Raw genomic sequence first — 72,089 nt, 5'->3', positions numbered from 1 at the left:
AAGAATAAGTAGGAGGCACAGATAATAGAATTTTAGTCTTTTTCGTACATCGAATAATGAATGAATATAGAATGTGGACAGGGAAGAATATATGTATAAATTGTGTCAATAAAAACATAATGTTATGGAGACGATTCATTTTAAAGCAATTTATAAATAAATTATGTCTAAATGACAATATATGTAACTATGCTGTTGCTAGTCTGTTGAATGACATGTCTGTTGAAATGACAGAAGTAGACGCTTAGCTCAGTTTTTTGATGTTATTATTGTTATTGTTAAATTTATTACTGTTCGTAAGTTCTTTGAAATCCTCGGTAAAGCCATAGTATTCAGGAAATAATTTGTTTATCATCGGGGATAGCAATACCTTTATTACTCGTATATTATTTTAGTTAAAGTAAATGAGTAATGTATCAGCGATCGACTTCATTTCAGTAGGACTACCATGAGTTTACAAAAGTATTACTCGCTAGCGACTGCGTAAAATAAATGTATGAAAAATTGTACAGCGCCTCTGGTGGTTACTCGTAGAACTAAAATCCGTAGTGACGTAACTCGATACGTAAAAAACCTATCGAAATCAAATCGCTAGCGAATGTCATTATGATCTATTGCCATACAAATTCGGTCCCATGAGTCATTAATTTGACAGACGTTGTCAAGAAATACCGTAACGATAGTAGTTATGTTATTCACTAGCAAAATGACAATAGTTTTCTATTTACCATTTCTATAGTGGCGTTTCTATGCCAACTCATGGTAATGCTACAGATTATTAAAGACCCGTTGGAGTAAAGTACTTTTTAGTACTACTTCCATTACTTATTCAAAAGATGAAGTCACATTAACGTTATGTTTTTATTGACGTCAGGATTGTGATGGTAAAGATTTTATTATATGCTTTGATTTGTACGTTATGTACGTCTGAATATTTTACAATATGATAATAAAATAAATTCCCAAAGAATGCTGTTTTTATTTTTTAACCTACTGCATTTAAGGTTATGTTTTTGTTCATCAAAATATCGAAACCGATCGTCCTATTTCTGCCATATAACAGCAGTGTAAGCTGAGCAGTGATAGCATAGTGTTTAAGAAACTCGGCCTCTCGATCGAGGGGTCCGAGTTTCTTAACATATCCCAGGCCCAATCCCACCTCCGATTTTTCAAAATTGTGTGCGTGTTAGAAATAAATTATCACTAGCTTAAACGATGAAGGAAAACATGTTGAGGAAACCTGCATACCTGAGAGATTTATAAAAAAAAAAAATATTAAAGGTATGTGAAGTCTACCAATACGCACTTGGCCTGCGCGGTGGACTATGGCTTAATCCTTCTCATTCTGAGAGGAGACCCGTGCCAAGCAGTGGGACATTAATGGTTTGATGATGAAGCTATTGTGGGTTGAAGAATGTAGATTGGTAAAGAAGCGATGAAAATGTGGGATGTTCTCATTTAGAAACCTAAATACACGAGCAACAGTTGCCGTCGACGGTCGCTGGCGACAACGATCGGCGATTGAGGTCGTGGTTTGTCGGTGACTACAAGAGGTAACGGTGTATTCCCTCCGTTGGTACTCTGGGGTAGCACGTTCTGTTTGAAGATTTTTTAAAGATTGAAGTAGCAAACGAGCATGCAGTCCACCTGATGGTATGTGATGATCACAAACATCCATACACTTGTGTAACCATATAGACATATCTATGAAGAGATACATTGATTTATTTGTCTACACGTAAACACCTGTCTACTTTGTGAAACTTGTGAGAAACCCTATCGAAAAACATTTCCCCTAAGTTTTCAAACCCTTACTTGATTATGTGTACTTCTAAATTTTATTACAACTTCCCGCTTTCTTACTCGGGGTGCATTTTAAATAAATCTTAGGAGACTACACGTTCTGTGTCACAAAGAGAGAACTTTTTACAGTTTGTTTACTTTTTATATCCGTGTCTACCTACCTACTCGTAAGCAGTAAAAGGTATTTGCAGGTAAAATGAGATAAACATATTAGAAAAAGCTAAGTTGATATAAATATTTGCGTCGACATCAGTACCCATACATTTACGAGGTTTTTATTAGTACATCACTAACAGTTTATTTACTACGCGGTCAAAAATCTTTCTTTAGGCATAAAATGTAAGTAGATATAGTCCACGTAAAACTGCTAGTCCGCTCTGAATATAGCTACAAATGAATCGCGTCGCCATAGCAAACTGTATGAATCCACCTGTTCGCAACAACTTCAGAGCGGACTAGCAGTTTGGCGCGGACTATACCTTATTGTATTTGATCCTTCGAGCCATATTTAAATCAGCTTATACCAACATACAAATTAGGTACCTATATAAGTAGTTATTTTCAAGTGTTGATTTGCAAATACATTTTAATTTCTATTGCTTAAAAAGAAACAATCACTTTTGAAGCGAACTTTAAACATCTTGTAATTTGTAATTATCGAAGTTTTGAGACACTGCTCTACTTAAAAACTAGGTTACTAAACTTGCTAAGACACTACTACTACCTACCCACATCAGTAATAAAAACTTTCGTGAAATAAATTGGACAATGCAAATCTCGATCGTTTAAAAATGTTGAATAATTATTTTTTTACTAAAAATTGTGGGTTCATATACATATTTTTGACTAGCGCAAAATGTATTTCTGCATTCCTGTACTGTCCATACTTTTAAGGTTACCTATAACAGAAATAAAATCTTTTTTTTTCGTTTTTATTAAAGGAAGAAAAAACTAAAGATACATAATTATTTGGCATTTTTTCTCAGTAGGTAGGTAGGTACTAAGTTACGTAGTAACTATTACTTCCTTCCTACCTACACAGATTTTAATTTGTTATTTATGTTACGTAAAGTATCTCATATTACTGAAAAAGCGAATTGTTAAAATAAGTGACATCGCAGTTTCGTGATCATTAGGAAAAAGTAAGTGCCTACGTCAAAGACGTCAGCAGATCCTCGGAACTGACGGAATTTTGTCCTAATGGGATTTTTTTACGAAAGAATGTATTCCAAAAATGTTTCAGTAAATATTAATATGTACCTATCTGATAACAGTGATAAACTAATAATATACTAATGGTTTCTATTTCTGTCTCTCACATTTGGAATCCGGTATACATGTCCCTGTTAAGCACCTGTTTTTATTGCGGTTGTAGGGTCCACCGGGGGGTTGTAGTGCGGTAAGAGTCACACATATTCCTGGGATACCTTTTGAAGGTTTACTTTCGTTAACAAAAGAACAAAAAGATATACCTAATTTATTACTTGCTTTACGTGTCAACTTATAAAAGAAAACACTTTCACAATCTTTGTGCAAAATTTAATTAAAATCTATGAATTACTTACTTATTTTGTTGGAGTAAAAAACTTTAGTGATGAGTAGAAAACGTAGGTACCTGCTTATGTTACGTAAGTAAATAACAGGTAACATGGTAATTATAAGAGAAATCATCTGGAAACTCGCAAACGAGCTTAATCTACTTGGTTCCCTTCTACCAAAATAAAAATAAGTATATTGTAAACTAGGCAAACTTATTTAATGAGAAGTCGACATTAAGTCGATTGCGTAATTAGTTTAGTAGCCAAGTAGTGGAATATTTTTAACGACGCTTTACTTAGTGCTAAATATCTATCTGAAGTTCTTTAAAAGTTCTTGGATAAGTATGTTGAACTAGCCTTTGGACATATACTTAAGATAGAGGATATTTTAAGTAAAAGCGTGTAAATTTAGTCTCTTGAACCTTACGTGAATATGTACTAAGGTATGTAGGTAAGAACGTTTATGTTTCTATATCGAATTAGCTTCAGTAAGTACCGACTTTCAACTATATGGCATAGGTATAAAACCAAGATACTCGTATTAAATACGTACTATAGTACAATGTAAAAATTTTTCATACAAAATCTTTTAACCGGCTACACACACAATATCTCGGATTGACGTTTGACATATTTCAGAAATAAATATTATCAATTGGTAATAAGTAGGTACTCTTTTTCCCATGTCTGGTCTATTGCCATTAGGTAGGTATAGTCCGCGTAAAACTGCTAGTTCGCTCTGAATATAGAAATGAGTCGCATCGCCATAGCAAATTGTATGATTACACCTGTACCCTTACCATGACTTTTTACGTTTTGACAAATATGACTGTTTTGGTATCTGTTTACGTATTTGCCCATAAAATTTCCAATCAGCACCCCTAGCGGATTGTGTTAGAACTTGGAAATTGTAAGGGCCAATACGTAAAGAAATACCAAAACAGTCATATTTGTCAAAACGTAAAAACTCATGGTAAGGGTACTGCTCGCAACAACTTCAGAGCGGACTAGCAGTTTGGCGCAGACAATATATAGTAGAATGTCGTTGTATAAAACATAATTCACAACAGAATCAAGCCGCAATCCGCGTTGTTTACTTCGTGAACATCCCATGTCTAGTTCTCTACATTAGACGCTTTCTACACTCACTTTCTACACTCACAGCCCCACACTAGGATTCCCTGTATCGTGGGTGCTATGGACACACACAGAGACAAATACACAAACACCCAGACCCAGAAACAGAAGTCTAAATTTAGAAATCTGTCTGGCCGGGGATCGAACCCGGGACCCTCTGCGCGTCAGATCGGCATGGTGACCGTACCGCCACGCGGGTCGTCAGACGCCCGAGATGTTTTAGTTCAGCAAATTAATTACCACCCTTAACTTGTACCGGCTTTTATAATTATGTACCAAAGCTTTTCACGAAGTTTAAATTAGACAAAGCCTACTTTGAGAAAAGACGAATAAAATATTAGCGTTTGTTTAATTTATCTCAGTTTTTTTGCTAAGACGGTTTTTGTATTCATAAAAATTTTTAACAAAAAATACAACCGACTTCTATGTCACTACAAAGTAAAAAATAATTCAAATAAATGTTGGTTTAGTACATATTTCTGAAGTCGGCGCTCATATTAGATACGCTGTTGACATCGTTATCCAACGAAATATATTGATACGCTCATATTAGATACGCTGTTGACATCGTTATCCAACGAAATATATTGAGCGCCGACTTCAGAAATATGTACTAAACCAACATTTATTTGAATTATTTTTTACTTTGTAGTGACATAGAAGTCGGTTGTATTTTTTGTTAAAAATTTTTTTTCACCCTTTTTAGTGATGACATAATAACATTTATATTAATACAATATAAAATTGTATAAACGAGATCACGAATTAAGGTAAGGTCTGAATTTACATTGATTGGAACCGCCCGCTCGCAGGGCGCTCCCGCGCCCTGCTCGCTTAGTTTTATATTGTCTTATATGTTCCAACCTAACCTAACTAAATAGTCAATGATGAACTGGCTTTGCAATTTCATTAGAACCTACAGCAAATATCTTCAAACACAACTCAATTATTCCCATTGGTTGAGGAGTTACATATTTTGTCTCCGAGCCACATTATCAGATCCTCAAATAGTCAATGATAAACTGGCCTCGCAATTTCATTAGAACCTACACCAAATATCTTCAAACACAACTCAATTATTCCCATCGGTTGAGGAGTTACATATTTTGACTCCGAGCCACATTATCAGACCCTTAAATAGTCAAAGATAAACTGGTTTTTCAATTTCATTAGAACCTACACCAAATATCTTCAAACACAACTCAATTATTCCCATCGGTTGAGGAGTTACATATTTTGTCTCCGAGCCACAATAGCAGACCCTTAAATAGTCAATGATGAACTGGCTTTGTAATTTCATTAGAACCTACACCAAATATCTTCAAACACAACTCAATTATTCCCATCGGTTGAGGAGTTACATATTTTGACTCCGAGCCACATTATCAGACCCTTAAATAGTCAATGATGAACTGGCTTTGTAATTTCATTAGAACGTACATCAAATATCTTCAAACACAACTCCATTATTCCCATCGGTTGAGGAGTTACATATTTTGACTCCGAGCCACATTATCAGACCCTTAAATAGTCAAAGATAAACTGGTTTTTCAATTTCATTAGAACCTACACCAAATATCTTCAAACAAAACTCAATTATACCCATCAGTTGAGGAGTTACATATTTTGCCTCCAGAACCCACTCTGATCCTCATCATATTTAAATGGGACCAACTTGTAGCAATTGTCCACACACGAAATTAAAGGCATTAAAATAGGTTCATAAACGGCGAAGTTATGGCTGTTATATTTACATGGGTGGAGGAGTTCCCCTCTTTTTCTCCAGAACCAATCGATGGATCCTAACCATATTTAAATGGGACCAACTCGCAGCTCGTCTCTACACAATAAAAAAAGAATTATTAAAATCGGTCCACTAACGGCGGAGTAATTGCTGTACATACATAAAAAAAAAAAAAAAAAAAAAAAAAAAGATACCGGCCGAATTGATAACCTCCTCCTTTTTGAAGTCGGTTAAAAATACGTTTGAAATTATTACAGTTTGCAAAAAAGTGAGAATTGTAAAATATCGGTAACCATTAAACTGTAAAGACTAAATCTTATAAGTACCCACCTAGATGAAACCGACTTCACAGTTGTGTACATGACAATATAGAATAGGTACATATTATGTATCTCCTACAAGTCTATCAATCATAAATCCCATTAATCGGTGTCAAAGACGGCTAAAAAGCCAGATTCCTAATAGAGCATTAACTATTAAAAAAACCTTCTGAATAATTCAGAACCACAACCATTTTATTAAATATCTAAATACATGTTTAAATACAATTTAAACACTTTCCTAGAAATTCTAATGTACCTATAGAGGAATTTCCAATCATAGAATTCCACTGCAGCATAAGGAATTGCGATTAGCATATTGATTGTATTTCAATATTGTTTGGAATAATTTAAACTAGATACCCAATAACCCTAATAGATAAGTTTTTGATAATATTATTGGATAAATTTTCGTCAAACAGAATGTGGTTAGAGTACCTACCTATAAGGCAGGGGTACCACCGCACATGTTTTCTCAAATATAATAGCACATGTGTGAAGCACAGCTGTTCTGGTAACAATAATCTAGATGCACCCAAAGTAAATTCACCATTATCAATTTAGATGAACTTTTCTCGTATTGGAGGTTACACAATATAATTTCATGACTATTGCATAAAATGGTAGCATGATACTTCTTAAAAGTACATATTTTCTTCGCAGTTCAATATGTTACGTACCGAAGGTTTAACAAGTACCCTTGTATTCGATTTAATACGACCGGTATAATGGGAAAGTAGTACTGTAAAAAGAATTTACAAAAACTAAACAATAAAAGATTAGCTTACAATTTATTTTTGTAATTCACGTAAATAAATTATACAGTTATTCTGATTTTTTGTGTTAGTCGATTATTTGGTTTCATAAGAGATTGTGGATAACCGGCGTTCCGTTAATTATTATTTATCAATCTATTCAAATGTATCTAGTATGGAATAATTGTAAAAAGCTAAACTTTGGTAGACAAACAAAACATTAAATAGATTGATTATTAAGGACCGGCGTAAACCCGAAAAGTATTAAATTCCAGATTAAACATCTTGTCAATATTTCAATCATTGCGACGTTAATAGTCAAATTTCTCGAAAGGAGAAACTTTGTAACTTAATTAATTAATCTTTAGCTGAAACAAGTAACTGTTACTCAATAATCTATCGAAATTGGCAGGACTTTAATTGTTTACTTCGTAATCTCTTTAAGTGTAATTTAAACTGGTTAATATGTGTTTTAAGTATTAAATTAAATTAACATTTGGAGTTTAATTTCAGCAAGTTGGACGTAAATAAGTAATTGTGTAATATAATATCAAAATATAAAATCGTTTACCTAAGTCCATCCTTTTAGGGGGTGGCACTTAAAGTAAAGAACTTAAGGTGGTAGAACCCTTTGTGGTTCGACTCCGGCGGCACCACCGCCACACCTATTTCTACCTAATAACAGCAGTGTTAGGCGCTGCTGTGTTCCGGTTTGAAGGGTGTGGTAAGGGAGACAGACTTTTCCGAGGCGTTCCAGCTTAGTCCTCAGGGGTAGCGGCGCAGCTGTGCATGACCTCCGGTAGGAATATCTAATCCTATCTGGGGTTGATTACAGATGTCCATGAGCGGCAGTAGCCACTTACCATCAGGTGGATTGCATGCTCGTCTGCTACTCTTACATTATAAAAAAAAAGGAAATTTGTAGCACCATTCTAGCATCTGTACGCATTAAGAATACGAATTTCCTTTACTATAGAGGTAGTTGTAGGCGTAGTGGGTATTATTTCAATCGAGAAACATACGCCGACGCGTAGTCAGCAGGGAATTAATTTTTTCTCCCTAAAAGGGTGTACAAGAGGGCACAGTTTTTACTTTTACGGCGAAATTTTCCGACAAAAGAACAAGTTAATAATATATTTTATCATTTTGTTTTTTATTCTACTTTTAATTACGCCCGTAAGTATGGTAGTTGTTATGATAAAATATTTGCATTTATCTCTTTTAAGCAAATATTACATTTGTTTTGTAAATCTTGAAAAAAACGGAGGTCTACCATGCTAGCATTTGAACCTCGGACCCCCAAACCCGGACTCGATAAAAAGATTTTGGTCAAGTGGGTCACTATCACTGCTTCTTATCCACAAGGAATTGTTGAAGAATGGATTGTCCTTTTATCATAAAAAAAGTTTCATAATTCTCCGAATTTTCTTATTGAAGATTTCATCAGTAACCATTCGAAGGGGCTTATGTGAGGTTTAGGTGTAAGACCTCTATATTTCAGCAAATCCTTTCTTCATTGTGGTCAAATACGATAAGAATCTTTCTTCGTTAAGTTCAGGATCACATTTCAGCCATTTCTTAGATTTCACGTATTATTTTCTGTAACCACGTGAGGATGTAAGTATGTATGACGTCATTACTGCGAGCTTGATAACGAAAGGTTTATTTCTCTCATTATGTTATGGATGAGATCGTAGTAGGTAGTATAATTTAAGAGACATAAAGAATATTTGTTGGTAACTTTTTAACACACCATTGATTGACTTAATAAATCATAGATGCGTCTTGATCTTGAAGACTAAGATGGGACCTAGCTTCATAATAATACCTAGATAAGTCAACCACAACCTTTCACTGAAAAGCAAGAACTACTTCACGCTAGACATAGTCCGTAAAGAAAATTAGATTTAACTAATAGAGTTATACCTATTTATACTATAAATATGATATTTATAATATTATATTATGAATATGATATTTTTATAACGTCGATAGTTTTATAAGGTCTACGCTAATATTTGACTTGTAACAATACACTACCCAGTGCAACTAACTACAACGTACCATCCTAATCGCGAGTATGAAACAAGCGCGTATGAAACGTGTTTTGGCACTAACGGTCACTCATTCATATCTCGATTACACCACGTTACTGAACTTAGTAGATCGATTACGATCTACATAAGCCGCGGGGTCGCCCTTTCAATTCCTAGCAATAAAGGCCTATAATTTGAACGTCCAGAAACATTTGTATGCAAGCCGCGCGGTGTCTGCACTCAAATTGCGATGCGGGATTCGCAATCAATGCTCTTGTTCGTAATGACTCTATTCGTTCGTTACTTGCTTCTTCAAGACATATTTTCGTTTTATTGATGTTATTAGTTAATGAAATATTTCTTGACGTCAACCTATTGCAGTCTCTGAAGATGAGAGGGATTTAGACCATAGTCCACCGCCCTCTAACTACGGATTGGAAGACTTATCACGTCTTTGAGCTTTTTTTAAAGAACCCTTAGAGCGTTTGTCCACCGCCGCCATCACTAAGCCGATACCGAGAATGAGATGACGGCGCCGAAGTAGCGGTAGGTACTAGGTACATACATTTACTATCGCTGTCATGACATATTAAAATCGGTCCGAAATAATCCCGTTCTCGGTATCGGCTCGGTGGCGGTGGCGGTGGACAAATGGCCTTACGCATTACTTCGCGATGTTTCCCTTTTTAACCGACTTCAAAAAGGAGGAGGTTATCAATTCGGCCGGTATCTTTTTTTTTTTTTTTTTTTTTTTTTTTTATGTATGTACAGCAATTACTCCGCCGTTAGTGGACCGATTTTAATAATTCTTTTTTTATTGTGTAGAGACGAGCTGCGAATTGGTCCCATTTAAATATGGTTAGGATCCATCGATTGGTTCTGGAGAAAAAGAGGGGAACTCCTCCACCCAAATATAACAGCCATAACTTCGCCATTTATGAACCTATTTTAATGCCTTTCATTTCGTGTGTGGACAATTGCTACAAGTTGGTCCCATTTAAATATGATGAGGATCAGAGTGGGTTCTGGAGACAAAATATGTAACTCCTCAACCGATGGGTATAATTGAGTTTTGTTTGAAGATATTTGGTGTAGGTTCTAATGAAATTGAAAAACCAGTTTATCTTTGACTATTTAAGGGTCTGATAATGTGGCTCGGAGTCAAAATATGTAACTCCTCAACCGATGGGAATAATTGAGTTGTGTTTGAAGATATTTGGTGTACGTTCTAATAAAATTACAAAGCCAGTTCATCATTGACTATTTAAGGGTCTGATAATGTGGCTCGGAGTCAAAATATGTAACTCCTCAACCTATGGGAATAATTGAGTTGTGTTTGAAGATATTTGGTGTAGGTTCTAATGAAATTACAAAGCCAGTTCATCATTGACTATTTAAGGGTCTGATAATGTGGCTCGGAGTCAAAATATGTAACTCCTCAACCTATGGGAATAATTGAGTTGTGTTTGAAGATATTTGGTGTAGGTTCGAATGGAATTGCAAAGTCAGTTCATCATTGACTATTTAGTTAGGTTAGGTTGGTACATATAAGATAATATAAAACTAAGCGAGCAGGGCGCGGTAGCGCCCTGCGAGCGGGCGGTTCCAATCAATGTAAATTCAGAACTTACCTTCATTCATGATCACGTTTTTGCAATTTTATATTGTATTAATGTAAAAGTTAGTATGTCATCACTAAAAAGGGTGAAAAAAAATTTTTAACAAAAAATACAACCGACTTCTATGTCACTACAAAGTAAAAAATAATTCAAATAAATGTTGGTTTAGTACATATTTCTGAAGTCGGCGCTCAAGATATTTCGTTGGATAACGATGTAAACAGCGTGTCTAATATGTGTGCGTGTCTAAGTCGGCGCTCAATATATTTAGTTGGATAACGATGTAAACAGCGTGTCTAATATGAGCGCCGACTTCAGAAATATGTACTAAACCAACATTTATTTGAATTATTTTTTACTTTGTAGTGACATAGAAGTCGGTTGTATTTTTTGTTAAAATTTTTTTTAATATAAATTAGCAACTATAAATTATTTCAAATATGCACATAACCTTCATAGGTAAATCGAGAGATGTTGGGATTCGAAACTGCCTATTCAAAGGTCGAGTTTGACAGTTATAAAAGAAAAAACAAAACACAACATGCTTCTACCCATAGAAGAACAATACTCATTCCTCTGAGCTTCTACCCTACATTTTTTTATTTCATATTAAGTAGGTGGTATATTGATCAGTCTTACCATTGCCAATTTGCCACAAATGAAACTGCTTGTCGACCTTTAGCCGTGAGTGTTACAGAAAGTTTAAAGTACCTACGAGTATATAAGTAAATGTTTTTTCAATAAAATTGTGAAAGTTGAATAACATCTTTCATGTATCCGTAATAGATGTAACATTTCGAAGAATCCGTTATAATGCTTGTTTTAAAAATTCAGAAGGTAATCAGAATACGTGTGAGAATAATTACGTGTAAGATATTAATGTCCGCATATCGAATCGAAACGTTGCTCACGTGAAGGAACAACGCCACCCGACCATTGGCTACAAGGAATATGTAAGTAGATCAACAGGTAATGCATTAGCTTTTCTACTGCTAAATATTTGCTTAATTTTTTGTCAAGTAAGTGGCTACTGCCGTCCATGAACATATGTAATCAACCTCAGATAGGATTAGATATTCCTACCTGAGGTCGGCCATAGATGCGCCGCTACTCCTGAGGACCAAGCTGGAACGCCTCGGAAAAGTCTGTCTCCCTTACCACACCCTTTAAACCGGAACACAGCAACGCCTAACACTGCTGTTATTAGGTAAAAATAGGCGTGGCGGTGGTGCCACCGGAGTCGAACCACAAAGGGTTCTACCACCTTCAATTTATTATTTTACTTACGTAAATTTAGAAAAAAGTTAAACAATCAGGCACTTCGCTAAATATATTATGTATAAGTACCTATGTAAAATATTATGTTGATTAACAACTACAATACTATTAAACGTAAAATAATCGTATGATTGTGTTAGTTTCTACGTGTGAAATGTTCATACATCCTTCATAATAAAACATCTAAAAGACTATTATTTGACAAACATTACTTCCTCAAACACATGAAAGAAAAGAAACAAGCCGACCACTAACTTCATTGCAGGTTGGCAAGTTTCACAATCAATTTGTGTTCTTTGTTTCGTCCAATATTCGACGGCTCGTCAGGGGTCCGTCAGGATCGCTTTAGGGCTAATCAATCAAAGGTCCCGGAATCAATTTCCAATTTGAGAAAGAACCCGTAGGAATGGTCGAGGGCAATTATTTTTAAAATTGTTGTTTGTGTGCGTAGGGATAATTAAATATCTAATTTATTTAAGGGTCAGTAAATATCAAAAACTTTGCACCAAAATTAAAACTAGGTATACTTATCTATTATAATATTTTCACACATATTTTTTTGTTTCATCCTATTTCAGACATTAACCTTGGCATCTATAACCTGAATCAAGGAGACCTACGCAAGTTCGACCCGGTAAGTGAACTAGAAATATTATGCAAGAAATTTTGCACAACATTAATACATTACGCTATTCATCAAGCCGAATTTAAGATTTTATTTTATGATGCAATATTAAAAAAAGTAATGACTATAACGAAATATCGTCTGTTAGGGTCGACAAAAACGTTACTAAACAATTCCGTGAAGATAACGAAACACAAAAAAGGATGATAAAACACATTATGACAACCCTATCATAATATTTAATGAAGCAAAATTTCGCCCAAAACCACTTAAAAGTAACGCGCTTAATTAAACAATGCCATCAAGAAGAGTACAAGCACCTTTAACAGCTTTTTGCCAAAATAAAAATACCTGTCAGTACCTGTACATGAAATATTCACTCGCTAAGGGTAAGGGCTCGGGGGAGCAGTAATTTAAATAAATATTATTTCACCACATATTTTATGTATGAGCGCCCGACCCTTACAGAAAGAGAACATAATACGAAAGCCCTCTTAAATGTTTCATATGTAACTCTATTAAGGAAAACACTGTTTTAACCTTTATTCTGCTATACAGTTGGTAACAGTTTTCAAATAAATAATAAACATAAATAGGATATTCCAGAACTAACAACGTTACTAAATTTAATATGAATACAGCCTTCACTTTCATCATTATTGTCATGAATCAAATTCTGTACCCGTATGAGTTTTTGCGTTTTGACAAAAATGACTGCTTTTGTATTTGTTTACGTATTTTCCCATACATTTCCAATCAGCGCCCCTAGTGGACTGTATCAGAACTGATTGGAAATGTATGGGCAATACGTCAACAAATACAAAAACAGGCATTTTTGTAAAAAACGTAACTCATACTAACCCATACTATGAGTTCCCTTAGCATGACTGTTCCACATATGGACACGAATTTTGTATAGCAATTAAAAAGGTTTAGGGTAGTATTTCTTAAAGTAGGCTAACGCCCAATTATGGGCGTAAGAAGCCTACAGGGGGCGATGAAGGGTTTAAAGAAAATTAGACATAGGGAAAAATACAGGTAAAAAATTAGACATAGGTAATAGGTGTAAATATCGAAAAACATCGTTCGTTCCAAAGATTACCATAGCAACCTTTAATAAATAAATACTATCTTTATCAAATAATACTAAATAAACAATTTTCAACAATACTTTATAAAGATAAGGCTAAGTCTTATAATGTCTTCACAGTTCATACGTTACCTCTACGAAACAAGTAGAGTTGTGCTAATAGAGCTAACTGCACAAACGTTGTAGTTGGTAACAAATGGTCATTATCCTAGTCCTGAGCACCTACAAATAAATTTAGACAAGAAGTCACAGGTGTGTTGTCTAAGAACTTCATAGTCTCTTGTATTAGTTTAATTATCTAAATATATCATCCATGTTCCCTAATTACTCGAATGGAGTACATATTAACTGCATCAATATTTTGATTTATCTGGTGTTGTAATTTTGCAGTAATTATTTTTCGGTTATAAGTAACACTCCTCAACTATAATTTCGTTACTTAAATGAAGATTTTAATTACGTACTTCGTAATGTTGTTACTTTGTAATACTGGTGCATTTGTTCTGCTTAATACACATGCTAAAATTAGCTTTTGTGTAGCGGAATATCGACATTTCCTAGAAATCAGGTTTCTAACATAATGTATCTAGGTATAATAGCAATGGTGACAGAAGTCGACGAAATTAAATAGGAAAGATGCAAGTAGTTTAAAGATTACGCAAATTTGCTGGGTAAATTAAATTAGCCTTTGACATTAGCTGATCACGGAAGATCTATAACCAATTTCATATAGAACAGAAAGTACCGACGTAATCCTACCTCAGGTATATCTACCTCAAGCTAATCTTAGATACGTTTCTTTCTGTAAGTCTTTGTATCTGCGAACTAATATATTTAATATACTTTCTTCACCCAGATGCTTCGAATAAGTATACCTTTCAACACCATCGCTACACCTATTTCTTATTAGTAAGTGGTAAGCACTGCTGTGTTCTGGTTTGAACAGTGTGGTAAGGGGATATACTTATCCGGGGCGTTCCAACTTAGTCCTCACGGGTAGCGGAGCATCTTTGACCGACGTCAGGTAGGAAACTTAATCTTATCTGGGGTTGATTACATTTGTTCATGGGCGGCAGTAGCCATTTACCATCAGGTGGACTGCATGCTCGTCTGCTACCCCCATAGAAAAGGCTACTCCCATGTTATAGAAAAAAAACAATCGTCCTGTTTACGTTATATAGGTGTGGCGATAGTGCCTTTGGACTCAAGAACATTCTGCAATCTACCTTCAAATCGAATCCAGCTCTCCGCCTGGTAAACCCAAAAGTGACCACGCCACGCACTCACCTAAACAATATGACATACAACAGATGGGCAGTAACGAGATTTTGTTTTTAATATTAGTAAACGTGATTTAATTATTCGCAGTACAAAGCGTCGGACACGTAAACTTCGCGCCATTAGGCAGTTGGCAAGGAGCGGCTATAATGCGCGCTACGTGAGCCTTTAAGACTTCGTTTCATCCTGAATCTGCTGAAACACTGCAATTTAAATTACTTCCTGGATTTAAAGTACTAAGTTGTAAATCAAGGTCCAGAATTCAAAGTTAAATTGGATTTGAAAAGGAATTTAAAGTAATACCTACTGCTCGATAGAGGCTGTACAGCATTGGATTTTTAGAAGTGTATTTAGACATTTTTTTAACCGACTTCAAAAAAGGAGGTACGGTAATGTATGTAAGTTTGCTTGTCAGCGATTTTTCTAAACCATGTCAATAATAAAAATAATTTTATTATGTATCATGCGTTACACTGAGACATTGAGTATATTTATAATTTATTTTAAAATACAGATACTAAATCTGCACAACAGTATCGAAACTGGCGCCCTCTGCCAGGGCTACTTATACCACAACCACCGCGTCATGGACGCCGACCTATTATCAACATGTACAACAGATGTGACTGGCAGTAAGCAACGAAATTTTGTTTTTAATATTAGTGTAAACGTGATTTAATTATTCGCAGTACAAAGCGTCGGACACGTACCATTCACGCCATTAGGCAGTTGGCAAGGAGCGGCTCTAATGCGCGCTACGTGAGCCTTTAAGACTTCGTTTCATCCTGAATCTACTGAAACACTGCCATTTAAATTACTTCCTGGATTTAAAGTACTAAGTTGTAAATCAAGGTCCAGAATTCAAAGTTAAATTGGATTTGAAAAGGAATTTAAAGTAACACTTCTCGATATAGTACTGAATTTTAGAGATTTACCAAATTTTGAACTGTATTATAATTATAATTAAAATAATAATCAAAAAGATTATTATTTTAATTCCGTGTTACATCTAAACATTGATTATTACATCGTGAGGAAATTTATATCTGAGAGATTTATAAAACAAAAAAATCTCAAGGTATGTCAAGTTCACGCACTTGGCCAGCGCAGTGGAATCCTTCTCATTCTGAGAGGAGACCCGTGCCCAGCAATGGTACAGTAATGGGTTGATGAAAACAATTTTCTTATTTATGCAAAAATTACCACCCAACACCGAAATATTATATAAACCTGTTTAGCTAATTCATCTTAATAAAAACAGCAAAGATGTTCAAAAAATCATAAATTTACAACAATGACAGCATTGGAAATAAAACCGAGACAAAAGTATTGAAAAACCGTTACAACTCCCATTTGTCGGGTCGCTTGCCACTTTCAGACGGTTCGCCCGGGTAGCTAGAACTCGCTTTTGAAATAAATTCCAGAAAAAAATCCATTTATGTCTCTCGTAGACTAATATTTTATTCCAGTTGAGTCAGAAAATATAAATTTGCGCTATCATTATCATAATGAAACTGAATAAAAGAATATTCATAAAATTGTTGGCTATGATATTTCTTAATTCTTAAGTTTGCGTATTTTGATTACTTTCTGTAAATTATGGATGTCTATTTAATAAAATCTGACTGATTGACAGGCAATTTACATCACAGATCGGTTGATTTAGAAAAAACTATTTTGAAAAGTACATACTTTTTTGTTCTTTATTTTTTGAGCAACGAAAATGTATAGGATTCGTACGTATTAGATAAGTTCTAGGCTTTATGTCGAGAGGTAAATAAAATATTTATCTTGTAATATATTCGTGATATATTTGGGCTCAGTAAAAAATATACGGTCAGAAAATTGAGAACTTCAGCACACAATATACTTCAGTAATTTTATGTAATCTAGTATGATTACACGAAACTCCTACATTGGATATGTAGATTAGTAAATATAAAATAAACTGGAAACATATTTTGCCAAAAAACTTATACTAACGTATGAGAAAAAATATCTAATTTCGTCGAACCACTTTAGACGAAAACGAAATATAGAGTAGCACAATTTTTTCGGGATCCCTGTAGGTTTAGCGCTTATTCCCAGTAAGTGTTTATAAGAATCTAGATGAGTAAGGAATTTTCGATTCTGCGGATACAAAATGTATAAGAATGTTGGGACCGAATTTATTTTCGAATCCTATACCAAATTCAACGGCGTTAAGGCGCATGACGCGAATATTGGCTAGCCTAAAGATAAGTGTTTATCATTTTTAGGGTTCCGTACCCAAAGAATAAAATAAGGCTATTACTATCCGCTGTCTGTACAAAGCTCTATCTCTTGAATCGATACGCAGTTGAAATCTTTACAGGGTGTGTATAATTAAGTCTGCTACCCCAAAGGACTAAGCTGGAATTCCTCGTAAAAGTATGTCTCCCTTACCACTCTTCAGATCAAAGCACAGCACCGCTTAACATTGTTGTTATTAGGCAGATATAGGTGTCGGAGTCGAACCATAGAGGATACTACCACCTAAAACCTTCTATTCTTCTGTTTGGCAAACCTCGTCAACTTGGCACAATTTTTGTCGCAACGTCAGGCACAAATAAATCTAGGTTGAATGCTCAGTTTTCCCTTTTAGTTCGCAAGAAATCCCTTCGATAATATATCCACAAAAGAGTAGACTGGCAGTAACAATTCGATTGAAAAGTGCGAATGTAAATGAGTCAGTCACATTTAATGAGTGAAAATCGTGATTTACTGCCGCAGACGGCTCTGCTAATTATTAGCGCACCATCCGCTGTCCTCGATCGTGATTTATAGCGAAAAAACATCGACTGATTTCGTTTACGGATTTTATTTTTATTCTAGCGTTGATTACAAATTGGGATACATTTATTAAAGTTGTTTTGATACATACATTTTGAGAAATCAATATACATCTTATGTTGCGTTCACACGCTTGGCGATTGCTTCATAGTCCAAACCACAAATGTTTTGATTGATAAAAAAACTATTCTACAAGCGCTTGCAAACCTATACTATGTATGTATGAAGGTGGTAGAACCCTTTGTGGTTCGACTCCGACGGCACCACTGCCACACCTATTTCTACCTAATAACATCAGTGGTAGGCGCTGCTGTGTTCCGGTTTGAAGGGTGTGGTAAGGGAGACAGACTTTTCCGAAGCGTTCCAGCTTAGTCCTCAGGGGTAGCGGCGCATCTATGGCCGACCTCAGGTAGGAATCATATCTGGTAAAAAAAGTCGAACTCTTTATCTTTACAATTGAATTCATAACGATTTGGCAAGTCGTACGTTTGCGGCATAATACATTGTAGATGCCTACAGAAAAATCAGTAAAATCATAGATATACTACTAATAACCTAAATAGAATTGAAGTCATACATGAAGTCAGTTGTGTTTGTTGTTACCCAAGATAAAGAGCCCCATCTTAGGTCGCCAGATACATTGCTGCGTCTGCCTTATCACACAGCGCTTAACACTGACGGCGGCGTCGGAGTCAAATAACAAAGCCTTAAAAAATACACGTTAACTCTTATAAAATTGGATTTTTCCTACCAAAAGCTATTCAGATTGAATTTGGAGTGCGAAACACGAACGTAAATGAATCCGTCGCTTTTGATTAGTCAAAAGCGTGATTTATAGCCGCAGACGACACGTAGCTTATGATGGAAAATGTCAGCAGATTTCCATTTTTCGGACCCCAACACGACCATTCCAAAACGTAAACGAAAATGTTTCAGTTTCGTACGTATTTCATATTTTGTACGTTACTTTTATGCTACGTACCGTAGGTACCATATTCGCATTTAACGATTTCTTTTGCGTATAGCTACGCGATATTTAACATCCATCCTACTACAAGAAATCCTTCACAGTTTCAGCTATCCGTCTATGGAACTCTCTTCCTGTATCTATTCGCAATGCTCCATCCCTATGCTCCATCAAAAATCTAGTAAAATGTCATTATCGTCAGCTCTAACTCTATCTCTGTTTCGTTTCTCTCCCATATGCTCTTGCTATGTGTAATTTTATTTCTTTGTTCATTTTTCTGTCACAACTTTGTTAAATCTAGCTCCTTTCTTTTAAATACGTATGTCTTTCATTAATTTGTTCCAAAATTTGTATTTTATTCCTTACAACTGTTATTTGCACCCTACCTCTTATTCTATTTCTTGTTACTTTAACTCCGCACCTGTAGGTTACCTGGAAGAGATCGCTGATTAGCGATAAGGTCGCCTATTGTATTTTTAAAATTATAATTTTCCTTGTGTATATTTCTTTTATGGGTACAATAAAGCATATTATTATTATTATTATTATTATTATTATTATTATTAATAAAATATGTTTTGTAAAGTGATTAACTTCCTTTATTGTTAGTTGTATCAAACATTAGAAATATTTATGACAAGTATACTTTCGTAACTTTGACGTTTATTGTTTTTCTTAAGTCATACATTTGATAATTTATAAAAATATAACCTGAGGTAAAAATATAGGTCTGTGATATAGCCTCTTACGGTTTTTGTACATATGTATAATATAATCTCACAAAGTAAATACGTAACATACATTGTAGTAATGATAATAAATCCTACTTAAGCTGCTTTATGTGAAATTTATTATCTCCGAGACTTAACCACGCAGGTAATTATGATAAAAGGCGCCGACACAGTTGGTCTGTTTAAAAGTGTTAATAAATTTCTGCCCGCCATTATTTTTGTGTAAAAGGTGTGTAATTTACATCTCGACACCCATACCCCATCATTTGTATTTCTAAAGGGCTCCCTGTGTTTTAGAGACACATATAAAAGTACACAAATAAAATCAGACCCAGACGAAAATAAAACTCTATCTAACCGGGAATAGAATCCAGATCCTCTGTAGATAATGTACTAGGTGGTACGTAAAATATAATATCACAGATATAGTATTTTGACGAGTATTGATAGTAATGACTATATGGGACCATAGACTATGAGTACAGATCTCCTGAAGAACCTATCCATTGTATTTTTTAGCTTCTTGGAGTAAATATGCTAAACTGTCCGATAACCTCTTCATACACTATAACTGACGAAAGAAATCTTCTGTCCCTGTAGTCACAAAAATAGTGTTGGAATCGCTTACCAAATTAGATATTAAAAATACCTACATACTTGGGATGTTTCTATTTGTAACTAAAATAGTTACAGACTCGTTGTACTTTACTGTTAACTTGTAACATAAGATTAAGAGTAAACAAGGTGTACCCGACAGTAAGACACGTAAACAATGAAAAATGGTATAACAAAGCAAGTAATAGCGTTGCTAGGAGCCATTATTGACACCTGGGACCACCGCTCCGTTAAAAACCCTATAAATTCGACGAATGGCCACGGCTATGTGGGAAGCGTCAGTTGCACAACTTGCTAGAGATAGGCCGGTATCTTACGCTGATTTTCTACCCCCATTCATAAGGGTCGACGCACACGTAACACCTTTTTTGGAAAAGAACAATCGAAACCCGAAAATATTGTATTTCCTAAGATAATACTTTTGTTTCAAATAATCTAGACACTTAAAGTTATCTTCTTATTTTTATTTTATATTTAATGTAAGACCTGTTTTATAAATGCTTCATATGTACACTGAATTTCGTAATACAATTTAAATATACCTAATCTGTAACTACGAAACGACGCACACTGTAAAGTGGTGCATAATTTGCACTATTCTTTAAAATGACTAAGAAAGCAATTTCGAAAATATAACCCTGAAGGACTAAATAGGGAATAAAACCTGTCAGTAACTATTTGGTAGGAACGTGTGAACTTACCTTAACTTCCTCTTATAATGAAATTGCAGTTAATGCTCGTAAACCTTCAAGTAATGGACGGCATGCTGTATTAAACGTAGAGTGGGCTCATAATATGTGCCGGATACTCGGTCTTTGATATCCTTCGAATTAGTACGGAAGGGTACGAATACTTCCTTAACGCTAACGAGTACTATGATCGCTGGTTCCTGCTTTAACTTGGTGGCATAGATTAGTAAAGATTACTTACTCCTAAGAAGAAAATGTACCCATTTTTGAGAATTGAAATAGTTGCGTAAAAAAGTTTTGCCACGTCTCCGTGCTAAAATGTCCCTAAAATATTTGAAATGATTATTTATTTATTATGTAAATTACGCAGTATTAGTTATTTATTCGTAAATTTTCTCTAAAATGTTTTAATTTGCCAAGAATTCAAAAAAAGAACTTACTACAATAAGCCGTTTGTGGCTTCATTCAATTTCAAGGCGGCGAAGTATCTTTACTAATCTATGCTTAGTGTCTTGAATTTTACATCTTTCACGTCCAAATAAAAATAGTCTATGTTACTCCCTACAAGCTTCTTTCCTTAGTAGGTTAGTTTAAATCAAACAGTCATTTCTTAATAATTATGAGTTTAAAATAAGCACAAGCATATGTTTATATTTAAAGGGTAAAAACATTACTAAATGATACACTTATTTTCATAGACCGCTTGATATAGTGGGTAAAATAGTAGCTACGTTTCGGGCTAGATCTCAACAGGCAAATATCTGTTCTAGTCATGTGTTGTATCTGCTCTAGATATTGATGTCTTTGTGTGGACTTTGCCATATCATCCACGATAAAAGGAATCTTTGCTACACCTAGTAACTGTATTTGTTGTTGTTGTTCGATGACTATCCACTATTTTTATACATATTATTATCCATTCGCATTGAAGGTGGTAGAACCATTTGTGGGTAGACTCCGGCAGCACCACCACAAGTATTTTTGCCTTTGCAGTGTTAAGCGCTGATGTGTTCTGGTTTAAGGGTATGGTGAGGGAGACATACTCAGGGATAGCAGCGCATCTGTCGCCGACGTTACCTATGAATATCTAAATCTATCTGGGGTTGATTACAAATTTCCATGGGCGGCAGTAGCCATTTACAAGCAGGCGGACTGCATACTCGTCTGATACTCCTATTATATTTATTTATTATAAAAAAAAAAACACTTAGCAATTCAAAAAAATACCCGCGTCCAAATAATCCGTCAATTTTATAGTGCAGATATGTTATAATCATTAATAAATAAAACCACTCCAGTGATTTCACTTAATTCCCCAATATCAGCAGGTACAGCTGTGCCTATTTTTGAAACATGGCAGTAAGGCATAATGAGGGAGATTATATAAATTTATCAGCGAAATTTTCTTTCATTCTTTTGGGATAATAGCGTGTACTGAAGTTTTTCTTTCGGGAAAAAGAAAATGGTTAAGTTAAATTTCTTTGTGTAATTAATGTTAGGAGTCGATAAAGGGCTAAAAAAATATTCTTGATTATGAATTAATTTAAAGTTTATTTAAAATAAGTAGTTAATAGACTGATTTTTATAAATACAGGTTTATAAAAAAAAATCTTTATACATATAAATATCTATATCCGCCATACCATGGCTAAGTTTTACTAATTCAACTTAATTGTACTTTTTTTTATAATATAGAAGTAGTAGACGAGCCTGCAGTCCACCTGATGGAATGTGGCTACTGCCGCCCATGGACATCTGTAATCAACCCCAGATAGGATTAAATATTCCTACCTGAGGTTGGCCACAGATGCGCCGCTACCCCTGAGGACTAAGCTGGAACGCCTCGGAAAAGTCTGTCTCCCTTACCACACCCTTCAAAACGGAACACAGCAGCGCCTAGCACTGCTGTTATTAGGCAGAAATAGGTGTGACGGTGGTGCCGCCGGAGTCAAACCACTGAGGGTTCTACCATCTTCGAGTGACGACATGTACATTGTACAATACAAATAATAAAGTTATTATTGTGTATATAAGCCCCGTAACAATATTATTTGTGTATATCTTTTTCGACATATTTTCAGGTTTTTAAGATAGTTAGTGTTCATTTCATAATAATTTATTTAGACAGTTAAGTTTACCTGTATTGAAACTTAACTTATTAAAAGTATATGCAATAAACACAGAATAAGAAAAACTAGAAATAATGCTATATCATCAAGGGGGTTATTATGAGTGACAATCGAAGGTCGTGGGCTGTCTTCAGGATCTTCAGCGATACGAGTTCGTGTGACGCCTTCCTAAGTTAATATTATGTATGAAACCATAATTAACACAATAATAAAACAGCTTCCAAGGATATAAATTCTATTGATTGTATGATACCTAATTATAATACTTAGAAGGGACTTAGTTAGAAGATCCTATATTTATCATTAATTCATTTCTTACCTAGTTATTATGTTTTAGACGTTATTTATGTTAAAGGACAATTTAAATCCTGTTCTTGTGGTGAACTTTAGCGAATAATTATACCTCGCCTACTTTCTGAGATGACGGGGCAGTGACCGACCTGCTTCAGAATCTTAAGAGTCTTACCTTACGAATAATGATGTGCCTTCACGAAAATTTATGGGAAAATATCTGATGTCAGGATTGGAGATTTGAAAGATAAAGACAAAATATGTACTGCGAACGTATTTTTAAAATAAAAACAGTCCATTTGGTATTTCAGAATAATACTTAACAACTTATAATTTCGTTATTGATGTGCCTCCGTAAAACATAAGCAATGATATGAAGAAGCTGTGTGTATTTTGTATAATCTGTGGCTAGAATATTTATCTATACCCTGGTAAGCATTTTTAGTTCTAACTTTTGACACCAGAGGTCGCCAGCAATTCTACGCGGGAACCGTATGATGTATGTTTTCCCTCTCGGCACATAATATCGGTTTTATTGTTATGTAAAGCCGTTATATTATTAATATATATTCAATTAGCTTTCTCTGCCTTAAAGCAGCATAGTTATGACTACCAAGCGTTTCAATTTGTAAACTTGAGGTTTATTAAATCTTGGGGGGCAATACATTACACAAATTAAATGTTCCGAATAAGTTAGGAACCTTGTTTTAAATATAATGAAACCCCTATATCTATCTCACCATTTCCATCACATTAAAAGATTAATTCTAATATCAAAGGAAGCTGCTTAAAAATAACTTAATTATTTAAATAAATATCTACTCACGGAATATTTTTCAAACCTACGCCATACTGCGGTTAGAAGTTACATCAATCAATGTTCTGCTTGTTTTCTCTAAAGTAAGTTGAAAACGAAATAAATTTAGAAAATGTTTAATTAATCACAACCCTTTGCGACAAGAAAACTCGTAAAAAATATTTGAAAACATTTATTCTCGAACTTCATATGAAAACATTTTATAAAGATACAATCTTTGGTATTAAAAACAAGAATTCAACATGCTGGGTAATATATTACTTTTATAATAATAATGAGGTTTAAAGTTATTAATAATATTAACAATATTTACTGAAATTACCTTATTAACACTATTAATACTGGTCCAAAATCAGAGCAGTAATAATAAATCTTTGTGTAAGTTAATATACAATAACTGTATGTACAACAGACTACATTAAGATAATGACTTACAAATAATAATAATATCTGTAGTAATAACTGATATTCCTAAAAATCATGAAATTCGAAATTTATGACTAAAATGGAAAAATCTACCAACCAACATTCGTTTCTTAATTTTAATTAAAATTGTAACAAAAAAACCATCAAACAATCCTTTTTTAATTTAAATTAATTATTTTTTCCATATCAGTGAGAAATTATTATGACATAAAGGTACAACTATTAATAATGAATTTAATATTCGTTTAAAATTTAAAAGTAAAATTATTACACGCAATCTTTACTTCTTCTTAATTAAATTAATTCATTTATCCAAAACGGTAAAAAGTTATTATAACATAAAGGTACAATTATTAATAATAAATTTAATATTCGTTTAAAATTAAAAAGCAAAATCAATACACGCAATCTTTAGATCTACGTTGTGTAACAGAAACTTTATTTTATTATGTGTCTCTAAATACTAGCAATATCACACAATAATATTACTACATAGATATTACCTTAACTTACAATAATATTACCTACATTTACAATTACAATTACAAATTACACAGCGGAATGTTTACCAGTAATAATACCGGTATGTTTGTACTCGTATTCCCTGTCCGGTCTCTTCAGGGTGTCGCTTGCAACTGACTCTCCATTTTCTCTAAGTAGACCCTTCTTATCGCTGAAACAGAAATGGTATTATGAAAATACGTACAATATTAATGTGTATTATTTATCGGAATATAGAATTCACAGAGATGGCTTATAATAATTCCTTTTTAAGTAGAAACTTACGTGTTTACTTATTAGAAAGAAATAGATTATGTATTCATGTCTTCGTTAATGACTTGAACAGATAATTAATATTGTAATACATCTTTTAGCCTATAGTCTAGAAGAATTATATAACTTAATCATAAATTAGACGAACTAGATAACTTTTTGCAATTTTAAACAAGTTATTTAAATGAACCTTTCCAATATAACAGACCTGTGAAAAAACATTAAGGATTTTTTAAAACACATAGTTGAAGAGATACAATTTTAGAATCACTGTGAAATATAAGTATAAGTTTACTTTCAGTATTCTAGAACCTGTACATAGGCCCGTATGGTTTATTTCAATGGTGTATACATATTGAAAAAACCAAGAGATTTCTAGTTTCAAATAAAAATGCTATTTTCTAGAAAGATTAATCGTTTGCCATTACGTCTAGCAGATAGTATATAGGTAGTTTTACGAGTCTTACGTTTGCTTGCCAAATCGAAATACGGAAAGCCATAAATATTACTAGTGGACTGCGAATAGACGATGCATCTCGCATCTAATATACTATGTTATTTGCTTTTTACTGCTCAAAGAAAAATAACAGTTCGATGTAGAGAAAACATTACATAATAGGTAGATTAGAAGAATACCTAAATTAAGAGTTTAATTTTGCTGGCTTCTAAAGGGTTAAGTGCACCAGTATTTTTAATTTATTAAATTAATGTATCCATTTATATTGACATATGGATAATATATATGGATAATATATATGGATAAAAATAATTAAAACCGAAAGCTTAGTAATATTTAGCAGCCGCGGTGTTCTACGGTAACGGCCATTTTGATTTCCGATGAGGCTAAAATGACTGTCATCAATTTAAATGCTTTTTTTGGATTTGGGTTTATAGCTTTTGAGAAATTCAATGTCCTTCGTGTACCTACCATTCATATCCTTAATTTGGGGAATTTTGAAAATTAAATTCTTGCATCATTATCCTTTGGTCCAATTTTGGTTTTTGATTATAAAGATGTGATGCGTGGATACCTATATAAACATATACTTAATATAACCAGGCTCAATATGTAGTTGTATAATAAATCTATAAAAAAAATATTACCGTGACTGTAAATTATCTTCGATTCTTTTCTTATTCTTCTTATAACAACAGCTGGCGATGATGCCTTGCCGCCGCCAGACGAAAAGAATAACGTCTAATATCGCTAGACATATGAACACAACCACAACCGATATCCCGATAACGGCTTCAGCTGATATTAATGGTGCAGATTCATACGCCTCTGGAACAATAATAACGGGTTCAAAAACGATATTGTATTTCTATATCTTATTTTAAGCGTACGTATTGTCCACACAAAAGATTTTTGGTATTTCTTGAAAATCGGACATAATAATTCCCTTATAATAAATGTGAATTATATCCATTGAATCGAAAGAAAAGTAGGCAAAACTGTTTAGTTTGTTTAATTGATTTTCATAATATGATTATATTAAGTGGAGAACACACTAACATTCCACCTGAAAATAAGTAGTCTCTACTCCCATGGACACTTATAATTTAAGAACCAAATAGGATTGGAGTTTTGCTGAAGTCGGCCACGGATTCGTTGCCACCTAAATTCTCAGCCCAAAACAGTCAAAAATAAAACCAAAAATGCAGTGTGCGGCATATATCCTGTTCACAATAGTCTCGTAAATTCAAAATAATTTTACCTGGAGTAGTAACATAAATGTGTGTAGCGGAGTAATTCCCGAGTGAGGCATGGGCCAATATTTCTATGTAGTACGTCGAGTTGGGCTCTATTTGATTTAGTCGAAACTCTGTGGTCGGATCAATTCGCTCCTCTTTGCACAGGGACTCTTTAACTGTGGTATCGTTAATCTGAAAATCATCATCATCATTATTATTCCAATGATACTATCAAAGAGAGGAAAGAAGGTTAGGCTATGTAGAAAGGATTCGAAAGGTGGTTGAACCAGTATAGTCTTATCGGGCATGTCCCACTGCCACATCTATTTCTAACGTGAAGCAATTCTGTGTTACGCTGGGAAGGTGATGATGCCAACACACTTACGAAATATGAGGTGACCATCTTAGTCCTTAAGAGCGGAAATTTCTGTGATCGGCTTTAGGCAGAATCAGAAAAGTGTAGTAAGACAAACTTTCCCGAAATTCCAGCTGTTCTCATGAAGTGGCGCATCTGTGGCCAACCTCATCTAGGAATTTAATATTATCTGGGGTTCATTACAGATTTCCATGGGCGGCGGTAGCCATTTATCATCAGGTGGACTTCATGCTCGTCTGCTACTAAATTATAATAAAAAATAATAATCGGTTCTACATAAAGTTCATCACTGATGATTATATTCAACGGTGAGCACTTACTGACAGGTGGACTCCAAAATCGTTTCCACTCCAATCTTGAGTATAAAACAATTTTAAAGGTAAAAATAATAATTACCAAGCAGTACTTGACCACGTAGTAGTCAATGGGCTCGCTGGTGTCCGGTGTCGTCCATTTCACCACTCCATCCGACTCCCAATAAAGTTGCTCCGGTATCGACCTATTCAAGTGTAATCTATAACTAATAACTGATAGTTAACTGATTGTACTTAAAACCTAGTGTGGCGAAGGACGAAGAGAGCAGTAATTCTAGTTATCCGTAAATTCATTCCTTATTTATGGTAATGTCAGATATATTAATAAAAAATAAGAATCCACGACGGACTCAGAAAAAGACGAAGACTTAAATAAAATAGGAAATATTTGTAATTCGATTATTTGTCTGGTTGAGGTCGAATACGGAAACTTGCACATGTCATGTTGTGATAACTGCTTTGTCACGCGGGTACAAGATAAATTTCTTAAGATAAAACAAAAAAGAAAACAAATTTTCAACAAAATGGTGGTCAGGTAAATGTGTGCTGATATTCATTTAAAAAAGAATCAAAAATTTTATAAAGAAAAAAATAAGATTGTAATATTGTAATAGATAAAATATGTGTAATATTTCACACACAGAGTAAAATTACGCACCAGGTGTCGTTGTTTGAGAGATTATAATCAAAAAGATATATAATCTACGTTATATTACAAATGAAATACATATTATCTTATGTGTTCTAGTCATAACCACATAATGGTCGATGCGATAGCAATAATCATAGAGTTGAATGTTATTGCCGAAGTGATCTACTATGCGCCATAACGGAAATAGCATGACGATGCTATAACTGCTGATAATAATAGTATTGGTTATATTGGACTGTAATCTGTCTTTAAAAATATCAATTGTGTTCTGTTTGGGTTTACATTTATCAATAACATAAATGTGGTAAAGAAGAATTTCAGGAAAATATTAAATTGAACGTTAAGATATCAAAGGTGAAAATTTAACAGTCCCTACAATAAAGCTATAGAAATATAAGTGTTGAAGAACGTTGTGCAATCAAAATTAAACTGAAAATCGTTATGTTGTTAAAATAAAAATATTGTCCTAAGATAACACGAAAATATCGTTTTTTTTATGTTTACGCATCGAACTACTTTTCAAAAATATCGATCAACTATCGTTTAACTGAAAAAAAGCTTTTTAAGTACCAAACTATCCAATTTAGCAATGACTGTCATGTAATAACCGAAAATTAAGCTAGATAGAAGTAGCCTGTGTGTACCCAGCTTAATGTGTTCTTATACAGTCGACTTCAAAGTTAAATGTTATTTATAAGCCGGAAGTCCATTAAAGTTCCTTCTTAAAATTGTTATTGTGATAGTTTCCAAGCTTTTAGACTCTAAACTACTTTACGAGACAATGAAGTTAAGAAATTTCAAGGTGTTGAATTCGGTTACATTTTCAATGTAAGGTAAGTTAGTTAGGAGCTAGATGGAGTTTTGGAGAGAATAACAATATTAAATATAAGCGAAGAATTTAAGGAACTTCGGTCTTGAACGTTAATTGATGTAACTTTTGCCATTGCCTGAACGTAAAGTTGAGATACAATAATAAAACTTACTTTTCGCTGGTAACGAAGTCAAAAATGTTGCTCCAAGAACTGGCGCCAACTTTATTCACTGCAGCGAATTTAATAAAATACGTAGTGTTTGGTTTCAACTTTTCTAGTTTAAAAGGTCTGTTCTTAGACCAAGTTCTGTTTATGTGGATAGTTGTTATGTTATAGTTGTCAGCTTCATCGTATTCAGCAGTGAATCCTATTACAGGCGGTCCCATCACTACTTCTGGACCAGTGATTTCAAACGTTACGGTTGTCGCAGTAAGATCTAGAACAGATACCTGGAAACGTCCAAAGTGATTAGGCCAGAGATTGTAACACTTGAAATTTACAAGACCAATAAGTAAAAACCATTGTTACAATAATAACGTATGTATGTCAAACGCTTCATCAAATTTAATGTTCGGATTTTTTTGCTTTACACTCCATAGAATATATCTTTATCATTTGAGACTTCTATTCGTTTTCCCATTGAGAGGTTATCTACAAGGAATTATGTAAATAATTTGGAATACGATACGTTAAATTATTATGTGACTATTGTAATTAAACAGATTTTTTCATTCGCACTAACATTTTGTACAGGTGGAGGCGGATACGCTTCTTGAAGAGTTACAAACTTCTTAGCATCACCATATTCGTTAGTTGCTATGCATTCGTATATACCATACATGGTCTCTCTGTTAACTTCTATTGGCATGAAGACACTATCTTTTGTTAGTAGACCATTTATAGCTACTTGTTCTTTCGTTGGTATATCGTTGCCTTGATATCTGAAAGAAAAAATACTTCTTATATTTTAGTATTTATTGTATTTGAAAAACAAACTTTTTGCATCATATTCATCAGTTTGAGTGTAATATAAAATATAGTGTGACCGTTTTTGTCAACTGTTAACTCAAGTTAGAACAGTATCATTAGTGCGATATAGGGTCAACATTCGTTATTGACCAAGTGCGAGTCGAACTCAAAAACGGAGGGTTCCTTACCACTATTTTTTTATTTATTTTTAGTATTTGTTATTGCAGCAGCTATAAAAGTAAATGCACTGTAAAAATTTAAACCTTCTACATATTACGAATTAAATGGTACAGCGAAGATGTAAAATATCGGTTCCTTGTATGGCGACGCCCATTTATTTTCAAGGTTTTCTATTTTAAGTAGGTATTTGTTGGTATAGTGGCTACCGTTGCACATATTCGATTACGGTTCAAAAGATAGAGCCCTGTGACAGATGGACAGACAGCGAAGGCATAGTCCGCGCCAAACTGCTAGTCCGCTATGAAGTTGTTGCGAGCAGGTGTAGTCATACAATTTGCTACGGCGACGCGATTTATTTCTATATTCAGAGCGGACTAGCAGTTTTACGCGGACTATAATAGGATTCCGTTTTTAAATAATTTATTTTCCACTTACCTCCAATTAACAGTAGCTGGTGGATTGGCATCGTTTTCGCAACTCAAATTAAGAGAGCCTCCATTCCAGGCGTACACTATTTCAGATTCTTGTTCAAAGTGTGGTTTATAGAAAACTGTCATATTGGTAGCTTGAACTGTATTGTCAACTACAAAGTCATAAATATTTTATTAATCAAGGTACTTCTAAGTTAAACCTTAACGGAACTTCTTAGGTTCTCTTGTAAAAAACTAAACTTCCCGTAAAAATAGGTCGAGTTGATTTGGAGATTAGCCAAAACAAACAGATATTTTTTTTTTATAATAAGCATCATGTATTTACATATGCAATTTAAAAACTGACATTTTTACATAACAAACATACACAGTTGTCTGTCTGTTAATGTCGATTTATTATTTTATTAAGTATCAAAAAAATAATAAAATATTACTGGCGATGCCTCAGTATTGTGCTTACCTTCATTACTCGCATTACATAAATAGACACCGTCATGATCCCTCTCAACTATAGTAAATGTTAAACGCAATTCAGCTTCTAATTCACCTTCACTTTTCTTTTCAACAAGAATGCTGAAAGAAAAAAAAAACTAAGCGGTGTTGGGGCTTTTAATTACGAGACGTTTCAATTTAGTCCTCAGCGTAACGAATCTATGGTTGACCACGAGTAGGATTCTAATGCTTTAAAGGGTTGATGTCTATTGACAGTAGTAGCCGCTCGCCATCAGGACTGAATAATAGCGATTTTTTATATATGGTTAATATAGAAGTAGCAGACGAGCATCCAGTCCATCCGATGTTAGGTAGCGTTACGCCGGTCATGGACATCTACAATCAACCACCTGACCGACAACAGCTGCGCTGCTACCCCATGAGAACTAATTTGGAATGCTTTGAAAAGTTATGTCTCGCTTACCCTTTAAACCAAAACACAACAGCACTTAACACGGCTGTTAATAGGCAGAAATTGGTGTGGTGATGCTGCCACCGGAGTTCAACCACAGAGGTTCTATCACCTTTCAAAATGTATATACATATAAGTATAAAACATGAAATTTACCTCCTTTCTGAATCACTTCCTAAGAATGAGACCGTTAAATTGGGTCGAGGTCTACCAATTGCTGTACAAATCATTTCTGCTAAGGAGTCACCTTCCACTGCCGTTACATTTTCAAAATATGTAATAACTGGGGCATATAATACCTGTTTAACATAAAAACTAGGATTACTATTTTTATAATTATGTATGAACTTATAAATAACTAGCTGACTCGGGAAACTTAGTACCGCCTCAAAATCTATTTATCAAATATATTTCATATAAAATATAGCCTATGTTGCTCGTGGATAATGTAGCTTTCGAATGGTGAAAGAATTTTTAAAATCGGTCCAGTAGTTTTTGAGCCTATTCATTACAACCAAACAAACAAAGTTTTCCTCTTTATAATATTAGTGTAGATAAGTCTATAGGATTTAATTAAATCTTTAATTTGAATTGCGTCAAACAAAATTTAGGACGGTAACACACGAGCGACCATAGATATATTATCCTACTGACGTAGATATCTATGCGAGCGACAGTGAGCAGTAATAATGAGTAATACACGAGCTATAGAATTTGTCGGCAACTGTCACCGAAAGTCATTGGCGATGGGTGGCACTGGTGTGTTAACTGCCTTATTTATGGGACCTGATATGGATTAAGAATATAAATATTGTAAATTAAAATATGAACTTACATCGATGTGTATTTGTTTCGTGACATTACCAGCTCCATTGCTTGCAGTACATTCGTAAGTTCCCTGATCCTCAGGAACTAAGCTATCGAATATAATCGTATTTTCGACTTGAGACCAAGTTATGTTCTCGTTTGATTCCTTAAAATATCAGGAATAATTTAATTTAGTGTTCGAATATTATAGTCTACAATTACAAATGGCCAAACTCGTGCTATATCATATGCACCGTATTTACATCTGCATTTTATTAGATTATGATATAATCTAATATTATGCAGATATGTAATATATGATATGTAATATATAATACGTAATATATGATATGTAATATAATAGAAATACTATGTACTACAGTAGCCGAGTTCATAGTACTTAAGAAGAGGGCAAACTTTGTTCGTACCATAAAAACCAAAGAAACTTACCATGTCCGGAACTTTTCTCCAATAATATTCTGGATGCGGCCAGGCATTTGCTCTGCATTCAATAGAAAGATATCTACCAGCAATGGCTCTTTGTCCCGGACTGGCTACTAGGTCTGTTATATTTGGTTTATGCATTACCTAAAATGGTTTTACATTCATTAATTTATAAGATGTCTACTGATATACTCGATATATATTTATTTGTGTAAGTTATTGTATTGTCGAAATACAGCTAGCGATAACAGGAGTTTTTCTTGTTATCTCTTATATATTTTTTGGTAATATATCTTTCGTACAAAGTTACTACTGTTCAGTATAATTGGAACACTTTGCAATAAGTTTTGATTAAGCAAATATTTTTCAAAAGTCTATGTAAAACTAATCAGGCTTAAGTCAAAAGTGCCTTGTTCTACCGTACCCTTCGATCACTAATAAGAACTATTAGTGATCGAAGACCGTACCTAATCAATTCTGTACTGCAATTAATTCATACACTTCCTTATCTTACTTCGCATCAAAATACAAAAATTATATAATGTATTTTATCTAAACAACAATTGTTTATTGACTATCAGAATTTTCATTTCATTTTAACTAACATACATTCTCATTAGTGCATTTAAATAACAGATACAACCGCAACAAAGATAGCCATTACGTTCTTCTTTATCAAAGAGTACTTCGAGAATTGATTCCTTTAGCGAAAACAAATGCATTTTCTTTGTTAAAACAAACACAGGTCTCCTTTGTTTCTGGAATGAGGCAAAGCGTTCGATAAAGCCACAACATTAGTTGCGCTAGTTTTAATTGAAATACCTCCACTTTGATGTCTTTATAGATGTCGTCGCCGATCAGAGGGTCTACAGCAGTACATCTGTACACTCCTTTGTCTCCGTTCGAAGCATTTCTTATTGTCAGTCCATTTGTTGTTATTTCGTATTTTTCGTCGTCTGGCTGTAAGGAAGTTTTATTAAAGCAAATAATCAGGAAGCATTGAGTGCGCCATCAAATTCCAGGAAATTCAACTTTGCTATTACATGGGGCTCTTCAAAAAAGGTGCAAAAAGAGCTCTCATCCAAAGGCGGCGTTACATTGGCGACTCCTCTGGTGTTGCATATGTCCATAGGCGGCATATTTCACTACTTTCCATCGGATAGCACGTCTGCTGAATCTTTAGGCTTAACAATAACAAAAGAAGAAAAACTACCCATTGAGTGCTATGTAGAAACTACAAACTATAATCTAAATAATTGGCATTTAGTCACTTATAAGGTTAGATAACGCCTAAGTTTTTTTTAGAATTCTCGTAATATATGTACATAAAATGTACAATAAAATTCAGAATTTAAGATGAAATAAGAAAATACTTATTAATAATTACAAGTATAGTAGTTGATATTGCGTAAAAATTGAATTCTGTTGAACACTACCTACATCAATTGTGATCAGTTGACTTTATAACTTATCAATTGAGTTTATTGAATGATACTTCATTGATGCTTTGCTCGTAACATACCAACTGAGCGTGATTTGCCAATATGTATGTACATTGTGATTAGAATGAGTTGTTATAATCAAAATGCATTCGAAAAACTTAATATAGAAGGTTAATAGTTAGGTTCTCCTACTTTTTTGTCTAGTAGACCCTTTGCATTGTTTTATTTAATTTGGGTAGTAATATTGTGCGTGCAAATTCATCACTTTTAAATGTGTTTTTACTGATCTCAGAGTCTATTTCTACGTCGCCATATATCTTTAGGAGTTAATATAATCCACTTTAAAGGGAGTAAAACATCGCCACATCTATTTCTACCTAATAACAGTAGTGTTAAGCGCTGCTGTCTTTTGGTTTGAAGGGTAGTAGGGGAGACATACTTTTCCGAAGCTTCCCAGCTTAGTCCGCAGGGGTAGCGGCGCAACTGTGGCCGACCTTAGGTAGGGATATCTAATCCTATCTAAAACAATGATAGCCAAGTGGTTAAGAAACTCGGCCTCTCGATCGAAGGGTGTTAGCTTCAAATCCCTGGCACACACCTCTGATTTTTCGAAATTATGTGCATATGAGTAATTAATTATCACTAGCCAAAACGGTGAAGGAAAACATCGTGTGGAAACCTGCATTCCTGAAAGATTTTAAAAAAACTTTTAAAAGGTATGTGAAGCTACCAATACGCACTTGGCTACCGCGGTGGACTATGGCCTAATCCTTCTCATTCTGAGAACCCGTACCCAGCTGTGGGACAATAATGGTATGATGATGATAATGATGATCTAATCCTATTTAGGGTTGCTTACATATGTCCATGGGCGGCAGTGGCCACTTACCACCAAGTTACTGCATGCTCGTCTGCTACTCCTATGGTAAAAAAAAATAAACTTACCTGAATGAAGTGTTGTTCTTTCTGCCAAGTAAACAGGAGTTGAGAGTCCCCCCTAGCGTCACAATTGATCGGAGAGTCATTACCATCTATTAAATATTGGTTCTCGTCTGTGTGTACGAAATACGGTCGATCTGTAATAAAAATAGCAAAGTGTTTGTGACTTGTTCTATATATGGATGTATGTCAGTTTGAATGCAAGAAAAATAAATGTGTTTTCATTAAAATTTCTCACTTTCTATTATATTGATCTTAAATTTTCTGAATTTGATCCTTCAAGTTAGGTACACTAACGGACAATTTCTTTTTTAACAAAAAAAAACAATATATTTATTTAATAAATCCCAAGCTAAAATAATAGTTTTCTTTTAAACATGTGGTTAGTAGGCATATAATTATAAAGAGCTCGGTAAATCCTTTAAGGATATTTGGTTAACCTTACTTTCGGATTAGACTTCCCGTCCAGGGAAAAATCCATTCTGTATTATTTATTACGAGTCCGTAATATCTTAACTAAAAATCCAGACTAAATTAACATCAACAACATACTAATTAATTACTTTTATAACAAAACGCAAAAAAACTGTTATTACATACAGTGCTATTACATAACGGTTATTACATAAGAGCGGAGCCACAAGCATTAAAGCTCAAAGGATGGCTACAATCATTGTCTGTTTAATAACCCATTTTGTAAACCGCAATAAATATATTTTTGATTTTTTCAATGTTTTTGATACACTCATTTCGATGTTTTCGATTGTGGTAGAATCCTTTCTGGTTCGACTCCGGCGGCACTACCGCCACACCTATTTCTGCCTCATAACAGCAGTGTTAGGCGCTGCTGTGTTCCGGTTTGAAGGGTGTGGTACGGAAGACATACTTGTCCGAGGCGTTCCAGCTTAGTCCTCAGGGGTATCGGCGCATCTGTGGCCGACCTCAGGTAGGAATATCTAATCTAATCTGGGGTTGATTACAGCTGTCCATGGGCGGCAGTAGCCACTTACCATCAGGTAGACTGCATGCAAGTCTGCTATTCCTATATTATAAAAGAAAAAAAAAGTGTGTGTGTGTCAGCTACGACGCACGATTGGAGTTTACTCCTTACGAATGATAATTATGATATATATCGAATAGAAAAAAGGGTAGGTAAATGAACGCATCTGCTAAAATGATAAGAGAAACAAACATATATCTGTAATTATTCGGATTATTTATATTACTTCAATAATGCGTATTACATAAAGTATGTTACAAAATAATATAAAATAGCGCCATCTAGTGGCAAGTTTTATAAATTGTAAGTTTGCAAGTTTATCAATCTATGTATTTTGGTTCCAAATATTATAATGGTAACTTAATATAATTGTTTATATTAAAGTAAATTTTAATATAATATAATTATTTATATTTAAAACAATGTTAAACGTTTTATAACTTAAAACTTAATAATTATAATTTCTTTGCCATCTATAAAATATCCTTGTTGCAATTTACGGATGAAATTTATAAGAGACTCAATAAACATGTTATTATATGTAATTTGGATTGTTTCTGAATGTTTTATAATTCTAGAATTCATTTAAAACGTATTGCTAATTTTATATAACTTATTTTGAACATAATTCATTAGCAATAATTCTGTAATAAATATTAAATAATACTGTTTTGATTTTGCCCGTTTATCGTTGATAGATGGTGCTGATCAATAATGCATCCATTTTTATAAGTTAAATTAATATATCAGTAACTTACAAAAGCCTCTTTATGTTAAAAACTTATTTTGCTAATATTATATCTTATTCAATTGCTTACTGATTTTATATGTTACTCTTCTTTAAAAACGTTCATAAAAGATTGTTAATCATATTATGGCGCCAATGTTCATATTTTTCACAGTGTTTATAAATGATCAAACCTATAACTTAATTTATGCAAAAATGTAAACAAATTAGTTAATGACGTTTTAATGTTTTATATATTGCTAATTATTTTTATTGTAATAATTACTTTCATATGGGATTTGAACTTACTGTATTTTAAATTAATAAAAGCACTTTTGATTCATATTTTGGTTTCCGTTACGCCTCAACTTTTCGTGTTACACTTGATTTTACTCCTCATAAAATTTCCGTACCGGGCCTTATAACTCAAATCGTTTCTTAAGGAGTAAACTCCAAAAACTTACCATAAGCCTTAACGTCATACGATATTGAATACTCCTGTCCGTTGTACTGAGTGACACATTTGTATATCCCAGATATTGACTTGCTTATGTTCGATATATACAAGCTATATGTATTCCTGTCTCGCCACTCTGCGTACACGTTTGATTCTGTACCTGGTCTTGTGAAAACAAACATTCCTTTAGGTATATAATAATAAACATTAACATATGAACATATGTGAAAACCTGATCTTCAATTTTGAAAGTGGTAGAACCGGGTTGTGGTACCACCGCCCCACTTATTTCCTAATAACAATAGTATTAAGTTCGTGTTTACTGGCTTGAAGGGTGTGGTAAGGGAGACATACTTAATGCCTCGGCGTTTCAACTTAATCGCGTAACAACATATCTGTGTCCCCTTTCCTCAGGTAGGATTATAATCTAATCTGGTATTGATTACAGATGTCCACGGGCAACAATGACCACTTACCATCAGGTAGGCTGCATGCTCATTTACCTAACTTTACAAATATGTTGACATCTACAAATGCAACGTGATTCACTATGGACGTATAAAAGTAGATAATATGATTCAAACATGTGTGATTCATGATGCAACTGTAACGATATGACAACATATTTACAATAAAAAGATACCTTTAATGATCTAGGACTAACGAAATGAACACTTAACACGTTAATTCGTCGGTCAGTAAAACATTTTCAGAGGCTTAAAGAGCGCTTTGAAAACATTACACGAGTTTACAACTAATTCGTAATTGCCTTCGTCAATACACATTATAACAGAATGCTAGAGTGATGGTACAATCCTGGCACCATAGATAAGTATAGATATCTCACCGCCTTGTAATTGAAGGAAGCCATTAAATGGCTTAAACGGCTGACAATTCTGTCAGCCATTTAATGGCTGTCAAAGTGTAATTTACGCGGAACAATGCCGACATGCGCAGTTAAGACACGATATGGAAGAAAAAGTGCGGAGAAATATCGTTTCACTTGTAAATTCTCTAAAAACTATTTTTTTTTTAATAGTTTCAAACACGAAAACAATTGACAGTGACAATTTCAATAGTCAAAACTGGTTACATTTTCGTGTTAGAAGTGAGTAATCTTTACTAATCTATGCCTGGCCCTTACTAATTACGTTACCATCGGCAAGAGAGCCGCGTCAAAGCAGTGTTTCAAAAAAGAATTTCAGTTAGATATTCTCCTTGACATGCATCGATCCTACCATTGTTTTACCAACTCATATTATGCCAATTGTAAATAGGTGAAACGTATCGCATAACTAGTTTTAACTAGCTTAAATAACAGTATTTCTACACCCAATCTAACAGGAGCAGTGTTTATTATTCGCTGACTAAAACAACATACAAATGAGGGAATATATCACTATATATTTGCGTAAGCCGAATGTTGGCTTGTTTATGTTTGGATACGTTTGAATTAATTATATATATCTTTGTTTATATAATACATTTAGTATTGAGTTTGTCAGCTTATCAATATGAAATTGACTACTGTTACCTACTACCATAATATTTAGGGGTATATATTACAATAATTGTGCTATAGGGTGAGGCACTATTATAACTTAACCTATATGGAGTGTATAGAGATAATCTATATAGACTATATAGAGGTAACCTATATACTATATAGGTATATAGAGGCTTAACCTATGTTCTGATCTGATATAACACACTACGAACACAACACACACTTCTTCTCCATAACGAAACACCTTGTGAAGTGGTGGTAGTTGTATTGACATTCAAAAAGTGCTCTGTACAGAACCTATTTTGATTTAAAAAAAAATGATTTGATTTGATTAAGGGTGTGGTAGTCCTCAAGGGCAGAAATCCTGTGGCTGATCTCAAAAAGGACAAACATTCTATCCGAATTAAATCTTCTTGACACTGTATTTGGTGTATCTATATTTGATTTACATGGTAATGTGTAACGAAAGCTTACATAAATTCCTTAATTAAAATTTATTACAATAAACAATGCACTACAATATATACTAGGTATCTGATAACTTACATTACTATAGCTTATAATCTATATTACCTCAATATCGATATTTCCTTATTGTGACTGTCAAGCCACCTGAGTTTTCCGGTCCCTGGCTCCATACATCGACACTCCTTGTAAAAGGAACTGCCTGTGAGAAGCACCACACTATCTTGGTGGTTTACGTTAAAACAGGACTCGCAATCTGTGAAGAAAAAATGTTGGTTAATAACATTCTAATAATAAACAAAAGAGCAGGCCAGCTGATGGTAAGTGGTTACTGCCGTTCATATACTTTTTTTTTATAATATAAGAGTAGCAGACGAGCATGCAATCTACCTGATCGTAAGTGGCTACTGCCACCCATGGACATCTGTAATCAATCCAAGATAGGATTAGATATTTAACTGAGGTCTGCCACAGATGCGCCGCTACCCCTGAGGACTAACCTGGAACGCCTCGGAAATGTATGTCTCCCTTACCACACCAAAACCTTACCTTCAAAACGGAACACAGCAGCGCCTAACACTGCTGTTATTAGGCAGAAATAGGTGTAGCGGTGGTGCCACCGGAGTCGAACCACAAAGGGTTCTACCATCTTCAATCTATAAACAACTTCATATAGAACCCGATACCTGAAGCCGATTAGATAGGACTCCAAAAATATTAGATATTTGGTATCAAAATAATAGGTACAAAAATATTAGGTAGATTGTATTGTAGATGTCCACGGGCGGCAGTGACCAATACTCAGTTGGACTACATGTACATGAGCTACTTTAATTTCTGAAAAAAGTGTGTTTTTGTTTACAAATTTTGTTTTCATTTCTATACTTCCGAGTCGTCATACCATTATTGTCCCACCGGGCACACTCTCCTCTCAGAGTAAGGTAGGTCATACGACATAGGGTAAGGCTTAGGTCATGGTCTAACTCGCTGGTAAAGTGTAGTTCTAAACGACGGTTCCTATATCATTCAAACAAGTGAATATAACTTTCTAATACGCACAATGCACAAACTTGGAAAATCAGAGGTGCTTAGGATTTAACCAGAGACTTTCCGATTGCAAGGCCAAATTTCTAACCACTATGCGAACACTGCTTATATCTCACAACCTATGCTACATTTAGATAATACTTACTTAATTATAATAGCTGACGATACCTTTAGTGATAAAGAATATACTTTATAATTGTACAATAGTACGATCGATAAATACTAATTCAAGTTTACAATACTTTGTAATCTGTTTTGTTTTACAACAAAGCGCCGCGATTTCAATTTAGTCACGGAACGAAGCGCTGGATTCCATTTATTTAAACTGAGGGACCTAGGCTTTAGTTCAGCCGTTACTGTGCTTTTAAAGTTCTGATAAGTTTTGTTTTACTTACGGATTATCTGTTTAATTAAATGGAATGAACATATTCCTTTGTAGTAGATACTAATTATTTTTAACTTGTTTTGATAACAAGCACATTTTAAACAAAAAACGGCAGAAAAGGTTTGTTTTGAGAAGGGTTTTTTTAAATATAATTTAAAAAAGTTTGGAAAATCCAAAAGTGCACGCCTCATTATCTCATTTTTTTTACAATGAAATTGATTATTTGTAAAAGTGTATATTATATAAATATACAAATACACTCGTTCTCATGTGCCAAGTTCTTGTACTGTCTCAAGATCTTTCACGGTGTCACTACTGTTGAATTGAGTGGTAATTTAAATTAAAAATTTAAATAATAATAAATGGAGTAAAGGAGATCCAGGTGACAAGTATAGTGTAGTATAAAGAAGAAACATGTGAATTTAAAATCTTTTTATTTAAAAAATTCAAAATTTTAGAGGCTCTTTATGAGAAAGCTGTTAAATGCTCAATAACAATCGACTCAAATGAAAACAATTTGTAATCACACCCACCTCCACCCTCATTCCACCACTACAAATCTATCGAAAGTTTTAATCTAGGTAATTAATTAACAAATTAAGAGCAGAGTTCGAAAAAAATAAACCATAAACCAATATAAATGAAATGAAAAATATCTTCACAACGTACTATTAAAAATATTAAAATGTAGAAATAGAAAAACACCTCAATAGTCAATGTAACTTTACAGTGTCTTGTAAAAAAGTACCATTTATAGATATCAGATGGAGTTATATTCACGAGGTTACAACTTAAGATTTTACATTTGATTTTTTTTATATTTTTTATTATTTATTTCTATTCAATAAACAAATAAAAAAAATGATTTTACAGAAGTTTAGCAATTTTTTTTTGATTGTTGTTGTATTCGTTTTTTATAAATAATAATTTAATGACAGTGAATTAAACGCTCATATTGACTAAGAAATTATTTCGTGTGTTACTTTAGATAATTAAAAAAAAAATATTCCGATACGATCATTTTTTCGACCAATTTTGATGCCACATAAACCCGTCCATACACGGACGTCCAGAAAAGATTATGTTTAATATTATTATTTACTATGTTAAACAAAAAAATTGTTATTAAAATATATTTTATGTGCCTGATAAATTATTTGACTTGATATAAGTGCACTCAAATTAACCTATAAGTGCAATATAAATAACAAAAAATCAATTTCAGTTTCGAGAAAACTGCTTTTTTTGAAATGTCGAGAGTAGAGCACAAAAAAACAACCTCAACGCTTCGCTTATGAGGCGTGCAATAAAAAATATTTGAACCATATAAAATTAAGAATGTGTGACAAAATGTATTTTATCGTGAATCAGAGATAGATTAAAGATCTGTTTCTAAAGCCAATGATATATTAAAGCCTCCTCTAGTGTTGTAAAGTAGTCGACTGTAATTATTTTTCATCTAATTTTGTTCAAAATCCGTTAAATTATAATATAAGTACTCAGCCATAGATTAATAAGTAAAGATTACTCACTCCTAACAAGAATATGTAACCAGTTTTTAGAATGGAAATAGTTGCGTAAAAAAGTTTTGCCGTCTCCGTGCTAAAATGTCCCCAAAATAGTTGAAATACATATTTATTTACTATGTAAATTACGCAGTATTAGTTATTTATTCGTAAATTTTCTCCAAAAATAGTTTTTATTTGTCAAGAATTAAAAAAATGACAACTGACAACTCAGGCATTTGTGGCTTCATTCAATTTCAAGGCGGCGAAGTATCTTTTATAACTAAGTGGATGATTCTTCGTGGAAAAATATTGGAGTTACGTAAAATATGTCTATAACATCTCAATGTGAAGATTCTAAGATTCTTATCATGTTCAAGTTTTGCTAACTTATCGAATTCAACTTACTTGATTGATGACATCAAGATATTTTCTTCTGAAAGTTTCGTAATTTCATAAAAGCATAATCTTATTGTAATTTTAGGTAAGAAAGATTTACCAGGACTGCTTTAATTTCAACGCAATTTATCTACGTATTACTTACGTTAAAAGTCAAATAAAAAAAAAAAAAAATTATTCAAAGAGGTTCTTTACAGAGCACTTTTTGAATGTCAATACAACTACCACCACTTCACAAGGGGTTTCGTTATGGAGAAGCGGCGAAAAAAACTCCATGACACACATCTCTTAAAAAAATGTTTTTTACAATGTTAAACTTAACCTAATGGTACATGTGGAGCTGGAACTACTTCAGACCACACCGTTTTGTTAGTCAAATAATCACTTTACTTAGCGTTTGTTTAACGACATGTTTGAACTTTTTTCTGTGAGATTCAAAATGTGGTCGGGTATTTTATTGTAGTAGCGAATACCCATGAAAGATCTAGCCACCAGTCTTCATATGATCTAAGTCAGTCCTTCAAATCAAATCATATTTAATACTACGACTGTCGCGATGAAATACGTGTTTCAATGATAACAAATGAGGAGGATTTTTGTGCAAATCAAAGTAAAGCAATAGGTAAAGTACTAAGCTATTAAATTGTAGAGTTCCGATAGAGACCGTCAATGTGTACCTATGTTTATTTGAACCATTCATTGCAAGTACCTGGATGATCGAGCTTTGCTCGGTGTTGTAATAATAAAACAAAAATACGACATTTTCTGAAAATAAAACCTAGCTAGATTGATTTATCGCCCTCGAAACCCCCTAAATACATAATTTCAAGAAAGTCGTTGGAGCCGTTTCCGAGATCGTTGATATAAATATATATACAAAAATTGCTCGTTTAATGGTATTAGATTAGGCTTGTAGTGTTAACTAGAACACGTTTATTTATTTCATAATACCTAAAAGCTGCACAAATTATATATTTCTCATACCTATATTGCTTATTCCGTTAATGTGTTGTAGTTACTTCATACGCTTTTCGGGGAAGCAATATGTGCCAAATGTTTACAGTATCTGAGAGCGTACGTAAGTCCCACTTTGATGTTTGTAAACAAGAAATGATGGCAGTGATACTAAACTTTTGGAGTCATAAAACTATTCAAGCTTCACCATTCATCTCTCGATGGATCTCATACTTTCGGATTTTATAAATAGGATACGTTCCACTTTTGAAATTGTTAATGTTTCCGTTCATAATTATGTATGGATTGATAACAGTGATCTATACAGATAAATAAAATTAAAGTGTCTGTTATGTCATAATAACAGATTTTTACTAATTGTATATGAAAATATACAACTTATGTTCATGCCTAATATAGGAGGGAATGAGTAACGTGTCTTTTAGGGTCACAACCATTATATTATATGACATGATGTATCTATATGAAAATAACTTTATCGAGCGATTAAAGCTCATATTAAACTCATCAAATAAGTAAATTTATAATTAAAAGATCGAAGTTTAATTGATAGTTGTTGAATATGGAAATTTTATAGCCATTAAAAAACAGATCTGTCAAAATGGATGGACACCCACACACTGCCCACATATGGTAATTTCAAGGCTTAATTATCAATATTGTCTACGTTATTTTCAACCTACACAAAACAATACAAGTATTATTTTTCTCTCAAATACCATCATTCAATGTTATAACAGATTTCAGGCTCTTAACAACATAAATCAAACAAAAAACGTAGATGGTTGAACAATAGGATGGATATAAGGAAACAATAGCTGGAAACACGCTTCATAGTTTACTATCCCGTAATTATGACCGGCAGTTACACTGTGTTATGGGTTTAGAATGAAGAAATAAATAGAAGCCGCGTATAAAATATGTATTCAATTTTGCGTACTGTTTCGGCGCTATTATAGCGGCGATTATTGTATGACTCATGGATATGGGACATACACTAAACGAAAACCGTAATATACATAGATTTACTTTATTTAATAATTTACGCCCGGTACTAATAAAATCAACCTGCTTAAGTTTTACTGACCTGAGATCAAAATAAGATAATGTCTAATATGTAGAATTTCTTTCGATCTACATTGAACCCCTGACACACAGAATTGTATGGCAACCGTTCTCGTGATCGCCACACTTATCGCTATAATCTAATAATATGTGTAATACCTACGACGGTTTTAAAATGATTACTTGATTACCGGCGAATATATAAATATTCATATTTGGCATAATACTTCACTACCCGCACCCGTCCTGTTAATCAGGGTTCTGCAATTTATTCCTAAACCTCCGAGACACTTGAAATTTTACAGAGCTATGTATTGCTCTAACAAGAAATCCTAAGAATAAAAATTATTGTATTTATAAACTCTCTACATTTTTTAATGTTCTCAGTTGTTTAACGGATGCTGTATTGTGTAAAATAATATTTTTTGCTTTGTCTTTAGAGCCCATCATGATACAGAATCTATAATTTTATTATCAAATCAGATAATAACTATTTAGTAATCGAATGAATGATGTAAAAAGGACTAGAACATAAAAAGCTTATATTTCCCGTGACCAAGTAGGTATGTCTGGTAACGGAGCTGGAATGCTTCGAAAAAGTATGTCTCCTTTCCAACCACATCATAGTAGCGTTTAATACTGCTGTTACTAGGCAAAAATAGGCATGGCGACGGTGCCGCCGGAGACGAACCACTGAGAGTTCTATCACCTTTAATACTAATAATTTTGATAGTTTACTTTTAAGTCTTTGAAGAAATCAAACAAAAGCCAGAAGTGTAAAGTGTACAATTTCCCTGGACTAGACGTGAAAACGCGAGATAAAGTATAATCTAGGTAGAGGAATTGATGTAAACATGTTTTATAGTTATAGCGTGGTTTATGACTAATATGGTTATCGTCTTTGTTATGTGATGCAGATGTTGGACTTTACGAGCGAATGATTTATGGTTTTGATTTTGTTTAGTAATTAGTATTGACCTTTAGTATAAGTTTTTACGTTTTTACAAAAATGACTGTTTTTGTATTTGTTTACTTATTTGTCCATATATTTCCAATCAGTTCTGATACATTCCGCTAGGGGCGCTGATTGGAATACTAAGGGTACAGTAAGGGTACAGTTTAAATTCGTAATTTAAGAATAAAGCTTGTAGAGTAGTAGAATGACTACCGTTCTCAACAGGATACCACCGCAATATTCTTGAGTTTCGATGGAAGGGTATGGTTTCTACTGACTTACATCTAAGGCGACTATCTCCATCTTTAGAAGTGGCAACGCAAACCATTCCCAACATATGAATTTTTATTTGAAATATCTTGCGCATCTCAACGTTTTGACTTTCAAAAAGTAAAATAATGCTTCTATTTTCTAGTTGATCAATATAATAAAAATAAATTTAATGTTATATGAAATAATCGAATTATGATATGGGATAAAACACGCGGAAACATTTCATTTAGTATACACTTAGGCTTTCAAAAATTTGTCTAACGCCCAATCACGCAATTTGATGTGGTTAAAAATATAAGAGTGCAAACAGTCCGAGGAAAATTCAAATAAAGTAGCAGGTACTTCGAGACAAAATAGACATTTCAATTTATCTAGAAAAAGGGAAATGAAACCATCCTTTTCCACGTCACATAATAAGAAGCATGTAAGCCGTCATATCTTTTGAAGGAAGTGACTAACCATGGTCGAATCAGTTCACATTCCGTTTACAGGAATGAGTAAACTTACGACAGAGTGACTCACCCAATTGTCTCCACGTGGGCTCTTTGAATAGCGTAACCTTACCCTCAAAGAACTCAGGAGATAACATCTGACATCACAACTATTTTGAGTTCAGTCGTGTTCGGTACTTGCCTGGATTTTCAAAGGTATTCTTAAGAATTCCGTCATCAACTCATTACTGTCTTCGTTGGACACAGGACTCTCTTCAGAGTGGAAAGATTTGAGCCATAGTCCATAGCGCTCCTCCCTTATGATGTTTTACTTCACCGTTTACGCAAATGATAAATGATTACTAAAACGCACATCGTTTCGAAAATCCGATGTACTTGTCTGGGATTCGAACCTCGGCCTCTACTCAAAGACAAAACAAAGAGATAACATCTGACATCACAACTATTTTGAACACAGTCTTGCTCGGAACTTGTCAAGATTTTCAAAGGTTTTATAATTCGTACAAAAATTTCGTCGCCAACCCATTATTTGACCCACTGTTGGGCACGGATCTCCTCTCTGAGTGAGAGGTTTTTAGACCATAGCTCACTGTGTTGGCCAACTGCGACTTGGTAGACTTCAGGTTTTCTCACGATGTCTTCCTTCACCGTTAAATAAGTGATAACATACACAAGTAAGAAAAACCAAAGAGGGATCGTACCTCTCGATTAAGCAGAGGAGGCACTGCTCAAAGACGTCCACAATGTTTCATGAGGTAACAACTGACATCACAACTATTTTAAACACAGTCGTGTTTGGTACATACCAGGATTGTCAAGGGTATTTATTTTTACGGCAATTTAACTGATTTAATTCCTTAGTTATGTCACTGCCAACAAGAGATGAGTGGCTTATTAAGATCCATCTGATGAGGAAGAAGCTAGTTTAGATGTTTGTTTTGGTTTAAGAGAATCAACTAATTTAGCTCGCTTGTATAAATTACAATCTGGACGCATAACTAGGCTACCTACTGAGTCGAACTACGGATTCTACCACCTTACGCATATATATGGAAATATGCAATATCGTTGTCTCATCTATCTGATTAATAGGGGAGCCCATGATGCTAAATGTGTACAAACTCTAGCGTCATTGGGACCTATACAATTGTGTAGATTAGTCGTTAGAATGAACAAAAGGTTATATGATATTTTTCGATTCAGCGGGGGGTTCAGATTCTAGAGGGTTCCAAAGATGTAAAAAAATGAGCCAGACTAGGATTAGCCTGACTCCTATCTTAGTCTCATTTCTTAGTCTGTTGCGCTCGAGACACTCCCGAAATTCCCTCTTGGGCTTCCCTACTATTTGTCATTTTATCAGTATATTTTAATATGGTATTTACTTGTTTAACAGCAACATTCTTCTTTTCTTCGTAATAACTAAACTCAAATATGGTGCTTTATGATGCATGGTGTATGACCTATATAAATTATGCTGGGAATTGGTTGTTGCGTTGAATTCCGCAGATGTTTAGTGGCTCTCAAGGCCGTAATGATTAAGGCTATTGTTCCAGATGAAAAATGTTAAACGAATTGTTTTGAAACACGGGTTATGAATTGTTAAAATGAAATGTGTCACATATCTTTTTTTGCTAAGTTGGAACGCCTCGGAAAAGTATGTCTCCTTTACCACACTTCAAAACGGAACACAGCAGCGCCTAACACTGCTGTTATTAGGCAGAAATAGGTGTGGCGGTGGTGCCACCGGAGTCGAACCACAAAGGGTTCTACCACCTTCAATATCTAAAGAGATACGTAAAGAGGTGGCTACAAATACATTGCTGTCCCCGAGGACTAAGTTTGAACGCTAACTGGTACGCAGGTACCTTATAATATATATTTAACGCACTTTTATTAGCTTGTATCCAATTTGAACGTTAATTGAACTTGAACTTGAATTATCAGAAACTGATGACAATACACGATTTTAATAATTTTGTACCATTGTCCTTATTAACATCCTCAGGATTAACGATTTTCGAGGCGAGATTGTTCGAGCGCCTTAGAGAAGATCTAGCGCTTTTCGAAAACTGATAAATGCTTTCCATGCTTTACTCACAATTATACTATTTACTGTTCCTTAATTAATTCCTAGATTGAAAATTATTTTATACTTTTTAGTTGATTTTATCATAAAAGCGTGTTTTATAGTTTTTTGAACTATATGTTTTTCAACTAGTGTTAATTGAAATATATATGGTAAGTGGTTGAAGTATATAGTACCGATTAATACTGCTGTTGGCAGTTGCTGGTGTTGCTGTAAGGCAAATCGTTTTAGTGTCAACGATTATTAACTAAAAAGAACTCTACCGTCTTAAAAATTAAGAAATAAACTATATAGTACTTATATTTTGATAAATATTTTATCGTGGATTTCGCTAGGCTTCTAAGGCTTTCTAGGTTGTGGTGAGAGAACCGTGTCCAGCAGTGGAATATAAAATGGTTTGCAAGTAAACATTTTACGTTAACAACGAAAGGACAATAGTTCTAAATTTCATATAATAAGAATATCATTATGATAATCGCTCACCTTCACTGCTGTGTAAAGTTGAAGCGACTCTTTGATACTTTTCAAATCTGAGCTTAAATAAATACGAATGTTAATAATTTCTATAGCAACTCTTCAGTAAAATACGTAAAGAAAGAATATTCAAAGAAAAAAACGTTGTACGTTTCGAATAATTAACATAATGGAAAAAATAACATCTATTCAGTGGAATCGTTTTGAAGGCAAGAGTTAACATAAGAAAATGATGTCAAGATTTTATTTCCAACTTTAGCCTGAATATATTTGAATATAAACGACAAGTTTGAAATGTCATGAATTTACATTTAGACACACGTTCTATATAAAACAGTTAAGCGAGTGGCGGTCATAGATAAGTATAGATATTTCATCGCCTTGTAATTGAAAGAAGCCATTAAATGGCACCAATGTGTCAGCCATTTAATGGCTGTCATGGTGTAATTTACGCTAAACCGATATGTGCACTTAAGGTGCAAAAACACGAAATCGAAGAGAAAGTGCGGACAAATATTGTTTCATTAGTAACTGCTCTAACAACTACATTTTTTAATATTTTTCTTACACGAAAATAGATGACAGTGACAATTCAATAGTCAAAACTGGTTACATTTTCTTGTTAGGTGTGAGTAATCTTTACTAATCTATGGTGGCGGTAAAAGATATTCTTGATAATGTGTTGCATTATTCCTTAGTTATTTTTTTCGTTGATATAAGTATAGCCTATGGAATTCCTTACCACTTGTTATCCGTCGGGCACAGTCACTAGATTCTTTTAAAAGACAAGTGAAGGAATTCTACTTGACACGTTAACCTGCTGCATATATAAAACATTATTATTATTTGTATGTATTTACTTTATCCTTCTTTCCTATTCTCCGTATTACCACTATTTCTATCCCTTACTTTCTTCACCTTCTACACTAGCTGCTGATATGTTCAAAGATAATTTTCGAGTCGGTATGTATTACATTTGTACACCCCTACCTGTATTTCTTGCATATATGTATATTGTTTTCTTTCAACAACTCTAAGGTTGTCTGGAAGAGATCGCTTTTAAGTGATAAGACCGCCTGTTGTATCTACCGTTCATTATGTTTATGTATATTTTTCGTGTATTCTTTGGTGTACAATAAAGCATTTTTGTATTGTATTGTATTGTAACTTATTAACAAATTATTGCTCGGTTGTTTGTTCTCTTTTCTGTGAAATTCGTATTAGTAGTTATGATGCTAGTTGCAATTATTTCATATACATAATAACATGATGGTTTGTAAAAAAATATTGAATTTAAGTTGCCAATAGAATGATAATGAAAAATGATGACTAGCTCAAATATTTTATAATTTGAAAGATTTAAAGTGATATCTAAAACACTTAAAAAAGAATTCGATACACTGAAAGATTTATGTCCTCACTATTCATTAAATGTTGTTTAATCTTATATCTAACATAAATAAACTCATCATAACGACTAACATAAATCTTTTGCATATATGTGTATATATATATGTATATATATACATATATGCAATATGCATATGTAATCTCTGTATGTTATATTTAGTATGAGTTAAATGTGTTGATGAAAATTGGTAACCATTGATCCAAAATATGTATTTTTCTCTTGGCAAATAAATGTATAAAATTATATTTATACTTTATTAGTGAAACAAGTGCCTTATCATGATAACCTACAATCACGGGTCAGAAGAAGGAAAATTATTTCTACATTTCTGTCTTAAACACACTTTAAATTTCGACAATATTTTAGCCCTAATATTTTTCTATGAAGCTTGAAGTATGAAATTTCTCAAAACAATCGAAATAAAAAAAAATACTTCTTTAAACACCTACATACCTATATTCATTCAAGTAGTTTGTTAAAAATTATGTAATCACTCTAGTAGTTTGACGAATAACAATTTGTCACACGAAAGAAAGTTGGTCACACGTCTAATATTAGCGCTTAGAAACCCTTTATAACGACTTCCTGAAACAACGTCATATTTTTAAACTTGGTTCAGCGTAACAAGGAATAATAGAAGCTACTTAGTATACGATATACACAGAGTACAATGGGTAGCATTTGGTATCAAGCAGAATACGGAGGTTGTAATAGACAAGCGCCGGGTGCTAATATTTGCATTAGTATCTCACGTAATTATCTGGCATCTACACAAGTCGTGGTGCACAAACATATAAGATATAATAGTATATGGAAGAAGGGTAGTTATATCGAAGTTATTCCTAAAGGTTTGTTGTGTCGACGTTTATAAAAAAATACAAACGTTTCTTTGATAAACGTCGAGCGGAGGAACACTAATAAATATCCGAATTTGTAAAACCTTTGTCCATTTTTTATTGGAATTTCTGCGCTATGTCCTTTTACTTCGTTAGAAAGCTCAGTTTATTCGATAAAGTACAGGTTTGTTGCAATGTTTTTAATTGCAATGTTATAACAAAAAAATATCTGAAATTATTTTAACAGAACTTTAAACTCACTTCATCCTTATTGTGAACTGTCCCACTGCTGGGCACGGGTCTCTTCTCGGATTGAGAAGGATTGAGCACTGGTTCATAGTCCACCGCGCTGGCCTAGACTTTACATACCCTTGAAATTTTTTTTTAAGATTTCTCAGGTTTCCTCACGTTGTTTTCCTTGACCTTTTAAGCATGTGATATTTAATTTCTAATACGCACATAAATCGAGCCTGGGATTTGAACCCTTAGACCCCTCGATCAAGGGGCTGAGTTTATTAACCACTAGGTTATCACTGCTATTCTTTAAACTCAATTATGAAACACTTTTATCTGATACTAGCTGATCCAGCAAACGTTATGTTGCCATATAAATAAAAAATATTAAGGGTGAACAACCCTTATAACTTAGGGGTATGAAAAATAGATAGTACCCAATTCTCAGACCTACTGAATATGCATATAAAATTTGGTAAAAATCGGTAAAGCCGTTTCGGAGGAGTACAGTAACTAACATTGTGTCACGAGAATTTTATATATAAGATAATGTTATAAACTCCTGGCAAACATGATAATCTTTAATATATAAAAGTGTTCCAAATTCAAAAAAAATATCTACGTAGGTACTTTAATTTTGCATTTAAATTATTCCTGAAGATTAGAACCAAAGGAAGCCAATATCAAATAGCATATCTAAATGTGTATAGATCCAAGCAATCTCAAACAGAAACCGCATGTTTGGTAGAATGTAGTTAGGTCGGCTTCCCTTGGGTCTTGTAGACCAGTAATTACGATTCTAAGACAACGGCGTCTTAGCTTAGAGCATCAAGTATTAGCTTCCATAGCTATTCCATTTAATATTGGAGTATCTATTTTCATGTATTCTTGAAATAATGTTATGTTAATATTTAATACATTACGGACACCGATAATGTTCTTTGATATTTTATGTCAGTTAAGTTACGTAATTGTTACATTTTTAATATTAAAGACATATTTCAGTGTCAATATGGAATAGATAAAAATATATTATAATTTGCAAATGTGTATGAAGTATTCAATGCGCACTTTAGGTGCCAAATCCTCCTAATTCTGACTAAATCCTCTTTCCCCAGCATTGGAATAAAATGGGTTGATGTTGGGCAAAATATAAAAATTACGTAATTAGTTTTGAGTATGTACAGTCACACATAAGAGTTATAATTCTTGGATTTAATTTAAATATCACTATGAAATGTATTACGGGATTATAATTTTAGGGCGATAAGAGGCCGAACACATTATTTCACTAACCTTGCATGTTTTTCGAATTCTATTTTCGATATATGTGCGTTTAGGCCATAAAAATGTGATTGGCAAGGGGCGGTTGCCACCCCTGGTTTTCCAATGTGCTAATTCCTCCACTTGGGAGAAATAACATTAAATCGTATAGGTCTGCGTTCCTGATGCTTTTCTACTAACGAACCGATAATTCAAGGGGACGGAAATGTGGTCGTTTACAACAGTTGCTTCACTCTCCATAATAGTTTACCTGCTTTGTGTTAGTTTTTGTTTTTTGTAAGAAGCGCCCGTTTCGTTAATATGCGTATATGCATTTAGCATTAACCTTTAAATTCAATTCGGTCCTTTAACAAAGAGAGTGAGTTTATAAAAAGTCTCAACAGGATTATTTTTAAATTATGTATTACGGCCCAAGCATACTAGGGTCAAGAGCTAATAATTTAGCTTCGATGTTTCTCGTGTAGCTGCGACGGCCCTGAAATATGAGCAGCTCATAGAGTTGATCGTCATCTAGCTTCCTAAAACAGCCAAATCATCAAAACTAATCTAAATCCGATGTTAAAAGTAAGATGTATTTAACGCGAAAAGAAACATTTCTTTTATACTTACTCTTCGCTGTTTCGTAGCGGCAACCTTTGCTCATAATTATTTAAAGTTTTCTTTTTTTTAATTGCAGACAATATAAATATTAACATAGGTAGGGATTAATATAGGTAAAGGTAAAATTAGTCTTTCCTCACATAGAAACCTGACATTTTACTGATAATATTCACAAAGGTATATCAAGTCTATCACTCCACCAACGTGACGGGTTACAGCCTAAATCTATCCAATCTTGATTAGAAATCCAACCCAATCATAATACACCAAGGCATTGATTTATTATAGTGAAACGCAAATCAGAAAGCTCATCGAATTACGAGACCTTCATTAAAATATATCTACTAAATCCACAAGATATAGGCCTTAAACTAGGCCATCATCAAAATCTAGATTCAGCCTACCTAATACCTAAATGTAGGTTATGAGGGACTTATCGAACACCGGCGGATTCTTCCACATAAGTGGGTTTTATATCAAGGTCAGTGGCTTTTAATTAAGAACGATTGATTAAGTTGTTTTATAATATAGGAGAAGCAGACGAACAATCCACCTGATGGAAAGTGGCTACTGCCGCCCATGGACATCTGTAATCAACCCTAGATAGGATTAGATATTCCTAACTGAGGACTAAGCTGGAACGCCTCGGAAAAGTATGTCTCCCTTACCACCCCTTCAAATCAGAACGAGCAGTGATAGGCGCTGCTGTGTTCCGTTTTGAAGGGTGTGGTAAGGGAGACGGAATTTTCCAACTTTTAACGCTGCTGTTATGTGGCAGAGATAGGTGTGGCGGTGGTGCCGCCGGAGTCGAAACACAAAGGGTTCTACCACCTTTCAAAAGTTAATAATGTAATCATATTTATACATTATCGAAGAAATACTTGACCGTTGAAATTAATTTAAATAAGGATAATGCCATCATAGATTTACCGTAGAAATTTGTTATAATCAAACCTAGCAAGCAGACGGCTACTTGATGGTACTAAAGTAGTTACTCTCGCCCATGGACATTTGCAACACCAAAAGAGTTGTCAATCTTCCACCGGCTTTGCCAAAAAGAAGGTGCAAGAGGCTCTCAAAGAGGCTACTATTCTTAAAATATACCTTAAAAATGGTATAACTATGTTAATAATTAGAGCATTAACAATTTAGGTCATATTGTCTGTCATGAAAGATTATTTAATTTTTTATAGATCTTTAGAATCATGAAAAAATCAAGTTTATTACGGCCATCTCTTTTGGTGTAAAATTGGTTATAACCAAGGTTATTAACAACTTATTAGTAGTTCTGAAATATATCAAAGGTCAGTCAATCCGAGATAGTGTGGTGAATCGAAATGGAATTTTTTGTATGGCATTCAAGAAATAAAGAACTCTAGTATGAGATTATGGCTATAAAAAGCTTTTAATAGTCTTATAGTCCTAACAACCCAGGCAAACCTCAATTATTATACTCAACTCAGACCACCCATTCTAAATCCATCCATTGTTTAATTTCATAACGCTGGATAACACTGTTGACACGCTTTGACATTGGGTTGTATGACGAATTAATCAGTGTCCATCAAAATAAAACAAGAATAGGGAACACGTCACGCCAGCATTGAATGCACTGGACAAACAGTTTTAGTGTAGTTTTAATTAATTGTGAGTTTTAAACATGCTTAGTTTTGTGAATGTATACTTAAAAATAAAATTGGAGTGTCTGTTTTCAATATTGAAATAACCGCTTTTTCCTACATGCATATGCATACATACGGTACATACACCAAAAAATTTTTTTTTACAATTTTTGTCTGTCTGTCTGTTTGTTCTGGCTAATCTCTGAAATGGCTGGACCGATATTGACGGGGCTTTTATTGGCAGGTAGCTTATGTAATAAGGAGTATCTTAGGCTACTTATATTTTAGAACTAGCTTTGCCCCTGTTTCTTTTTAACGCGGTTGAAACCGCGGGGCACAGCTAGTAGCCAAAAGTGGTTAGTTTGAAGATAATACTAATGTGATGGCCGTGGTGGAGTGGTCGCCATACCGATGCCAGTCTGACCCGCAGAGGGTCCTGGTTGGATCCCCGGTGCGACTGATATCTGGATAATTAATGTAGATACCTGTTCTGGGTCTGAGTGTTTGTGTATCCGTCTTTGTGTGTGTCCATCGCATGCATGGCACAAGGAATCCTAGTGTAGGGCTATGAGTCTAGAAAGGGTTTTTACGTACTTTGTCTGAAGACGTATTTCTTTTGGGGAAAAACTTTCAAATCTACTCGATCTTTTTATCTTACATATGAGGTGACCTCAGTTCTCAGCGGCAACGCATCGGTTTTTGGCTTCAGATAGAATCCGTATTTTGAATGGAGTTGGTTTCTGTTATCCAAGGGCGGTCATCAGATGGACTGCACGCTCATTTGCTACTCCAATCTTCTAATTAATTGGAATTCAGCTGCTAACGTGTTACACCTTACTTCTCATCACTGTACGCATATCCGTGAGTCACTCTGTGGGCTCACTGAAAATCAGCGCCGTGGTGCAACACACCATGGCATCAATGCTGAGTGAGTGCCTTTTCCGTATGCAATGTATACATACAAGCATAGGGATATGCAGGAACGCATCTATTTAGTTATCGTATTTATTTTTTCGTTTGTGTTGCTATATTAAGTATCTATAGTGTTCTTTAGCTATATCCCACTATTTTGTAATTAATCAAGATATTTTTTCGTGGTCATGTGTGTGTACAATGCATTACGTAATAAAGTTATTTCTTTCTTTCTTTCTAATTATTGTAATGTTTGTCTAATCAACCTACCTACTTATATTACTCGTATTTCAGCTTATGTTACGGCTCCGAGAATTCCCTAATATTGCAACACGATCACCTCTAATAGGTACTCCTATTAGAGGCGCTTGTAATAGACAGCTAATTAATCTACTGACAGCCCGTCATCGCCTTGCTAAGGGCAAAGTATTTGTGGATGGCTTCTTGAAACTTTAAGTGCGATCGTCTATGAGCGAAGTTTTCAAAGTTAATTTGATAATCAGATAAATGAAATTCATAAATGAATTTCACTTCGAATTTAATTTTTGGACGGATTTTAAGTTCTTTAGAATAAGGTTTAGGTGTGAAATTATATTTCATTAAGAAAGGTATATTATAACACTTCACGATTTAATTTTTTCAGCCACTGTACTCGTAATTTATTTATTTTATTTATTGTTTATTAATTAGAACGATACATGAATCATTTATACTTATTAACACGTCAAATTCAATGTAGTAATAATATAATATATTGTATGTAAATCTTATAAGAAATGTCTTGGTGTAGGTAGTATCGCATTCATATATAATATTAGTAGTCCAGTTATAGGGAGAAGAAGTTATACACGAGTTATTACCAATTGGTAAAATCTTGTTCTGAAATAAATTTGAAACGTAAATCAATCCAGTTGTTGGAAACTTTCTTAAAAAAATTGGATGAAGCTTATATTTAAATATTTTTAAAAGTATTTTAAAACTTGTTTTATATATTCTCTTTGTACTTGTTTCGTTAGGTTAATACTATAAATAATTAAATGTAAATTAAATAATAAATTAACATGTTTGAGATAAAAAAAAAATCATAAAAAAATCAATGTTACGATAAACATGATCAATAACAATTCCTTCCTAGCTTTTTTAAATGAACGTAGTTTAACACCCCATAACATTAGCGTAATGGGAGCAGTCAGTACTCATAAATTAAAATTGTCGTGTCCATTGACCGTATACATACCAATACATATGAGTACACGTGTGACCTATTCAATTTGTAGGGCTACAGTAAATCTGATACTTTCTTTTGTAGTCTAATTTTATTTCGATGGGATGTCATTTCTTGTTATTTTGTAGGAGTATCGTAGCACGTTTGATGCCAGCTTTATTTTGGTGAAATAGCAAATGATCATGCACTTTATATAATATTAATTGGATTCTGTCCTAATATGGATCATGTTAGAGCACCTTCAAGGGAAGGGAAGGTGTTAAACCCGTTGTGGTTCGACTCAGGAGGCATCACCGCCACACCTATTTGTGATAAATAATGGCATTGTTCAACAGCTCAAGTTTGAAAGGTGTGCTAAGGGAGCCACGTATAATCGAGTGGATTGCATGGTCATTTGTAACTTTCATGTTATTAAAATGTACATTATATTTAACTTAGGAGTTATGTAGTCGGTTAATAAATAGAAATCCATTTAAAATAGTTTAAAATGAGGTATAAGGTCTACATAAAGTAAAATTAATATGAGTTACTCTCTGAGAAGAGAAGCGCCTCATATAAGTTTGCCACAATACAAGTTTTATAATAGAACACACCAGTGAAACATTTCTATAGAGCTCAGACTAAAAAATACAGACAATGGCTCGGGGAACATTGTATTCTCGTAGAACGTGCATAGAACTTTGAGCGGTAGAATTCGTGCTCGTTTGGTCATGTTTCGAGAGAAACTTTTTATATGATGTCGAATTAAATTTGCACAGCTCTATCCATGAAATTCTATTTCTCCCTAACAAGTTAAGCGCTGCTGTGTACTGATTTGAAAGGTTTGGTAAGGATGATATACTTTTTCAAGGCATGCCACTTTTGTTTCGCAGGGGTAACGGCGCATCTGTGGCGATCTGAGGTAGGAATTTAATCTTATCTGGGGTTGATTACAGATATCACAGATTACAGGCCTTTGCAACACCAGTGTAGTCGCTAATGCATCACCGGCTTTGAAGGGGAGCTTTATTGGCACCTTTTTTTAAGAGCACCATGTCATAACGCTCCGGGAATACTTCAGTAGGGAGTTCATTCCACATCTTGCACGTGTGTGGCAAGAATATCCGTGCAAACCGAATCGTGGAGGACTGCCGCGAGTCCAATTGGTGTGGATGGAACTTCATCTTTCGGCGAGTGGTGCGATGGAGGAATATAGTTCCTCGGAAGTCTCATCATATATGTACCTAACCATAACATTACCATTTGACTAAATAATAGAGATATAACATATCCAATATCAACATTCACTTAATAATGTTCATCAAGCTGAAGTAACATATGACATGATTAATTAATTACATCGGATTTATAATTAAGCGTTTGTGGTAAACGGTGGATGATACGATTAGACATGAACTGTTGTTATGTCAAACGCACTATTTGCGTTTATATGACCTATTGTAATTAAATCATAACAAAAGGTGCTCTAAATAATTATCATAATGTACAATTCATGTTATGTTTTGGATGAATTAATTTCCGATGGAAATAACTATGGTGTTACATTGTAGAATAAGGGTAAGTGGCAAACAAAAGTAATTACATAGGATTAGCCCTTTTTTAAAATTGAAATGGTTCGATTACCGGCTAAGATTTTAGAATCGAATTTAATACAGGTTTTATTTTTATCTAAAGCGGTTTGTAATTCCTTTTAGGATTTTGCTTTGTTTTTTTTCTCCAATTTTTGTTAAGATAAGATAACGTTGGATACGTTACTTATATTGTACTACTAGCTGACCCGGCAAACATTGTGTTGCCATATAAATAAAAAAATGTTAAGGAACAACCCTTATCACATAGGGGTATGAAAAATAGATAGTAGCCGATTCTCAGACCTACTGAATATGCATATAAAATTTGGTGAAAATTGGTAAAGCCGTTTCGGAGGAGTACGGTAACCAACATTGTGACACGAGAATGTTATATATACGATATTCTGTTTATTTAAACTGTAGTATATTTTATACTGTATTTGGCTTCGCGTTTTAAAGTTTTAAGTATGCACGTATGTTACATAACAACGTAACAAACAATATAACATACACTATTGTATAACTGTTACAAGGATGGCTCAATCGTAATGTCAAACGTCGGTCAAGTTGTCCCAAAAACGCATTAACCAATTGAATAGATTATGTGAGTGGTAAGTATGAGACTGGGTTAATTTGGGCAATGGAATGCATCGCCCACGCATGGCTTGTGGAGATTTACCTACGATTTTTTTCTTTGGCTATGTTTTTGTGACCTTTTGATTATGACATAATTCCATATTATTATAAGGTACGTGATGATCTTCGTGACTGATGTATACTTATAGGTTCGTGGGTTTGATTTGTGGTCAAGTACATTTTTTTTTTTTTATAATATAAGAGTAGCAGACGAGCATGCATTCCACCTGATGGTAAGTGGCTACTGCCGCCCATGGACATCTGTAATGAACCCAGATAGGATTAGATATTCCTACCTGAGGTCGGCCACAGATGCGCCGCTACCCCTGAGGACTACGCTGGAACGCCTCGGAAAAGTCTGTCTCCCTTACCACACCCTTCAAACCGGAACACAGCAGTGCCTAATACTGCTGTTATTAGGTAGAAATAGGTGTGGCGGTGGTGCCGCCGGAGTCGAATCACAAAGGGTTCTACCACCTTCCACATATCGAAATGATGTAAGAAATGACCACTGCTAGCGATTATGAACCAACATCACGACTTATTTTTCCAAAATTGGACATATCTACTATAAGCACGGTTGTAATTTGTAATACAAAAAAATATTTGTTTGTCGAATACGAAGTATAAAATGACTTAATTTTTTGATTAAATCCAATTTTTGATACTACAAATAATCCGAGTCATGTAGGTAGCAGGTACCTACCTACTGTTTTGTCAACATTATAATAGAAATGTACGTTATACAAGTAATAGAATAAGGTATCTATTAAGATATCATAGTTGGCTCCATGCGGATTAAGATATATCCGGAATAGATCCATGCATGAGCAGAGATGCACGCATGCACACCAGCATTATATTACGCTTAGTTTTATGTGACCAATGCCAGGGAATTCGAAACCAATTAATAAATAGCTTAAGCTTCTGTGTAGCTTCGTAAGTTAAATTCATTCATGCATTCAATTTATCATTCAATCAATCATTCATTCATTTATTCTCAGAGGTATCATTTCACGTACGTAGTAAAAGGGTTTTTTACACTACAATTTAAATATACTTTGGATGTTGGTAAAATCAGTATGGTTTGACCTGGATGGAACCATTGCCATACTATTTCTAGCGTAAAGCAGTACCTGTGTGTCAGTAAAAGGGTGTAAAAGCAATCTAATTTACATTATGGGGCAAATAAGTTGTGATTAATATGACTGTCAAAAGTTGCTTGGCAACTACTTAGTAGCTTATGCATTTATACAGAGATACTCGTAAACAAACGACTGGTGACAGATATTTCAATTAAAATGAAACATTATGCCACTCAAGCCACAGATTGGACACCCGAGCGGCTGACGCTTACACACATTATTAATAATCAATCTATGAAATGTTTAGCCCATCAAAGATCGCCATGCGACAATTTCTTCATAGATACAAGACAATGACAAATTTCGATTATTGGTGGGTTAAAATTAGATAGATATAAATTATTAGTTACGGGCGTTAAGTAGCTCAATAGCTTAAACAATAACATAGTCGACAACGCAACTCTAACTCAGGCAATATTAACCAAAGGCGGTCAGCCTTACAGCATCAGTAGCGTCTAACATTTAGATAATCCAAAACAATTCAAGATGAAACATTTAGCGGCGTGCATTAAGCTATATTAATTGGCCGCCATCATGACACCAATAGCGCACATAATTTTAGGAATTGATAACGTCACGTACGTTTAACGAGCTCAACTAGTTGGTGACCGAACGCGAAACGCTAGAGGATTGTGTACAATGGTAAATAATGTCTATAAATGTATAAATAATAATCGCCTGCCTGTTGTTTCAAAATTATCCGTTTCTAAGTTAGTTATAAATAACTGCAATCTTTTTGTCGTGGCTGAGCATGTACTGTGAGATTTGGTTTTTGGATTTGTTTATAATATAGGAGCAAACGAGCATGCAGTGCACCTGATGGTAAGTGGCCACTGCCGCCTATGGGCATCTGTAATCAACCCGAGATAGGATGAGATATTCCTAACGGAGGTCGGCCACAGATGCACGGCGACTTCTGAGGACTAAGGTGGAACGCCTCGCAAAAGTGTGTCTCCCTTACTACACCCTTCAAACCAGAACACAGCAGCGTTTAACACTGTCAATGTCAAATCACATGGGGTACTACAACATGTAAAAGTGTATAAATAAAATTTAATCGTCTTTATGTTGTTTCGAATTCTTGGGTTTCTAAGCTACATACCTTTCTTTTGTTATACTTCTGGGCATGGTTCATGTGATAATTACTTCAAAGGGTGTGGTGTTTAGCATAAAAGTATTTTATTCACCAGCGGTTAACCATTTAATTGTTTTTAGTTGAAAGTTAGTAAAAGCACTATTCGACTGGGGTGGGTTCGATATCAGCATCAGTATTTCTAGCTGAAACAGTTCTTGCATTTCAGAGCCGGCTGACTGACATAAGAAATACTCACCTACGATGAAATCGATCACAGATGCATTGCCTCTCCTAAAGATCAAGATGGACGCCTCATATATAAGTCAGCTGGCAACCACACACCTCCAATGAAACGGAAGAACCGCTTCACGCTAGAAATAGGTATGGCGGTGGTACCTTCCACGACGAACAATACCTCTTTTTTAACCGACTTCAAAAAGGAGGTGGTTATCAATTCAGCCGGTATCTTTTTTTTTTTTTCTATGTATGTACACGAATTACTGGACGACTTCAGAAATATGTACTAAACCAACATTTATTTGAATTATTTTTTACTTTGTAGTGACATAGAAGCCGGTTGTATTTTTTGTTAAATCTTTTTTACCTTTATTATTTTCATCATACTTTAAGATACGTTAGTGTGAACAAGCCTTTGCTTCCTTCATATTCTGTTACGCTTTTTAATAACAATGAATTCTGCTGGCATGCCTATGTAATGTATATAGGAGAATATCACTTACATAATGGTTCTCAAATAGACATTATCAACACGGCCTTGATCGTAAATGAAGCTCACTTGAAGCACACTTGAAGTACTCATCTACCGTGTCAAAGTGTCAATAACACTTGAAGCCAAGGCGAAAGCTTTGCACTTTGATATTTGTGTCGATGGCAATAATTGACCTATTTTATGCCTATCTACCTTCTTAGGTAAGCTTTGATTAGCGTTAAGGAAGTTATAGTTCGCTGTATCATAGCGTCGCCATAAATATCTCTATTTATTTTTTATGTAGTAGTAAGCTACCGCGTAGTCAACCTTTTTTGCACGACTCATGATGCGAAGCATCAGAGAGTGCTTTACGATCGAAAAATTTTTCTCACTTCATTTTGGCGGCTATTTTTATTATTATAGCCTTGATAGTTCACGGAATCAAGATGTTTTGCATACTATTGTCGAGATAATTTAATGGAGATTAATTCCATACTTTTTAAAAATTGATTTACTGCAATAGAATTGGAAAAAAACACCAAAATAGGTCAAAAAAATTTCCTGTCCGTCATATGTGAAACCTGAAAACACTGTAACTTGTGAAAAAATCCATCATTTGAGTTATTTTTTTTTTTTAAATTCTAATCGACGATTGTAGGTCACTGAATGCGAATGATTAATTAATTCAGTGTCGTTTAATTGCAATTAATAAAAAATATTTTTTTTTTTTTATATTTCATAATTAAATGAGCATTATGAGTCGTGCACTTTTGGATTTTCCAAACTTTTTTTGTTTACGAGGGGGAAACCTTCAAAAGGTACCCGACGACGTGGGAGCGACGCCGGGTTATGTGGGATTTTTACCACACTAAAACCCTCCGGTGGCCGTCCTCAACGCTTGTTGGAGAACTCCGGGATCTCCGAGGGAACACAACCGGAGTCCTCCAAGCGCGATGCCCCGATCGGGCTCTGCCCTAGAGGAGCGTTCGCTCCTCCTACAACATCTGGTGTTTACGACGGTATGCGACCACACATACCGCCGTCCTTCCCGGGGTACATACTGGACGGTTCGAGATCCCACTCATGCCGTCCGCATCCCCGGAAACCCCTTTTAGTCGCGTCTTACGACAGGCAGGGGATACCGTAGCCCTATTCTAGTCCCGGAACTACAGGGCACCGCGTAGTCAACCTAATGAGTAGTTACACATGGAGATTTGTAATCAATATCGTCCGTAATCCTAGGGTTCCCATGCGTTGTTTCTCGCTGAGGTCTACGTTGAACCGTATAAGTATTTGATTTTATACTTTTGAAATACTCAAGCAATAGCTTATATGGACGAACGTCGCTGAGGATTACTGATTGTCGTCGCCTTTCATCAGCGATCGTCGTGGACGTGTGTCTTAATGAACTGTCGCTTGTATGGGCGGCAGTAGCCACTTACCATTAGCTGAACTGTATGCTCGAATCCTACTTCAATATGATGACATATAAGATCAATACAAAAAGAAGTGAACGTAAAATAAATTGTCTATTGATATTAATAACATGTAGGTAACGTACATATATAATATTAACACGTTACAATATTAATATATGGACGCCAACAGCTGTGTGCAATATCTTAGAACATTATTCATCTTTCTCAGAGAATTTCTCGTTTAATAAACTAGAATTCCTTCCAATAACCTTAGACTGGTTGTATGTGGAGATCTATTATTTTTAATATAATGTGGGTTTAAAAATTGATGTAGTTTTATTTTGAACAATTTCATTTATGAGTTAAAAAACCCAGGCCCAGAACAAAAATCAAATTTCATTTTAATATGAAACAAAATATAATAATAAATGTGACCTTACTACTAAAACATTACAGAAACAAATCATATTTTTGGTTAATATGTGTAGAATTGTAATTGTTCGCATGTAAGTTGTACTGTTATACGAGTATTACCTAAATTCATTTCAGATATCTATCTGACCAGGGATCGAACCTAGAATCGCGGGTCAAACTTGTATGCTACCTTGCCAAGCGAGTCGTCATAATAATATTTTGGACGTCGATTATTTAGAAATTGCGTAGTAAAATTGAAATTATATATTGAAATACCTACCTCTAATATATTAATTATGTATCCGACTAATTTATCATAATTCCTTTTAAGTAGCCTATCCTATTAAACTGGAGGTTCTCAATCGGAATAATAGTTTTGGCAATCAATTTGATTGTATGAAACCCACGCATCAATCATTTGTGAAATTGGGATGCAATGCTTCAATTAACTAAATTGAAGTGTGTACTGATGAAATAGTGAAGTTCTTGAAATTTTGTAAATTAAAAAAAAACATTTGTTTCCCTTTGACCATGATTCTGATGGCATTTTCTTTTGCATACTACAACCATAAAAAGTATAGATATCTCACCGCCTTGTAATTTAATTAAGGATAATTTTAAATGTAATTTAATTTATAAATGAAGTGATTAAATGGCTTAAACGGCTGACAATTCTGTCAGCCATTTAATACCTGTCATAGTGTAATTTACGCGGAACAATGCCGACATGCCCAGTCAAGTGGTGCAAAAACACGAAATCGAAAAAAAAGTGCGGAGAAATATCGTTTCAATAGTAAATAATCTAAAAACTACATTTTTTAAATATTTTTCAAACACGAAAATAGATGACAGTGACAATTTCAATTGACAAAACTGGTTACATTTTCTTGTTAGGAGTTAGTAATCTTTACTAATCTATGAATAAAACGTAACCTTTTTATATATTCTGTAGAATAAGATATGCAAACAACAATTTGAAATGCAGTAGAAATATTATTATGAAGGTAATCAAGGTTATTAGGCATATTTTATATCATGTTATTGGTAGATCTGCCAATCTCATGAATAACGATAAAGTTAATAAGGGAAATATATTTATAACGAGCTTTTGCCCGCGGCTACGCTCGCGTTACGAAGTAATATTTTCATCCCCTATTTTATCCCCTTGGGGGTAGAATTGATCAAAATCCTTTCTTAGCGGATGCCTACGTCATAACATCTACCTGCATGCTAAATTTCAGCCCGATCCGTCCAGTGGTTTGGGCTGTGCGTTGAAAGATCACTATGAGTTATATATATTTAGATATTAAAAATATTTTTTTGAGAATCACCTTTTTAAATGTTGGTAACATTTTGTTATTAATTAGCCGTTTCCGGGATCCTACACCGTAGTAGTAATATCATGTATGTTTTAAGAACTAGACTGGATAAAAAGATAGCCAGACTTAACAATATTATAAAGTCGTAAGACAATATTAATTTATGTATCAATGTTGTTGTTGACGTGATGCGATACAAATTAATATAGTCCTTGTACCTATATTTAATTATTTGTATAATTATAAGGTATAGGTAGTTAAGAAACTAGTTATTTACAAGTTTCCTTTTGCATATTTGTGTTTGTACCTACCTAACTATGATACGTTTTATTGCAATGAATATTAGTTTTATAAATAGCATTCGATAATTGGCGGTAGGGTAGAGGAAATCAAATTACTTTTTAAAAACGCTTACAAGTTTAAATTAAATGTAATATTATGTATCACGCATGGAAACACTGAGTACAACTTTTAATTTAACTTTTACGAAAAAATAAGGTAAAGGAAATTATTCCATATCCTTGCAACAAGTCCAGGAAATGTCTGAATGACACATATTTTATTCTGTAATTTTTTGTTAATACTTTTTTTATCTTTTAAAAACTTCCAAATAAAAAACTCATTATAAAATACCTATGCCACAGGAATTATTAAAAACAACGGTTTTGTCTAAATAAATAAACAAAAAATACTCACCCTTCGACAGGCAAAACAAAACCAAAAAAGCGGCAAAAATGTTCACGTTGTTCATGATTACCATTTCGTTACAAATTCAACAACAGTAAAAAAAATCAAACACGATAAAACTCTCTTGTCATTCCCGCGTTTTTAATCTGTCCCGTTTAAAAACAAAACCGATTTGAATGTGGAACTCGGTTTAAAGCGCGACCTAATTGATATGTGCGGTTGTCTGTATGCGGGCAGCGCGCGACTGGCGTTCGAAACTTGAAGTTTGAACGACACTACTAGCACGTTAGAAAATTGAGCGCACATTGTACTAAACATCACGCTTATTTTTAGTTCGAATACGTTAGCTACGGAATGTCACTCTTAATGGCAAAAGCTTCCGAAACAGTCACAAGTTGTATAGCACTTGTCCAAAAATAGCCTTTGAACAATGAACGGTATCCCAATTCCTTTAAAAGGGAGCTTATTGTCTCTTTGTAATAAAAGTATACCGGAAAAATGTAGTTAAGCGCAATCCGTATCTCGCCGCTGTCGTAAAACGTCTGTAACGAAATTCTAATTTTTGGGCATAAAAGAAAATATTCCTTAAATTTCTCTTATCTGTGCATTCAATCGTTATTGTTCTGTTAATGCGATGATATTTTTTACACAGAATCCACCCTTTCAAGAATATTTTTAGGATCTTATTACGGAGGGAAATGAACAAGCAATGTGTTTTTCTCCCCACTTAAATAAATCGTTTCTTGTTACTGAAAAGAACAGCACTAAGGGAGCAGCACTTTGCAGAAGGGTGGTGAAAACTGCAACGTGGCTTAATCGTTTGTTTGAAACCATATTCGGATTAATCTTTCAATCTTAATTTTGATGTTTCTGTGGCGTTACGTTGAGTAAACAAAAGTTTTAAGAAAAAAAGTGCTTTTATATTGGGAATAAATAAGAGGGTAATCGGTTGCATTAAATGTATACAACGAGTAAAATTTAGTTTTTTATGTTATGTGCATATTATAATTACTTGTTTGAAGCAAGACGAAGCACGTCTTGGGCAATTACTATAATTGTATTTATATTGGGAGAGAGGCCTTTGGGGTTTAACCCATTAATTCCCAAAGGTTTAAATAAAAGCATTTTTTTTAAATTTTATTAGTTACGTATAAATTCAAAAGAAGAAATTCATAGTCAGAAAAAATATTGATCATACCGTTTAAACTCCACAAGTTGTTACGTTTACGCAACATTGGGATTAGTCAACTTTAAAACTACTTTCAACTTACTCATACGGATGGACACTTATGAAATATACCAATGTGTGCTAGTTCCCTTAATTGCGAGTGCCGAGTCAGCACTCCTAACACGAGGAGATGATGCCCAGCAGTGGGTCACCATAGAGTTACTGACGATATATAATAATTTAGTTTAGTTGGGAGTAGTAATAAAGTAAAAGCATTGATAGCCTAAGTTATTACTTACTTTAACAGCGAAGGAAAACATCTTAAGGAGTCCTGTATACTTGAGAAATCTTATAAATTAAGTTTTTTAAAGATCTGTGAAGTCTACCAATTCGCACTTGACTAGCGCGGTGGACTATGACCTAATCCTCTCTGAGAGGAGTCGTGTGCTATTGGAGTGAGAAAGTAATGGGTTGCTGATGATGATGATAGTAGTAATGCATCCTTAAGTTGGAGTTTGGGGCTATCCCCCTTTTTTACGAGGCGGAAACTTTCAAAAGGTACCCGACGTCATGGGAGTGACGCCTGGTTATGTGGGACTTTTACCGCACTAAAACCCCCCCGGTGGCCGTCCTCGGCGCTGGGTAGAGGACTCCGGGATCTCCAAAGAAACGGAACCGGAATCCTCTTAGCGCATTGCCCCGTCGGGCTCCGCCCAGGTGAGCTTGGCACCGTCGTACACACCAGACGGTGTGGCGAGAGCCAAGCTCACCAAGTATGCGACCACACATACAGCCGTCCTTCCCGACGTCGCCGACGGGCGGTTCGAGCTCCCACTCTTACCACCCGCAACTTGGGGCTATCCCCTATATAACCCCTATGCGTGTTATATTTCTATTGAAAAAAAAGCTTCAATTACTATTAAGTAATTATTACTAGTCCACAGTACGTTTCGTTTGTACTTTTTTATAATGAAGGCGGTGTTTGCAGATAAATTAAAACTTTTTATGTCGAGTAACCGTGTGAAGAATATCAATGATCTTCCGACACGAGTATAGCGGTTAGCCGCAAGCAGATGCAACCTTCATTTGGAACTGTAATCTTAACCCGTAGGACTAATTATTACTGGAATAATAATCATTTTTATCCTCCAGATGTGATTAGATTTCTACCGGAGGTCGATCACAGATGCGCCGCTACCTGAAGACTAAGCTGGAACGCCTCAGAAAAGTATGCCTCAGTTACGACACCGTTCAAACCAGAACACAGCTGCGTTTAACACTGCTATTAATGGGCAGAAATAGGTGTGAAGGTGGTGCCGCCGGAATACAAAGAGTCCTACCATTTTTAAAATATAACTGTAATAATAAGTAATAGTTAAGGCACTCCTTACAACAAGTCTTTATTATCTTTATTCTAGATACCATTGATAATACATGAACACAATACCCCACGTAAATTAGCATTATACATATTACTAGCTGACCCGGCAAACGTTGTGTTGCAATATTAATAAAAAATGTTAAGGGTGAACAACCCTTATCACTTAGGGATATGAAAAATAGATAGTAGCCGATTCTCAGACCTACTCAATATGCATATAAAATTTGGTGAAAATTGGTAAAGCCGTTTCGGAGGAGTACGGTAAGTAACATTGTGACACGAGAATTTTATTTATAAGATAACCTCTTCAGAATAGGAGATCCGGACTCCTTACCTTGGTATAAAAGAGCGAAGAAATAGTCCTCCTTTCATTTTTAATGAGGACATATTTATTTTTGACGACCTTTTCATATCGACCTGTTCACCCCGGGGGACGCTGTACACTCCTTTGGAACTCCTATACTCCTATTGTGTCACGTTGGATGCTAAAATGTTTAAATTTTAATTGAAAATAGACTTAATAAAAGAACACCTAATAAATAAATAGATAAATTAGGACGTAAAGAACTAACGGATAGTACAATCATATTTCCTACAACACTAACCAAAGCACTAATCCTGAATAAATCCTACAAACAGACACAATTAATAATAATTGCGAACCGTCATTTGCAGCCTCAAACGGAGAGCAAAACGGTGTAATCTCCTTAAGCCCAATTGCTCTTACCATCCCAAATGGAACGGAAAAGCTGATAATATCACTCGCACAAGCCTTTTGGGCATGGAAACAATTTCCCCTTCGAGGGGACCTCCTCTAATTGTAGGTAAACGCCGTAAGCGCTGCCCGCGTTCAAACACTCCTCATTCTATTGTTCTGCATGTCTTATAGGCTCTACGCTCTACGTAGAGCTCGGAAGTGTCTTGATAGACTCTCTTCAACCTAAATCTATTAGAACGAATATGTAGTTCATTAAAATTAATGTACAATGTAATCGTACATATAAGTACTGGACAACATAAATAGCTAATACATTTTACAATACAAAGTTAAGCACCGAAATAAACAAACCCAGAAAAGGAATTTTGATTTAGCATTTGGAAAATACTTTTGTACTATAGAAGTAGCAATCAAGCATGTCTGATGATTCTACGACCTAGCCTTTTCGTGTCATAGCAAAACATATGTTTTAACATATGCTTATGCCTCACATTATCTAATCTTAAATCCCTATAGTCTGTGATTCCAATAAATTCTCCTGTTTTCTTTAGAACGGACCTTTATTAAAATCTATATCTACCTCTCTGATTTACTTTCGCTATACTCGTATATGATGTACATTTATAATGAAGACTAGCAGTCTTAATATCGCGAAAGCAGTCATTATATTCATGAGAATAATTTCAACGTTATTCGTTAATATCCTGTCGGGAAATTGTTTGAAAAGAATACGCCGAGATTTTCTTTTACATATTACAGTGAATATTATATGATTTCAAGGAAATACTAACATTATACGGCAATTTGCCTGGGAAGTAATGTTATGCTAATAGTAGGAAATATTTTATGAAAATATCTTGCATTTGTATTGTTTGTAGACTTGTTTTATTTGTGATATTAAAAGAGCTAGAATTCTCGTACTCGTAGTAACATGAGGTAATGTAATTTTGAAATAAGTAAGGTTTTGTTCTTCGAATTCTTTATATTTGCAATGTATGTGAATTGCATTTATTGAAATATTAATTCTGCAGTTGAAACGCAGTCGTAAATACCATTCATTTGCTGTATTATGTCCCAGAATAATAAATATAGTTCAAAAAACTAAAAAACACGCTTTTATGATAAAATCAATCTCTTGTAGAATGATTTTTAGGATTCCGTACTCAAAGGTTAAAACGAAACCCTCTGCGGTCTGTTCGTCTGTCGTTGGGCTTTATCTCTTAAATCGTACTAGATAGACACTTGATTTTTTTACAGACGATGCATAATGATGGTCGCTATAACAACAAATACTAAAAATTAATAAAATAAATATAGTTCAAAAAACTAAATAACACGCTTTTATGATAAAATCAACTAAAAAGTAGAAAATAATTTTCAATCTAGGAATCAATTTAGGAACAGTAAATTGTATAATTGTGGAAAATGTGTGGGGTGCTTTTCGAAAATTAATAAGTGGAGCACTCCACGCTTTTATATTTATTATAGAACTATATTTATTTACCCTGCGATTGTATATTTTCGAGTTAAATATACTGTAGATTTAAGATGGAACAAAAAATTAAATATTATTTCATTTTATATTGCCAAAAGACAAATATGAGATATAGTATATCATTACTGTGTTTATAATTTTAATAATTCGCACTTAATCACAATAACATTAAGTTAATACTACATAGTTTTATAGTGCTAACTAAAACAGTATTGCCAATATGGTGACATCGATTTTCTAATAATTAAAATTCGAAAGGCCAGCATGGGCACTGGGCAGTGTGTCTGTCCAGAACTAATATCTATTTGCACCATCTGTTCTGCGGTTTCCCTTGCCAATGTGACCAAGCTCAGAAACGTTAATACCAGGACATATAGTTATGTGCATTATTAAGAAGCTTATAACCGAAATTGGTAGTCTAGTGACCGAAAGCAGTGATAGCCTAGTGGTTAAGAAACTCTGCCTCTCATTTTCAAAGTTATGTACGCATTAGAAATTAATTATCACTTGTTTAAATTGTGAAGGAAAACATCATGACTAAACCTGCACGCCTTAGAAATCTACCAAAAAAATGTTTTCAAAGGTATGTAAAGTCTACCAATTCGCACTGGGCCAGCGCGGTGGTCTATGATGTGGTTGATGATGATGATGATGATAAACGGAAATTGTACAAAATGGTTTCTAGTTATTATGTTCATAGTAAATATATATGAGTGAATGTGTTAATGATAAAGTGAATGTCGTAATCATCGTTTGTAACATTAATATTATTTACTATTATAACATATACAGTGTAAGTAACAGTTCCTAATTCATATATTAATTTAATCTAGACTAATATTATAAAGAGGAAAACTTTGTTTGTTTGTTTGTTTGGTTGTAATGAATAGGCTCAAAAACTACTGGACCGATTTTTAAAATTCTTTCACCATTCGAAAGCTACATTATCCACGAGTAACATAGGCTATATTTTATATGAAATATATTTGATAAATAGATTTCCAGGCGGTACAAAGTTT

The 72,089-nt window shown here is 34.2% G+C and overlaps 1 protein-coding gene across 1 annotated transcript; it reads right to left on the bottom strand.

Moving 5' to 3' along the window:
* Positions 1–25,148: 25,148 nt before the first annotated feature.
* LOC140757884 (fasciclin-2) lies at positions 25,149–66,598 on the bottom strand. Its single transcript, XM_073093755.1, has 17 exons — positions 66,318–66,598; positions 39,703–39,850; positions 37,630–37,787; positions 35,445–35,575; positions 33,880–34,017; positions 33,064–33,201; positions 32,642–32,779; positions 31,963–32,105; positions 31,337–31,475; positions 31,266–31,281; positions 30,907–31,054; positions 30,065–30,263; positions 29,494–29,771; positions 27,941–28,064; positions 27,192–27,360; positions 26,578–26,758; positions 25,149–25,372 (listed from the first exon to the last, which is right to left on the bottom strand). The coding sequence occupies exons 1-17, from the start codon at positions 66,379–66,381 to the stop codon at positions 25,249–25,251; spliced, it is 2,436 nt and encodes an 811-aa protein (XP_072949856.1). The 5' UTR covers positions 66,382–66,598; the 3' UTR covers positions 25,149–25,248.
* Between the last annotated feature and the right edge of the window lie 5,491 nt (positions 66,599–72,089).

This window comes from Epargyreus clarus, unplaced genomic scaffold, assembly GCF_041222505.1.
Source record: "Epargyreus clarus isolate Ecla_fem2 unplaced genomic scaffold, WU_Ecla_fem_2.2 ptg000001l, whole genome shotgun sequence".
NCBI classification, from domain to species: Eukaryota; Metazoa; Arthropoda; class Insecta; order Lepidoptera; family Hesperiidae; genus Epargyreus; species Epargyreus clarus.
The sequence above is the reverse complement of the archived record's forward strand: the minus strand, read 5'-3'. Positions and strand labels throughout refer to the sequence as shown.

Bases quoted from the DNA above. Each gene is read 5' to 3' on its own strand.
- LOC140757884 (XM_073093755.1), bottom strand. From the start codon at position 66,381: ATGGTAATCATGAACAACGTGAACATTTTTGCCGCTTTTTTGGTTTTG. The intron at 37,788-39,702 runs GTAATATAGATT...TGTTTTCACAAG, and splicing joins AAGGAAATATCGATATTGAG to ACCAGGTACAGAATCAAACG. The intron at 35,576-37,629 runs GTAAGTTTTTGG...TTTTTATTACAG, and splicing joins GTATGACGTTAAGGCTTATG to ATCGACCGTATTTCGTACAC.